General features: G+C 42.3%; 2 protein-coding genes across 2 annotated transcripts; both read left to right on the top strand.

The window, feature by feature from the left end:
* The first annotated feature begins 17,342 nt into the window (after positions 1–17,342).
* LOC104289080 (cytosolic phospholipase A2 epsilon-like) lies at positions 17,343–44,949 on the top strand. Its single transcript, XM_009887977.1, has 19 exons — positions 17,343–17,412; positions 23,355–23,491; positions 23,976–24,107; positions 25,612–25,652; positions 26,749–26,791; positions 27,627–27,684; positions 28,137–28,303; positions 28,422–28,508; positions 29,620–29,657; positions 31,592–31,739; positions 32,620–32,756; positions 33,718–33,940; positions 35,384–35,498; positions 36,608–36,745; positions 38,153–38,260; positions 39,492–39,683; positions 41,944–42,110; positions 43,437–43,623; positions 44,741–44,949. The coding sequence occupies exons 1-19, from the start codon at positions 17,385–17,387 to the stop codon at positions 44,947–44,949; spliced, it is 2,355 nt and encodes a 784-aa protein (XP_009886279.1). The 5' UTR covers positions 17,343–17,384.
* A 3,809-nt stretch (positions 44,950–48,758) lies between these two features.
* On the top strand, positions 48,759–66,597 carry LOC104289079 (cytosolic phospholipase A2 epsilon-like). The gene is made up of 21 exons (XM_009887976.1): positions 48,759–48,785; positions 49,444–49,527; positions 52,276–52,348; positions 53,320–53,456; positions 53,926–54,057; positions 55,559–55,599; positions 56,325–56,367; positions 57,136–57,193; positions 57,401–57,576; positions 57,715–57,795; positions 58,554–58,591; positions 59,269–59,404; positions 60,075–60,211; positions 60,680–60,902; positions 61,611–61,725; positions 62,140–62,277; positions 63,525–63,632; positions 64,283–64,474; positions 64,951–65,117; positions 65,500–65,686; positions 66,386–66,597. Exons 1-21 carry the CDS (start codon positions 48,759–48,761, stop codon positions 66,595–66,597), a joined length of 2,505 nt encoding a protein of 834 aa, XP_009886278.1.
* The last annotated feature ends 4,980 nt before the right edge of the window (positions 66,598–71,577 follow it).

The following is a 71,577-nucleotide window of genomic DNA, read 5'->3' as shown; positions in this document are numbered from 1 at the left end:
TTGGGTAATTCATGGGTAATTGCATAACTTTGTCAGTCCCTGACTATACACAATCAACACATGGTTTATGCAACTACTATAAATAACACAAGGCAATTTGTTGAAACTACTTATTTTTGAGATGGAGACCAAAATAATTATTTGCTTTATGAAGGATTTTAATAATGCAAATACTCTGTAAACCTGTTTCATTACAACAAAGATACTAATCTTAAAAAAAAAAGATATAATGGCTCAGTCAGTATCAGCTGCCCTTAATTACCTCAAATTTAAATGAAACGTAGGAACTTGTCTGTGCTGAAGTAACATGTATTGGCACACACAGAGCTATGAATAATACAATCAGAGCCAAAATAGAAAATAAATCCTTAATGCAATATGAAATGTGAACCTGTAAAAGGCTGAAAATTTCTCTTCCCTCTTGCTATCATCGTCTGTCTCTCTCTCTCTTCCTTCAAGCATGCCTTTATGGCTTTGAGCCTTTGTCTTCTTTAGTCTCCCACACTCACCTCTGATGACCTCAGCCCCCTTAGGGATGGTGTGTCCTTGCCCCAGCTGCTTTTCTAGGCTTTCACGACTCCATCCAATTTGCAGCCCTGGTTCAAACCTCCAGTGTGCTGAAATGGCTGTTTACTTGTCTGTGCTCATCAAGGGCTTCTCTTTGTGATCTCTGCTGCTGAGTCACGCAGTCCCTTTCGGCATTGCCTCTCCTCTGCCCCAGCTGTAAACTGCCTCTCAGCCTTCCCTGTTTATCATTATGGCAAACCCATTTGGGGTGACACATGCGTTTGCTACTTCTCCCGCCTGCCCATCTTCCAGCTGGGGTTTTGGGCATCTCCAAGAGCTGCCATCCAAGGCTGTCAATGACACCAAGTTTCAAGAACCTTGTCTCTCTCTTCCCATCCCTGCCCTTAACTACACCCCTTTGCTTCCCTTGATGTGTTTTTGTTTGTTGGTTTCTTTCTAACAGCAAGAAGCCCCATTTATTCCAGGTATGCCATTAAGGCATCCCTTGCTCTGCTGTACCCTCTAGGGCCTGAACCTGTCCCACCTGCCAGCAGTCTGGCCAGGCCCACGCAATAGCTTGCAGTGGTGCTTTCAACGTGGGTAAAGCTCTTGGACAAGAACTGGATCTTCTTTTCAATTCTCCCCTTGCAATCCTCAGACATCCATGACTTTCTTCTTTCAGACAAACCCACGGACACCACAGCAAGGACCTTGTTGTGACCCTGAAAATACTCATATGTTCTGTGTTATTGTAAACCCTGAAAAAGGTCTGGCTTAATCTTCCATCCAGCTGTCCTTCTCCTGGGGCCCTTCACCTACAGGTAACATAGCAAGCCCATAGGTAATGTTCTTGAGTCAAGGGGAAGAACACCAGCCCCATCATGCCATCTGTAGTTGGTTCCTTCCTCTCTGAGATACTGTAGAGGTGTCTCCAGGTAACTGGTCCTCAGCAATGGCCTGTTCTCCTGACTCCCATCTAGTAAGCGCTCCTGTTCCGTGTTTGGTAGAGGTGCTTTGTTTGTGACTTAAGGGGCAGGTTAATTCATTAGGCTCAGCTTACTTTTTATCATTAAATCTATTAATTAATTGCACAGAATACTTGCAGAAGATCCTGGTTGTCATTTCTCGCAGGCCAGCATAGAGGCTTTGTGTGGCTTTGTCTTCTGGCGTTTTTTGTTCTGGTTCAGCTGCTAATGGGGTATGTTTCCCATGCTCAGCCTCTGGGCTGTACTGAGGCATTGAAAGAATGTAGGTAACAGCTGCAGATGTGGGCATTTAAACACTCTTTTGGTTTTGCAGGTTGGGAGTGTCCCTTTTTACAGGAAATAGGAGTAATTTCATGGAATTATCCCTTCAAGGGAGGAAACTGCAAAAACCCGGGCCCACACTGTATCACAGTGTATCACCAACAAGAGTTAGCGTGACTTTTCCTAAAGGTTTTAAAAGACAGAACTCTTGGTAGCTGTGGTAATAGGAACTACAAACACTAACACGGTGACCTCCTTAATTGTAATGAATATGTTCTGCATCTTTTCTGTGTGTGGCTTTTCCTTCTCACCTATTCATTATCTGTAAGGAAGTGAAGGGATTAGCATGCAATTGCACCTTTGCCCCAGCCCTTCCGATTATCACAAAGGTGCATTGAGACCTGGGCAGCTCAGTGAGGTGAGTCAACCCCAAGGAACCTAAGAAAAGCAGCAGTGGGGTTTTTGAACCCCTCGCAAGGCATGTGAGTACTTGGACAGTCCTGTTGGGTGAGTGCCGCTGAGGAAGCAGAAGCTAATGGTGATGGTTGGCAGCACCATTTTATGTTGTTCTGTAGCCCAAAGAATGATCAAATAAAAGATTATTGCAAACAGTCTGAGTGAAGTGAGGTATTAATTTGTGAGACTACAGGTTGCACCACGTGAATGACGGCAAATGTGTCTGCCACAGTGGATACAGGAGAATGTGGGTGGTAGAGCAGGACTCCCTTCTGAGAAACCCTGTGCCAAAACCTGTTCACATGTAAAGCTCTGCTGTGTATGTGCAGTATCCCACTGTCTTACTGCAGTGATAATGCTTCAGAGGAGGCCACCAGGGCCTCGTTTCCAGCAGGGCTGCTTTCCTCATGCCTTGATTGCCCACGTAGCAATGGGTGAGAGCTGTGTGTCTTTCACGCCATTGAATTTTTACACCCTTGAGCTCCTCCTGAAAGTCTGCCCCTTGCAGGGTTCCCACTGAAGCCCAGCACACCAGCAGCTTTCACAAAGCACTTCCCCAGCACTCCTGCCACCCCTCCAGCCCTTCAAATCAAAACCCTGTGATGTCTTGTCATGTCTCCAGTTTCTTTCTCCTTGAGTCCTAAGCTCTGCTTTGCACTCCCTTCAACCCACTATTGCTTATCCCCTTTTCTCCATGCAGTTGGGTGTCTCACCCAGATGTCATGGCCTGATCCCAGCTGCCCTAATGCTTGCAGTATTCATGCTCGTTCCAAATATGACCAAACCTCCATCATTCAGACTTGAAGCTTCTGGAGGTACCATTGCAGTATGGAGGAGACGTGAGAAAAAAGAGGAAGGTTAAGAAAACAGATGGTATAAAATGCAAGGGAAGGAAGAAGAGGAGAAGGAAAAAGAATGTAAAATACCCAAATATACGTGAAAAAGGGAATTATAACTACGTGGTATTGAGATGGACAAAGGAAGGAAACAGATATTTTGGAAAAATGACAAGTCAGTGAGAAAGAAAAGATGGCAGGGAATGGAAAGAAGAACAGAAACAGGAAATCAGGAACAAAAAGGTGGTGGGTACAAACATTTAAAGTGGAGATAAAGGTGTATCCCTCCTCTAGTTTCTTCAAAGCAGTCTTGATAGGTTGTTCCATTAAAAAGAATAGCAACTAAAAAACCCTAATCCAGAAAATATGATGGCATTGAATCCTACTGCTGAGATTCTGACTGCTCTGGGCTTACAAACACCTGATATGCATACTGCGAGCGCTTTCTAGCTCCCAGCTTTCTATTCTTTTCTCTGCCCTCAAACACTGGGAAATGGCGGTCCCTCAGCCCCTAGCAGTACAACTTTTCCTGCCAGCTGCTGCTTATTGCACCTTTCTCTCTCTCAACCAGTAATCTGGAAATTAGTTGTAAAGATATGAAATGTTTGCTCCCCTCCTATTTCCTTTCTTTTGCTGAGGTAATGGAGCATCCTTAGAGGCTGATGCAAAGAGATGCAAGATTCTACATCCATTAATACACACTTTTAAATCTTGAGCAATTGAGAGTTGTTTCTTCAATTTTGCAATTTCTGGTACTCAGCTGGCTGACATCCAAAATTGCTCCAACCAGTCTTGAAAGCCAGCCATGCTCCAAATTCCTGCTTAAGCTGCCATTGTTTTGGCTTGGTATCAACTTTGTAAACCTATGATGTAGTTAATTTTTGAGATTTAACTTATGATATGACTCAGAAAATCTTTCGTAGACCCTTAACAAACACCTTTTTTGGTCATTGTTAAGTTCTGGTGCAGGAGCTGATGGCCTGTGACCCACAGCTGGTTTGAGGCATGGGAGGAAGAACCGTACTGGTCATACTGCCCTCATGCTGGTTTCCAGCTCATGAGGAGTTAATAAACTTGCATGTAGTCTGCAGAGTGAGCAGTGATTCAGAAGACTTAGGGAACTACTCTTTTAGTTTATTGTACTCCTGGGAAACCTTCTCCAAGTACAGAAAACATCCCACAGTGAGACAAGTCCAGGCACAGGGGACTTTCTCCCTGTACAGGTAAACATTGAGGACTGTACATTTGCAACATGCATAAAATCTAAGAGACATAAAATGGAGCATAAATCTTCACTTCAATTAGGCTGCTCTAAGACCGGTATGGTAAGTGCTGGGCTTTATCCAGTGCATCGGTAACTGTAACATGAAAGATGCATAGACAAGCATTTAACTGTGAGCACATTGATGTAAAAAGTCATTAATGGTGCCAGTCTCTCTACTGGGAAAGCAATAACTTTCAGTATCAGAGCTGTGTACTAGTTACATACTAGATGCATACAAATGCTGATGCATATATATGATGGATATAAAGTGCCATACTTTTCTCTGTATGATCATCATGTCCTAACAGGAGTATATTGTAGTACTTTTAAACTCTTTGTTTAAAGATTTGCTTTAAAATTATTTTCCCAGAAGATGCCTTCTTGCCTGTGACAGGGCAAGATGACAGACAGCAGTAGTGCCCCTGCCTCCTGTGAGTTTCCTTTTCTGCTCCACATCTCCTGCCTTCACTAACTGCGCAAGTGATGGTGTAAGACATCACTCCTCCTGCAGGAAGAGGACGTAGCTGAGCCAGAGCGCCCACCTGAGTCTGCTCTCCAGCGCTGGGTTTTTTTGTATAGAGGTATATATATGTCTGGGAGTACTGAGACAATCACAGCCAGTCCTGGTTTTGTTTCCAGATTGCCAACACAACCCCAGGCTCATTTTGCCCAGCCTGTTCAAAGGTTAGGCAAGCATATACTGTTGCAAGGCATTTAGGGGGATACTGGCTGTCAGCAGTTTAAGCCCAGTCCAAGACTGTGATAAAAGAAATTACAAAGCTGTATTTCAACATGTTGAGAAATGTTAAGTTTGTCATGGAGCTTCATTTCTCCACAGCCTGTCTTTGCAGTCAGATGTAATACAGTTACCTTTGCCAAGGGATTGACACTTCCACAAACTAGGCTGTAGTGTGAATAAGAAACCTAAGTATCAGTGGGAGTATGAGGTCTAGCAAGCATTAAAGCAGGAGAGTAGTGTGCTGTTTGCTGCCAGGGCAACTACAGTTAGATCTTTGAAGCAGATAGGTTATTTTGCTTTGTCTATCCTTAAATTACTGAAATATGAAATATAAAGAAATAAAATCATTCCACTTGGAGTCTCTGTTTTTAATTCTACAAATTGAGATCATCCAGCTTTGTACATTCAAATTTTAAATTAGATAACACTAGTTCAGTTGTTAATGAGAGGTTCAGAGTTTTCTTTCTTTATGGTGTTCCCTGTGGAGTCAGTCACTCAGCTGGGAGTAGAATACCTCAATTTAGCTGAAGGCCACACAGATCATTCCAGATGGCCGAGAGTGTATTTAATGTGGAATTAAATCTGCAGATGTGGATGTCTGTGCACAGAATCTGCCTGTTCTTCTCCATGGGTTTCCTTGAGGACAGGGAATCTCAACTTCCTTAAGATTCATCACCTTTAGTGGGGTTTATAGTTAAATATCATTGCTTATGCTAATGGTCCTTTGAACTAATCAGCCTTAGGAAAGCCGGCCTGCTCTAATAACGAGTATACCAGTATTTTTAGTGTTCCGTGGCAGGGCTTCCAAGGTCAGGCAGGTATTCTTTTCTGGTGAGGTGAAAAAAAAAAAAAAGATGAATGATTGTTCTCTGAATTAAGCTGCAAGAGGAGTTCTCCAGGATGCAGCTCAGAGTGTCTGTGACCTGAGGCCAAAAGATGCTCTTGTACCTCAAGCACGGGCACAGCTACTTTTCATGCTGGAAATGCAGATGCTATGACACAGCCTGCTGTTATTGGAGCTGCTAGTTTGTTATTCATTTGTTTTTCTGCGTTTGAAGATGGTAATTTCCACTGGGTATGCCTGGAGATGTTCGTGTGCTCTTTTGTTCACACTTTTTGGTAGAACAAAATCTCTGTAAAATAAAACTAAACCCCTGGATACTATAATCTATTCATCTTAATATGAGTTTCCTGCAGTTGCCATGTAAAGTTCAGTTGCCTTTCCCAGGAAAATGTATGAAAGCATAATTCTTACCTGCTTTGCACAGCTGTTATATATTTCCTTGCTATTTCCATCACATTTAAGGTACTGCCAGGTGCAGGAGTAGTCCTGGATAATGCTTGTAGCCATAGGCATTGACCTCAAGATCTCTGCTAGCCCCTGGAAATGTCCACTTCCTTTTCCCCTGCCACCCTATCGCACACAATCTGGTACTGCTTCTCCCTGCCCCCCACTCACCTCCCCTACCTACTGCTCACCTCTCCAAACTGAAGACCCAGCCCCAGCCCCACACCTTGGCCTTGCTTCCCCGAGAGGAAGAAACAGGAGCAGACCAGGAGGAGCTGGGAGTTGCTGGCCCATGCAGTAACCTGTCAGGTGGTGGAGGTGGCCCTTTCCAGGGGGGTACTGCATGGCACAGGGCAGAGCCTCTTTGTAGGCAGCAGGTTCAGGTCCTCCCACCTATATGGAGGCTTTGACTAAAGTGGACCAGTGTGTGCCTGCACTCAGGTAGGTGACTGGTAGTTATTTACACGCAGAGGCTTTTTCCAGGGCTCAGTTATGCCCACACAGGAGCTGCCGTCGCTCTCTGCTCAGGGCAGTCTCCATGCTGCAGATGGGGAAAAGCTGGGTTTGAAAGAGCAGGCTCCAGCAGTGGTGCCCTTCTTGCTCCTCTGCTTGGCAGGACAGCCCAGGACTCTGCTCACCACAGAAGAAGGGTGGTAGCAGTGCAGGATCCAAGGGGCAAGCGCAGGCTGGGAGAGGTTCCCAGCCAGAGGAAGGCACCGCATCCCTTTTGGCTGCTGTGGTTACCCCGTAAGATCCTTCCCTGGAGCAGTCATCCTTGGTGCTCCACCGTCTTCGGCAATGGGAGGGGAGTCCTTTACTTATAGAGATGAAATGGGTGGGGCCTCAGGTCATTTTATAAAATAACTTGTCATTGACTCCTACGGGAGTAAATCCTGCAAACATGTCTCAGGAACTGCTGCCCGTGGAGGTGCCAGAAACACTCTATTACATGAATCCAGGGAAGACCATGATGCCATCAAATGCAAAAGCACTACAGGTAAGAAAACAGCTTTAACAGTTTGTTTAAGGTCCACTGCATTTGACAGAAAATAAAATCCTGCTTTGTGAGCGTATTTATGTACAAGCTACTGTAAAAACTTACTGTCTGATGGGACTAGGCAGCAATGTCTCTGCCTGAAGGAGACATTGGTGAAATGTTCTCTCCACGGCTATCAGTGACAAAAGTCCTCCTGACTCCACTGGAGCCAAAGATCTCAGCTTCATATGCAAAATGAGAGAAGTCAGAGTAGCAAGGGGACAGAAAGATAAGAGAAAGTGGAAAAAATGAACAGGGAAGGAAACAATCTTTAGGGGACTGATTTATCAGCCTGGATTCAGACCCAGACCTAAAAAAAAATTTTCTTCCATAATTAAAAGCTACTTTTATTAAAAACTTAATATTTTTGTATCAATAGCAAAATTTTGATATGTATATTAATGTGACAACCCCATTTTTTGTTATTGGAAAAGGAATAAGGACAGGGAATTGAATTTTATTTCCACATTCCCATTTTGGTTCTGAATTTTCTATTTTGCTTTGCATTCTCTGTGTCATTTCAAGATTTGCATTTAATTTTAACCATCGTATGTTATACATTGTTCTGTGTTCTCTTTGATTGGATGAAGGCACATCGCTTCAGGAAGTACTCTGAGAACAGAAAAAGAATACTTCTGACATTTTTCATAGGAACTGTCCTTTAATGGTGTTTTCCTACAAAGTGTTTCAAAAGGGGGCACTCTGCATTGTAGAAATATTTTGGAACTTCTGTTTTCTGAAAAAATTGGAATGTTAGATTTAAAATTTTGTAATGGCAATGTGTTTCACACTGTGGGTTCAAACCCAGAGAAAAGATTATGTGATTTTTTTTAAATCGAGATTTGACACTCCTGGGAGCAGGAGCAGATTGGCAAAAGATCACATTCAAAACAAAAAGCAAACCTTTATTCACAGAATAAATGCAGAGGCACCTTTTGGGTATCTCACAGCTGAGATGGCTCTTCCTTCGTTGACTCGTTGAAAGAGTACCCCTGGCATGGATTTCATACCAGCGTGTGCCGAACCACATGGTGGTTGGTTCATTATGCTGAGCGCTGTAACACAGCTGGGTGTAACCAACAGCTGTTCTAATTGAGGTTTCAGCATAAGTTATTGCAAGTACGAGTTAATTATCTACCCCGATAATGCTGCTGTTGTTGTTTTAATGTTATCATCTATCGTTTCTTTCTTCAGGATGAAGACTCAGACATAGATTCTTTGGAGGATGGTGAACCGCATGAAGAAAATGAAGAAAGTAGTGTACCAGACAAAGGTGATTTCAAGGTATTATGAACAAGAGAATTTAAAACCAAACAGGGCTGAGGGTTTTGTTTTGCTCAAAAGGGGAAGAAGGCTCAAGTAGATAAATAATAATGGCAGCAGTTTGAGTGTTACAAGGGACACGCCCTTAAGTTTATTGTTTGGATCACTTTATTCCACTTATGTTTATGATTTTCAGACTTGCTTGTTGTATTTCTCTGTTATGTTTTATTGGGAGCATGCAGAATACCTACTGTTTTAATCCCTCATTTACTTGTAAAACAAATCCGTTGGTGAGCTTTCTGTTCCACAATGCTTTTTGTGACTGAAAGGGCCAAAAGTAAGTGTGATGCATGTTCTGCTGTAATGGCTTCTGCAGTGCAATCCTTATCGTAGCAATTTATGGGGGAGTCCTGGATTACTGTACCCTGATTTTTCAGAAAACAACTGCATCAGGGGATTCTGTGAAAGGAGTGATGCCTTAATGTTCTAGGGCTGTTTCTTGTGTTTGAAGGTCAGTAATAGGTTCATTTTTGTTGGAAATTACTGATTTTGATAAGGGTTCTCATTCTGCCACCTTGCTATCTGTGCAGTAAATACAAGTATTGTTTCCTATCTGTCAGGATTAGGGAAGTTTGAATGTGACTCACGTAACAATGTTGTCCCAAGAAGTGCCTGCTTCTGAGCCAGATAATTCTATGGAAATTTGCATCATAATCCATGCAAACAAGTTATACTGAGACAAAACGAAGCTAAAAAGGACCTTTATCTGGCAGAGGAAGTAGCACTGTAAACAGGCAGACAGGTGAGCTTAGTGATAAGCTAGTTACCAGGTAGTCCTGGTACAATTTAGGCACCAAGAAATTAAAACAAATTCTTATTCACATTTGCAGTATTTTTACTTTTTCACATATACTTTTCAAAATTTAGCTTTTGTGTTTCCCCAGTGTTAGGATTTTTATTTAAAAAACAAACAAACAAAAAACAACAACAACCCGCCCCTCCGCCAAACTGTGGCATTAAAAGATTATATTGTATTTTCTCAGGATATATTCTATCAGACTTGGTTCTTTGTGGCACTTCATCTTGCAAATATTTCGCTTACAATGTCTGGTATCTCCAGCCTATGGACATACTGAAATTCTTGACCATGTAGAGGATGAAGAATTTTGTAGACAATAAAAACAGGCTGAAAAAGAATGAATTGATCAATCTTTGGTATGACGTCTGCTCCTCACAAGGGATAAGGAACCTAAAATCATGATGAGAGAAAGCAAAAAGATTTAAACTCCTGGGTTATAATTACCTATGATAATTATACATACGACAGGTAACTTCTTGTCTACGTTTCTTAATCCCACACAGTGATGTGTTTGTTTTTCCATTATCTTCTCAGGATATAGGCTTAGATCAAGGACATTTAAGAGTCGTGAAATTTCGAGGGGGCAGGTGTGGCAGTAGTGGACCAAAAGAATCATTGTATGTATATGGAACCATAACCTTCTTCTAGACCACTATACTGCCCCTGTCTCTCACCGAAGGATTATTTTTCACATTTCAAAATTCCAAAAATTCATGACAGTTCATTGGTGATGGACTGAGTTGTTCTTCCATCTGGTTACATAGTCACTGTTTTTGCTTCTATGATCAGAACTTGGCACTCTGTCCTATGCACTTCCATGATCATGACTTGATTACTGCAGCATATCATGTATTTATGTGAAGGATGCATACATGCTCTTATCTTCTGCTCAGTTTTTCTCAAATGTAAATTTTTCATCACTGAAACTGCCAGAAGACTTAAATATGAGGGTCACTGCCTGCTAAGAGGAATCATCTGTTAGAAACGTACCACAGCATATCCCAGCAACTGCATGTGCCTTTATGCCAACATGCAGATTTTTTATCTTCATTAAGAAACCTGTATTATTCAGGCCTTGGCTGGTACTTTGCCCCATGCTAAAGCAGCAGGAAGAGCCAGATCTGGTATTTCAGACATCAGTGCTTATATTAAAATGCTTAAGGATTGCAGCAGGTCTCATACCATTAATGTGAGGGAAGGGGAAGGGAAAAATTGGATGCATAGTTCTGAATGCAGCATGAGCCATGTCTTAACAAGGGCGAGATGCCTCATACTCAGGTCAAGTGGTACCTCATTTCCCTGCCAGGCAAGGGGTCCCTGCTCTTGCAGGGTTTGTGCAGCTGGGAGAACAGCACCCCTTTAATAGAAGAGGGGCAGGTTAAACTCTTACCCTTGTGCATAGCAGGACCTCTGGCTTCTGCTGGGTTTTGGAAACTGGAACCAGCTCCTGAGATCATGGGAAGAGTGGGGAGCTGCCACACTGCATGGTGAGGTTAGGAGGAGATTACAGCTGCTGCCTCTGATACAGGTGGGACTCCCATCGCATGAACCAGGAGCTGAGGCAGGCAGAAGGGCTGGGACCCTGCTGGTGCCAGGCATAGGGTCCCTGTGTCCCACTATGGCAAGAGCTTGCTTTTGGGGGCAGCTCCAGCCCGAGGCTCAGCAGCAACTGGGAAAGCAGGAGGCAAGAACTCCTGAGCCACCCCTAGCCCCGTGGTGCTTGCAGGACTGTGGCACCAACAGTGGTTCTGCTCAGCTGCAGAAGCTGTTCTGAGCCCAGGTGCTTCCACTGCCACCCTGAGTGGTGGTATGGCGATGCCTAAAATACGAACGGCTGAAATGACATGCTCCTGCATTGAAAAAAGAACCTCACAAAGTCAAAGGAGGCCACTTCCCATCAGCTCATAACTTCGAAATATGTTTTTTCTTATCCACATTTGACATCAAAAATGTAAAATACCCATGTCTGAGACAGACCTCTAGATTGCCCTGAGAATCCGTAGTCAGAAAGAGATTTTCAGGGTGTGATGCATGTCCTGTGATAATGTCTACCTTAGGATGAGACTCCAGAAATTCCTAAGAAGTGTCAGACATAAACACCTATTTTACAGCTGTTTGGAATTAGGTGTGATGAGTCTCAACTTTGAGATGGTTAGTGCTCAGTCTAGTTTCTTTCTCTCTCTCATAATTGTTCTGGTTGGGAAGGGCAAAGCAGTATGAGGGCTCTGTCTTTTAATGGATGGACTATCCTACTTCCCTGGCTATGGTTCTACATATGGAAATAATTTTGAACATGCAGTTGAATGTTCTGTGTTTTCAAATGGACTTGTTTTTCAAAATTAGAAAAAATCTGGTCGATAAACATATGGAAACACTAAAAGATGGAGGGCAATGTTAACAGCTCTGAAAGGGCTGTGCAGCTAGCCTGAGTTACCAGTCAAATAATAAATCTCTGCAACAGTCAGAATCACTGTGCACTGAGAGCATTCATGTTGTGGTGATGAATATTTGAAGTTCAGAGTTTTGGAAATATATTTCAAGCACAGTATCATGTGCACAACTGTATTCCTCGAAAGAGTTCAGAGTCCCATGATAGATATATGTATGAAGAAGCAATGATCTGAAGGACACAATTCTTGTGGCCTTGCATATGCCCATCATGCTCCTGTGGGGACAGATACATTCTCCCTGGTGAGACCAGGGTTGCTGCGGCCATATGCATGAAAGGGGTGTTTCCATCCAGCTGTGTGAGTTTTTAATTCACCAGTTTCCAACCAAGGCTTCTGCTAATTCTGGTGAAAAGGTGGTCTGATTAGAAGAAGTTATGTTGCTAATAAAAAACATGAAACACACGGCTTGTGAAAACCAGCCGGTGGCAGCAGTGGTCCTCGGCACCCCCTCGGCCCCCACACATCCCAGCAGCCATCGACGGAGGTGCCACAGCCCCAGTGCCTGGAGGAGGCGAAGGAAGGAAGCAATCAGAGCAGATGCTTTTCCGGCGTGGAGCCTGGGTTTGTCAAGAACAAGGAAGAGCTTCAGAGACGTGGCCGAACGCAGCAGCTGACCAAAGTCAGCCCAGGCAGCGTGCCACAGTGGGGTCCCCTGGCACATCCCACAGCAGCGGGAGATACGCTCCAGCAGGCTGGGGCAGGGCTTGGCTGAGGGGTGTTCACAGCCTGAAGCATCCTGATTGCAACTGTAAAAAACTTGAGGATGCACATTCTCTAAGGAGACTTGACTCTCAGACAGCTCAAGATAGGCACTTCTTCACGCACCACCAGCTTCAGATACACCGTCAGCAGCAAAGTATTTCAGTTCTTTTGATTTGGTCCCTGGCTACCATCTAGTTAAATTAGCACCTGGAGCTGAAGAAAGGAGTGCCCTGGTGACATCCTGTGAGTGATTTCATCTCAGCAGAATGCTTCTCTGGGCCAGGAATGCAGGGGGACCTTAGTCAAGGCAAGGAAGCTATCTTTGCCAGGAAAGGCTGCTGTGCCAGTAGATGACATAGAAACGGATAGAGGCATTATTATTGGGTGACTGCAGGAAAAACCTGTGGGTGGAGAGGAAGCTCTTTTCATGGTTTTCATAGATAACACAATTTTTTTTTTTCAGGTTGGTCTGTAGAAATGTCCTTTTTCAACCGTTGAAAAAGTAAATTGATTGTCCTCAAGGTATTTTTAAATCTCGTCTGATCTTTGTAGGATGGCTTGTAGAGTAGCATGCAGTGTGGTTGCACTGAAATAGATAATGGTACCAGCACACTGTGGAACATAGTTTCCTCTGCTTACTTATCACAAGTTTTCATCCAGTATGACAAAGGCCACCTCTCAAGACCAGGTGGAAGGCATTCTGCATCTCATGTAGAAAGGTGACAACTGAGCACTTGCTTGGAGGACAGATGCCTTTTGGTGATGATATACTTTTCATCACACACACTGAAGATTAATTTCAGGTTCTCTGCATTATTTTTCTGTTAGTTTATGATTGCTTTGGAATAAATACCAATCTAAAAAGGGCAACAATCAAGACTGAGAATGTGTTGCCTGCCCTTGGAGGTTCAAGAGTAAATTTGCCTCTTTGGATCAGTGTTGTTGGATGACTGCTTTCTGTTTTGGGAAGGCAGCTACCGTATTCTGCTAACTGATCATCTATGGTAAAACCAGGAGCTAGCACTGAAAACTAAAATATGCATTGACCCGGCATACATTTGACTGTACTGTTGTGGAGTTGCAAGACTTGGGTAGTCTACAGTAGACACGGTGGAGTGGTGAATGTCCATACCATTGATATCTCAAGCTGGGAAGATGTTGTCAGCAATAGCCCAGACTTGAAGAGTCTGTTAGATGAAGAAGCCTAGAGGCTGAAGAAAGGTACTGAGAGAAAAGCAAGTTAAAACAGGTAAAGAAGAGTAGCCATCTTCTGGTCTCATGGACTCTTGTCTCGTTAAGGAGTGCTTAATGTCATTTTGAGTCATTTTGGAGCTCCACAGACACTTGTGATGTGACAGGATGTATTAAACAGCTAAACTAGTGGAGTAATTTACAGCAGTGCTTCTTGAGATGGATGCATGCCACACATACCTACATCTGAATATAAGCCTGACTTTAAAGAGGGCACAAATCTGCCAGGAATGCGGCCAGCCTGCATCCCCAGAGAGGTCATGACAGAAATTTCTGTTTTCAAATACTTACTTGCCCAAGTGGGAGAAAGTCAGAACCATTCACAGGACAGAGGAATCCTTTACTTCCACCAACATAGTAACTTGGTGCCAAGTATCATACTATGTTATTCATTTTCGTGGGAAGTGGCGGAAAATTGGAAGACAAGACTATGAGGTCTGCTCTAGATTTGATGGAGCTGTTTGGGAAATCCCAGTAAAACTTTGTTTCCCTGGGAGTACAGAGCAACTAGCAGTGTACATCCTGCTCGTGCACTGGCATCGCAGCATGCTATATTGCAGGCAGCTGTTCTATAGACACGTGTACATGAAACACACAAGAGCACGCTCTGGGAAGCATGGAACTGAAGACAAGCCAACAGATTGACAATCAGTGAAACAGTCACAGAGTGACTACATCAGTCTTGATTTTATCAAAAGCAAAGCTACAATGTGACAGCACTAAATAGTTGTTGTAGTAAGTCCTTGTTAGCCCCAGGGCAGGACGCTGGTTGGGGTCTTCCACCACTCAAGGCTGTGATGGAAACTGCTCCGTATACGGAACATCATGACATAGCAGCAGCCTTTTTTTTTTTTTCTTTTTTTTTTTTTTTCTTGTGTTAAAGAGATCGTAACAGGTTTTAAGTAAACAGAGTAACAGAATTTCTATCCTTTACTTTATGCATGCATGGAAGCTATTTCTTTGCATGTGTAACTAGACCCTAGTACACTATGTTACGGTTGTCACAGTTGCTATTTAAATACATTTCTTTTGTTTAATATGTCCTGGAATTAATTAAAATACCAAATCCTCCTGAGACCCATAGAACTAGTGAGGCCTGATCACTGAGTGATTTCTGCTCTCCCTGTTGTCCTCCCTACCCCCACCAGCAGGTGCCAGGGCTGCCAGGATGGCTAATGCCTGGCTACTGCCTCTTCCTTGGGTAACTGGCTGGTGGCATCTGCCTCTCCCCCAGTGCAAGCATGGGTCCTGATTTCTGTAGATTCTGTGAAGCCAGTGATTTGTGCTGTGAAACTTCAGTAAGTCTTTTTGTGAAACCTGTGTCTCTGAGAACTGATTTCTCCATGCCAGATGGGGAAATTTGGCTAAAGCATTAGAAAGTCATTGCATGGAAACCAGCAGACAGGTGATCAGGTGGCAGAAACTGTGTGATAATCATTAGAAAAACCCCAACTCACCACACTTCCTTAATGTCTCCTATCTAAGAATCTCAAACTGCTTTGCAAATATTGAATCCATCAGTTCTCACTCAAGCAATGCCATTTGCTTGAGGAAGCGCGGCTGGAGCTGATCCCGGAGCTGGCAGCACCTTGCGCAATCTCCAGAGATAAATGGCTGCAAGAATTGCCCTGTGCTTATGCAGATCCTACCGAATAATGAGTTTCTGCCTTCTAGGGCATATGCTGAGGTGCCCAAGCTCATTCCTAACATGTGAGTGTGGTGATCCACCTTTGCTAATTATGCAGCTGGGAAGAAGGATTAATTAACTGGGTGGAGAACTGTATTAATATGCACTCTTTCTGAAATGTGAACTAGTGTCCTTGCATGGGGTAGCTCTGAGGACATACCCAAACATCAGTTGTTCACAAATTTTGCAGCTTCTCTTAGGCTTTTTCTCCTTTGAGAGCACTTGACTGCAGAGGGGTTACTGAGGGTGAATTTCATGAAGAAGTACTAAAAAAGGAAGAAAGCAAAGCATTCTTGAGGCACATACAGGAGGGGTGAAGGCAGGAAGCCTTTTTAAGATCTTCACAAAAATATTTTAACAGAATGTGATGTGTTAGGAGGGAGAAGAGAGGATTTTAAACACGCATTGAAAAAGTAACTTGTTGTGACAAAGGAGGACTAATTGGCTTCCCATCTGAAAATAAGGTCTTTTTTGCTCTGTTCTCTTAAAAAAAATAATTGGCAACAGTACACATATTGTTTTAAGTGAGGTTCTTCCAGCTTCTCTTTATCTGCCTTAACATCTATTTTTTCTGCTTGTTTATAGTCATTCTAGGAAGTCTCTGAAGTGCTATAGAAATAGAAGGATGCTCCTAAATGAGAGGAAATCAGTTGATAAAAATAGCAGCTGCCAAAAAGAATGATTTGGAGGGCTCTGCTGTAACCACTTATGCAGGTGGAAATGTTTCTAGGAGTGTGAGGAAATGACTGTGTGTCACAGCCACAGGAAATGCTGATTTATTTATTGGCTTTGTCAGAGTAGCCTTTTGCAGATAGGACTGAGCCAGAGACAGCTTTATGCAATGAGCCAGAAGGAAATCGCCTTCCTTAGAAGAAAGAAACCAGATTATCCTCTAATAATAAATAGGAAGAGGTCCCTGCAGTCACAAAATCTGGACAGACTTGTTTTATAGAAGGTTATGGCTGAGGCATTCAAAGGGAAGTTAAGCACTTTCAATCTTGAGGATTTTTTGGAGATGGGTATTGTTCTTCTTTTTTCCTCCAAAGGCAAGCCATACCTAATTCCTTACCCCCTAAATCCTCTGGAAACAATTCTCAGCCATTGGTTTATCTCATAGCTGTGATTTGCCAAAGCTTGGATTATTTTTACTGTTTCTGCCGTACAATTGTAAAGAGAAAAGAGAGAAATCTATGCTTTTGAAGCAGAAGGCAAAACCACCTCTCTGAGAACAGTACTTTGGGTTTATCCCGTGAAAGTCAGCAACAACAGATATTTTCCACAGTGCTGTTTTCAATGCAGTGTGACCTCATGGGATTGACTGTAACTTTGAGTAAGACTCCTAGCATTTTGACAACTCCACCATGGCGCTCGCTGGTGCATTTATTCTGTTCAAGAGACTTATTGTAGCTATGTTGTAGAGCTAAACTCTGCAATCTCAGAGCAAGGGGGTTTGAAAACATTTCACAGACAGAATAATTTGACAGGGATTTCTCCCTTTCTTTCCTGCTATGATGAGCCATCCAGATTCTCAGAGTAACACAGCAAAAAGGCAGTGAAGTGTATAAAATGTTAAAACAAGACTTCTTTAATAGCAGAAGCTTATGTTGCAGATTTTCATCTGCAGAACAGTGAGATGGTTGACACAATTTTTACTGACTGTATTACCATTTTGCAGCACTCGATTAGTTTGCATATTTGATACTTTTTCCCGCTGAAGTCTTATTCATGCCCTGTTTTGTACTGTTCTTCTCCAGATAGAGTCCTCTCCCTGCTACCTGCTGACCGTAAGGATCATCCGGATGAGAAATCTCCAGCGAGTGGACACCTGTAAGTATCTCCACTCTTAGTGGTAGCTCAGGGTACAGGCAACAAGTTTTCACTTATAATTGGATAGCGACCTTTTCCAAGTATTTCTAAAATAACCCAGTGTTTATGTAAACTAATTGTTATAAATCAGGTCAGACCTTGCTGCTTGCTGCTGTTTCATTGAATGTTATTCCTATGCTTTTTGGTTGGTTTTAAGACTTGAATGTGGTTTTGAGGATAAGTACTTTCTCCCAAAGAAAGGAGAGTTTCTGATACAGATATATGAAAAATACCGCACCCTGTGTTTTCAAAAGCAAAGGGTAATTTTGCCTTTGGATTGTAGCACCTTGGGAACTGTGGCTGGGAGGAGCAAACTTTTTCACCTCCCCCAATCTTGGTTCTGGCACAGATGAAGTGAACAAGAAAAAAACTTTTGAAAATCATTACCACCAGGCTAATGCCATTATTAATTACCCTGAAATGACTGCCAGAAAATGTGCTGACTGAGAGCTGGATGCCTTGTCCCTTCTAACGCTCCTGCAGTAGTGTTGCAGTTGTGCAAGCGTGTGAGTCACATGTTAGGAAAGTGGTGGGAAGTGAGTTAGCAGGAAAGGAAAATACCACTGTTTAGTTAAAGGACATGGACTATCCACATGTGTGGTGAGCAGAGGCATTTCACACAAAACAGATAAGTTAACAGTTTTGTTTTAATCAATAAAGCAATGTGACCACCTGTGAAGGTACACTGAAACTAGCTCTGGGGTGAGCATGGAAGTGGAACGGTGTACCCCTGCCTCTTGGAGAACCTCTCTTTCTTGGTTCTCCTGTTTCACTGTGAGCGGCAGCAGTTGGCACTATAGCCTCTTGCACAGATAGAGCCAGGGAAGATGTTCTGAAAGATGAAGGTCTGGATTTACCATGCAGTACCATTCCCATCTTACCCTGCGGTTGTCACGTTATTCTGGAAGGTATATCAGAGGACTTCCCCGTGTCACAGCCCTGAGTGAGGGACATACTAGCCGTATCTTAGGTCATATCACTGGGTCTCATTCTCTGCACCTGCACCTCCCTCCTGGTCCACAGCTGTGGCACATGTGTGATGATGCAATAACACAGAAAGGTTTCATCAAGGACTCAGATCTTCTGCCTGTCAGGTGGCAAGACAAAATCACAAATAACTAGGTTGTAGAAAGAGATTGTGCAAGCAGAACTGAAGCAATATTTTGCATTAAATATACAGCTGACTAGTTTTCCTGCATCTGCTTATATAATTAAGGATTGTTTGATATGCTTTGTATCTCAAAGTACAGTAAAGATACAAGAACGACGAATGATATCAGTAGAACAGAGTACTTTGCCAGCCAAACAGCCAACAGCTATTGATCTCCAATGATAAACCTAAAGTCATGCATTAGTCATACAGAATTATTTTTAAAACATTTTAAAATCAGTATTGTCATGGTTTGGGCTGGACTGGCCACTGAGGCGGAATGACAGATGCCCTCCCCCACCTCAGATGCACCGTGGCATGCTATTACTGAAAAGAAAATTGGTTCTGCTTTACCTCAAACCAGGACAAGTATCATTACTTCTAGGATCTCCAAACATATTCAAATACCTGTTTTTGCAGTTTCTAAATTCTTCAAAGCATTATTATCTGCATACTGTTTCTCAGATTAAAAAAGAAAAGAAAAAAAATAACAGTCATACAGCATCAAATTGTTGCTCATACAGTTCTCTGAGGGGGATATATTCGGTAGATCCACTGCAAAAGCTTTCTGAGGAAACGGAGTAACAAAAGAAGCCTTAGAAAGGCACTAGCTACAATGACAGATCTGAAACAACTTTTACATCCAGAAGGACTAAATAGGCTACAGGCGTTGAGTGGAAGGAAAATTATTGAGAAGGACATGGAAGCTGTCTCTACAAAAGGGAATAGGAGCAAGAAGGTGAATAAGGGGTCATTTTTCACTATTTTTCACAACACAAGAATAAAGGGGCACCCAATAAAATTATCAAACAGGAAGTTTAAAATGAGTAAAAGGAATATACAAGTAAACTGTGGAACTCATTGTCACAGGAATGTATGTATGTTAAAATATATCTGTTCAAAAAGAAAATATTCATGGATCATAAGTCTAGCAAGGGTTATTAAACAAGGTATTCCCAATGCAAACTCTTGTTTGGGAGATCCTTACTCTGGCACTGCCTGAATGATGGAGGGTGGATCAGGTGCAATACTGCTCTAGAATTAGCTGGTTTCTTCTACTCTGGAGCAAGGTGTAGAAGGGCTATTACCTGGCAGTGAAATGATAAAGAATTTATTTTTTAACATGAAAAAGTAATGCTTTTTTCTTCTGCCTTGTCCTTGGGAAAAAGCTATACTCTTCCAGATGACACTTTCCCTAAATGCAGTTAAAAGTGGTGTCTTCAGACAGAAGGAGCCCAGCCTTAAATTTAGTTCTTATATCAACTCTGTGCATAAATGTAAATAAAGATAAGCAACTTCCTTTGCAAGGAAAAGGTGCAGATTAGACACTTTGTTCCTCCTTCAGAGACGTACTGATGTGCTTAAGTGAGGTGAAATGTGTAAGGCAGCCAGACTGGTCAGGCTGACTAGACCTACCCTTACTGGGGAGACGTTTGGTATGAGTCGCTGATGTTTTCAATATTAGCAGTTAGTTTCCTGGCAGCCTGCTGCAACACGCATCATTTCTGCACTGCAGTGTTTCTACATTGTTGTTTATGAATAGAATAGAATAGAATAGAATAGAATATTTCAGTTGGAAGGGACCTACAACAATCACCTAGTCCAACTGCCTGACCAATTCAGGGCTGACCAAGTTAAAGCATGTTATTAAGGACATTATCCAAACACCTCTTAAACACTGACAGGCTTGGGGCATTGACCACCTCTCTAGGAAGCCTGTTCCTGTGTTTGACCATCCTCTCGGTAAAGAAATGCTTCCTAATTTCCAGTCTAAAGCTCCCCTGGCACAGCTTTGAACCATTCCCACGTGTCCTGTCACTGGATCACACGGAGAAGAGATCAGCACCTCCCTCTCTGCTTCCCCTCCTTAGGAAGCTGTAGAGAGCAATGAGGTCACCCTTCAGCCTTCTTTTCTCCAAACTAGATAAACTCAAAGTCCTTAGCCATTCCTCATAGGACATTCCTCCCAGCCCTTTCACCAGCTTTGTTGCCCTACTCTGGATGCATTCAAGGACCTTCACATCAGTCTTAAATTATGGGGCTTTTGATGCTGCTTATTGTACCCACAGGAATGGTAAAGACTGGGTATGCCTCCCAGACCTTAATGCAAAGTGGGCATGGGTGTAAGAAGAGCAGAAGGCAAAGGGCTATAGTATGCAACCAAAATGTCTGAAGGGAAAAGCTATCCCTGGGAATCCCAATCCTCAGAGTCATCAGTCTGCAAAGTCTGTCTTGCTATCTGTGTGAGGGGAAACAGATGCTACCGGGGTACTTTCTGTTGTTTTCACCTGCGGGCTTGAACACAGAGCAGAAAGTCAGCCTGTAGCAGCCCTTTTTCTTCACTTTGGGAGTTTGTTCCTTAAAGAAAGGGAAGAAGGAAACCTGAATGCTGGAGGTGAAATGTCCTCTCAACTAAAACAGTCAGGAAGAAAGCATAGGGAAGGGGGCTAAGAGATCAGAGTGGTCGGAAGGTAGAAGTGAATTAAAGCAGAAGATATGACTCCAGACAAGGACAGTTAAACTGCTGTCAGAACCTAAATTTGTTTTTTGTTTTTTTTTAAATCCAAAATAAGATATGAAAGGTGGAAAAGAGCAGGAGAGAGGGAGGGCTAGGGCCTGCTGAATTTTTTCCAAAAATATTTTTCTATCATCAGAGGAATATTGGGTTTTTGACTCGGCAGGGATATATTGATTTCTCCACAATTTTTTTTTAAGGAAAATTTTGACGGAATTAAAAATATTTTTCTGTTTCTGCATTATAATATTAAAAAGTAGAAAAACAATAGTTAAGGTGTCAGTTGATGTATCACGATGCATTATGTAACTTCTCAAGCAGTTCTGAATTTCAGTTCTTCATTCTGACTTGGTGTCGTGGTTTAGGCCAAATCGGCTACTGGGGACCTAGGAGACCCCAGGTGGGACTGACAGATGCTCCCCTCTATCCCTTTTCAAAGAGAGAGGCAGAGGAGGAAAAAGAGACTTATGAGTTTAGATGGAACTAAACTACTTTAATGAAATATTAATAACAAAATAAAAAAGAAATAATGAAATATATACAAAACCATATCAAGCTCCTGAGATGACAATCACGACACCGGCTGGCAATGGTGCAGTTCCAGGCTGGACTCAGTGATGGATGGAAACTGGATTCCAGATCTGCATTCAGGATCGGGATCACAGGCAAACAAACAGAGTCCTCCTCAGACGTCGGCCCAATAAGGAAGAGAGCTGACCCTTTGATCCTCAGCCTTTATATTGAGCATGAGGCAGATGGGATGGGATACCCTGTTGGTGAGTTTTGAGTCACCTGTCCTGTCTGCTCCTCCCTGCAGGTTGGACCCCTCTATGCTTTTCCACTTCCGACCCTCCAAGGGGGCAAATAACAAAGTTGGTTGGCCTTGGCTGTTATAGCAATAAGTATAAGCAAGAGCCTCTCTGCATACCATGCCTGGGCATCAACTATAAACATAGGTCTTATCACTCTGAGAGAGTGAACATTGTCTGCACAATATGCTGTTAATTTCAGTAGTTAGAGAGGCCCAGCTAAGAAGCGAAGTTACTGAACAAAATTGGTTCCATTTTACCTAAAATCAGGACACTTGGGCAGAAACACAGTCAGCTTTGTTGAACAAATACACTTTCAACAACTTAAAATGTAGCCTCCACCTAGTTCGAGATAGAGCCAATGGCTGTAGGGTCACACCTGGCAAAACCTGGTGGAGAAGGAAAGAAAAGGAGGGAAAAAAAAAAGCCCCTGTTGCAGCCAGGCAAGTTTTTGCCTTTCCCCACAAGTCGATGTGCAAGCTCTTGTTCCCCTGATCTACCTGCAGAGTCCTCAGCTGCTGCTGAGGAGTCCTCTCCATTTACTACTGCCACCACTTGTCTCTCTCGAAAGTCTCATATCAAAGGACATACATTCTCCAAGTTAGTTACGTTTTGCGTTATATGATATCTGATCATTTTATTGTTAAGAACCATTTAAGAGAGAGTTTCAAGGTGCTGAAGTATTTTGCATAACCTGCATGAAGAAATGTTTCATTCCCCCAGCACACAGTACATCACATTTTTTGACTTTAGCCATTGAGATATACTTTAATTTTGGTGCCTTTAAGAAATGGCATGGAATGTCCTTCACTAACCTTCTCCCGGTGCATTTCTGGAGAGAGACTTGGTCCCTCTTTTCCTGGAGGTGGCAATTCATTAAGATCCAATGTCTAATTCAATGAGCTGCTTCTGGAAGAAACCTCTGCTCTCTCCTACAACAGGGGTAGTTCTGCAGCTGCTTTCACAAACCTTCACCAAAACAATCACTGAAGGCAAGGCAGAGATGGAGACCTTTGCAATTGTTGTCAAAAGGCAGAGGAGGTTCTCAGGCCCCTCTCATCGGACAGCAGCTGAGTGTTAGAGAGTGTGTGTGTGCATGCACACATGAGCACAGGAAAGCTTGTGGTTTGAGAAACTAAAGAAAGTGGCTGACTATAAGAGGAAATTCTCACCCCCTTCTTTTATTCACAACATGGTGTTGTCAGTAACTCATGCAAGGAAGAATAGAAACCACCTCCTGTTCTAGGTCATCTTATGGTCTGCTTTTCCCCCTTAGAAGGATATCTTGGAAAGACTTACATTACATCAGGCATTTCTGCCTTTAAATAACTCATACTTGCTGTTGGTACCACACAGTAACCTTTCCAGTGTCATGCAGCACCACTGACTTTGCCACATTAACAGTTGTTTCACCTCTTCCCCTATCCAGTAAGCGAGGCTGATTGCTACGTATCATTGTGGCTGCCAACTGCGACATGTGAAAGGTCCCGCACTAAAACTGTGAGAAACTCCAACAACCCAGTGTGGAACGAAACCTTCTACTTCAGGATCCAGAGTCGGGTCAAGGTAAGGAGCCAAAGTTGTCTGCTTGAAGCAGCCTGAGGACTTTGGGTATGGTGGGTCCTATCTATCTCCTGAACTGTGCCCAGGAATTCTTTAAGGGATGGCATATGATAAGGAACTATTCAAACTGTTTAACAGCAGAGATGACTGAGTTCCCATGCCTGTTTGATGCTGTCGTTTAGGAGGGGCAGAAACTGAGGTCAGTATTGAAGTTTTAGGGAAACTAGAGACTCTTATGAATCAGTGCAAGAGGGATACAGAATTTGGGAGTTAACTAAACTGTCGTGTCAGTGTAGCCAATGTATTACTCATGTTACAGCAATTAAACTGGGGAAGAATGAATATTTGATTTACGCTATGTTTTTCCAAAGTTTCCAAAATTTCTCCGCTTTTCTTCTCAAGCACATCCCCAACGCTCCTTCTTCCCTCGAGCTAGTGATGTCCAGACTGTAGAAACAATAAAACCCCCTTCTGCCTCTTTCTCCAGAATGTGCTGGAGCTGACAGTGTATGATGAGGATTTTGCTACTCCAGATGACCATCTCCTCTGTGCGCTCTTTGATACTGCTAAACTTCCAATTGACAGAACAGTGCTCCTGTATTTTAAGCCTGACCCAAAGGTGAGATCTGTGAGATCAGTGCCTGCAAGGTCTGGCAGGAGGGGGTGTAGAGGGCACACTTACCTGAGTTTTCGAGACTGAACTATAAATTTTAATGGACTTCTTTTTCCTGGTTTATGTGTTGCATTGCTTTACCCTACTCCAATGTCTCTGGCAATGCATATTGCAGCTCTTCTCTGTGGTGTCTTCCATGAAGCAGTCCCTTTTGGCTACAGCTGCTTGAGCTCTTCAAGTCAGTATTAGTTGGTAGTTTTGGCAAAGTATCTTTGGTTTATTTCCTGGGGCTGAACTTATGGATTATTGTTCCAGTTTGTATCTGGTCCAGGAGCTATGTGAGTCCATCAATTAGATCAAGTAGGTGGTTAAAATGAAAAAACTAAGAAACCAGTGGAGAGTTATACAACACTTCCAAAATCTTGGGGTGAACTTTCTGAATCCGCCATGGATGACCTATCCCAATAATGGGTACATGAATTGCCATTAAAAATATAAACACAAAAAATGTGGTTAAAAATCTGGATTTGAGACTCTGAGCCCCTCCTCCCAGTATTTTTACAAATTATTAAAGAGCGTATGGCTGAAAGAGGGTGGTAGGTAGGGGAGGGATCTGACTTCGAGGTACCCCTGACTTCGAGGTACCCCGAGGCTGCGCAGCTGTTGCAGGGCGAATAATCTGTAATTTTTTTCCCATGTAGTTCATAGCCACTACCCCATGCCCCTTTGATTGTATCTACTTTCACCCCAAAGGAAAAGCTGAAGTTGTCCCTGTGTGTATCCCGGCACTGTCCTCTGCAGTGCACTGCAGTGATACCTGTAGGGCTGAGCCTGCTGACTTGTCTATCAGAGTTTGTGTGGTTTTGGAGCTCTGAATGACTGATTTACTCTGTTTCTCAATTTCCCACCTATAAAATGGGAAAAAAAGAGTCTTGACTCCCTTTGAGATCTACGAACGAGATCAGTGAAATATCTCACAAGCAACCTCTTGCTACCATGGGCAGATTGCTTCTGTTGTCCAAACTGGGTCACTCACAAGTAGCTCATACTTACCAACACTGCCTTACAGGGGGTTGCATAACTGTAACTCTGAATCACTCAATAATACCAGTCCCTGTTTATTATGTTAAAGTGATGGGTGGAAAGTATCTTTAACTTCCAAGCTAATAGCAAGGACCGTAAGTCATGGCAGGACAGTGTCAGGAATAGATAAGAGAAAAAGGTAGAATTCAGAAGACAAAGCAAGTGGCAAATTGTCTTTCTGGAACACCTTCATATTGAAAGATAAAAGTACAGGTTGTTCTGATTGTACCTTGTAGAAGAAAGGAGGTGAGGCAGGAATCATTAAGCTGTTTTGAAATGTTTTTTTCAGATCTTCCACCCTGAAATATTTATTACAGGAAGTGTATTTCATCCAATTACTTCAATAATGCATACCAGGGACCTGGGTATAGACAAGGGTGAAAGAAGTATGTAGCTACTTCATTTAATTCCTTATTCTTGTTTTCAGGCCAAAGAGGAGCTAGAGGTTGAATTCAAATTGGAGGCTGCGTAAGTGATATACGGATTCTTTAAAAAATGCAAAAAATGTTAAATGCTAACACACAAAAACAGCATTAGAAGTTATACTTTGTGGGATATCTGCAAAAACGTGCCAGATTTCTCCTACATCTTTACTGCAGTCTCTGCTGGAGTGAGACATGTGTCTGATAGCTTGTTCTGTCATCTAGTCGCTTTCAAAGATGCAACTGCCAGCATTGGCTCTCCTAGCCACAATGTTGGATTTGTCTACCTGGGGACATTTCAGAAAACTTTCTGAGTGTGCTTGCATGAGCTTGTGTGTGGATGCATGTCTATCAATCTTTCCATGCCTGTTTCAGCTTATACACTAGGCAGACTCCTGATGTTGAACCGTTTGGATTAGGTTTCCAGCGTATCTCTGACTCTGACTCTTTTCATCCTAGTAATTCTGTTGTCTTTCTGCCCAACACAATGACAATGTGTTGGAAGGTCTACTGCAGGACTTTTCCTCCAGCACGGTCAGCCTGCCATTCATATAAATTAGTATTTTTGTCTCTGTGTTGCTACAAGGTAACTAAGGCACAGCAGAAATAAAGTGCCCAGCCTAAGGTCAGCCCTCAAACTTGTGGGCAGCCAAGACCGGAATTCAAATCACTCCATATCATCTCCTGACTTCACCTGAATGATCTGGAAAGCTTTTTCTTTCCCCCATGTAATTCATACCCGCTGCCTTCTACCCCTTTGATTGTATTTGTATATCAGCAAATACATAGAACTGGGCTTCCCAACAGGAATATGCTGGTGCATTGGTATCTTAGCCCTGAAATACATGTACTTTAAATGTTATAGTGAGGAGAATTTGACTGCCTAACTGCAGATTCCATTTTAGATCATCAGGAGATTGCACTGCAAAAAAGTAGCCGTGATATACATCGCTCACCTTTGGTATAGAGGCATGTCCCCTGAGAGCAGTGCGCAGTCCAAGCAAGCATGGAAAGGAGCTTGTTGTGCCAGGGTCCCTCTGGCAGTCATTCATCTAAAGGGGGAGAGAGGGCAACACCCTAGGCAAGGATGAGTGGTTGTTTGTTTGATCTAAACAAAAAATGTTTTTCATTTTGTTTCCCAGTTCTGGTCCTCATGAAGTCATTGCTACCAATGGAGTCCTGGTGGTATGTGTCTTTTTCCCAAGAAATTTCCTACAAGTATTTCCTTAATATAAAGGGAAAGGGAAGGTGGGGTTTAGAGAAGCTGTGATCTATAAGATAGCCGGTGGGCCAGTTCTTTCTCTTTCTTCCCCTTTTCTGTTTAAGATGCTTAGAGAATGGGATATTTTACTGTCCTGTTCATTGGTGATATCCAACTGTTTTCCATTTGTCCTGTATTTTGACGCAACGCACACACAGAGCTTTCCTCTGGTACCAGTACTCCTTCAAAAATGTACTGCTGTCTGTCAAAGCACAGTGGTAAGAAGCTCGTGAAGCCATTTGCTGATAGCCTACCCAGCCCTTTCCTCCCCTGGGAGATGAGACATGCCTGGTGGGTAAGGTCAGCACTAAGTATTGACCTATTGTAGCTACATTAGGTAAAAGAAGAGGGAGTGCCATAAAAAAAACCCCAAACCAAAATGTTAATAGCAATGCTTCTTCAGAAAACTCTTTCTACTACTGACTTGGTCAGTCAGAAACATATCTTTCATTTATGTTTTTCCCCTGTTTAATCCTTTGTATTTGTGATAGTATCCTGAAAATGCTCCTGATTTTCTTCCTTTGTATTTTTGTCTTACTGCTCCTAGTCGTATGTCATTGTCACTGGACAATGCTCTACAAGTCCCTTCAAAGTTACTCCTTTTTCTTAGTCAGCAGCTACTAGGCAAAAGCTTGGAAATGCCAGGGAATTGGGCATTTCGGGAAGCTAGACATGTCCAAAGCTGAATGATTCACAGCTCCCCGTAACAAGGCTGGGATGTGAAAATCTTTCTCTTTTATTTTTCTTGGCCTTTCACAGTGTCGTGAACTTTGCTGCTTAGAAGTTGAAGTGGCAGAGAAGAAGCAGCAAAAATCAAGTAAGGTTATTGCTTTGTTATCTATTTACCAATATCTGCATGTTTATTGATTTCATATAATACATTTCATATAATGTATTAGTGAAATAAATAGTATTTACAGTATTTAGTGCAGTTAACACCAGGTAAATGCATGAGGTTGTTATAGACTTCAATGACTGCATCTTGTACTCCTTTAGGAATATGTCAATAAGGACTATTAGACCCACATTAAAGTCGAAATCACAGTTGCATATAACAGCAAGGACCTTCCAGAGCCCCCTTTCCATGACAATAGCCTCCGCTTTGCTCCTTTCCCTTTGCTGCTAGCGCTCCCTTCAGAGCAATTTCCACTAGACAAAACTGTGGTCCAAACTCTACAACTCTGCTACTCGCACCCCACTTTTAATCAAGCCAGCACAATTTTCCATGACATTGTGACATTTCTCACAACCTTTGTTTTGGTCTTCCAGAGAAAGAGCTTTCCCTCACCGTGAAGGGCTCCTTTGAGGGCACACAGGATATCACACTGGGCCCCGACGGAGTGGCCTGCCCATCAGGTCCCACCAAGTTCCACTATATCAAGTACGCGGAGCCAACACTGGACGTCATGTTGCCAAAGAAGAGGCGCTACCACCCTGTATGTTGGAAGTCGCCTTAATGACGAACTGACCATGAGTGCCTCTCTAGAAAGTGGGAGGAGGGGGAGAGGGTAAACCCATTACTGTTTTTTGTTCTAAAGCATGTTGTTTTCCCAGTGGAGCTGTAAGTACAGTACAGAGACCGGCTCCCCAGTGGTGATGCTGAATTCGCTGCCCATGGGAAGAAAAACAACCATTGCGGAGGTGAGCATCTCTTCCAGCTGTTAGGAATAAACGCTGAAATCATTCCTTCTGTAAGGTCCCATAATATTGTCTCAGATGGCAGCTAAGAGGGTCAGACCTTTCTCTCAGACCCTGTACAAACATGAGCTTTGTTTCTCCAACTATTTTCTCCACAGAAGAAGGTTGTCCCTCCACTAGTCTCCATTATGTGCCAATAGTGGATACAGAGACCAACACGGATGTCAGAAAATATGATTCCTTCAGTACATCTCTCCCTGTTTACCCAAAGAAGCACTGACTCCTCCATTGCTTAGGGTACAAACTGAAAGTTGCTCCTTGGACACAAGCTAGGAAAAAGTCAATAAACTTGCCCTTAGTAAACCATGTGCTTCAAACAACAGTATATTAAAATATATCAAAATATTAAACATAGTGTATGGATTTTAAAGAATGTAATGAGAATATTGCTTGAAAAGGATGTATGTGTTGTATAATTTTGAATGAAATGGATAGAAAAAAAAGGATCCTTGCAATAAAAAAAATGTTTCTGTGAAGAAACATCTACAGATGTCCAGATCAATAGGGACAATCTTTTCCAAATATTAATTGTTATGCTGTTAAGAAGTAGGACAACATCAGATTTCAGGGCTATTAGAACAGGACACTTTATGTCAGCTAATATGAAGGCTGCAATAAGGATTTTAAGACAGGTTGAAGTCTTGGCAGCAGCAAATGCAGACTTGCAGTCTCTTCACCGAGAGACTGTGGCCAGGATGTCAAAGATCTGATGTGTAGTAGAGCATAAAGAACGGGAAACATACAAAAAATGGTATTTCATGATGCTGCAGAAAGCTTGTGAATATCACGGGAAATGGGACCTACTGCATGAGTCTCAGGAACCTCCTATACCAAGATTGTTAATGGTTTCTGGAAGCATATGGGATCTGTGGGTAGGCATGTTTCACCAGAGATAAGTGTTTGTTTCAAAATATATGTCAAGATCTCAGACATTTAACTGTGATTTCCAGACCTTGCTGGGGTCCAAATCAAGCTCTGACCCCAAAACAGAAAAGGAAAAAAGAAATTTGAAGAGTAAAATTAAAAAATTACAGTACACATTCTTCTTTTCCAGGAGAAAAGGTTTGACTTGAATGTGACAGCACAAAACTGGTAAGAGATCATCTTCTGTTCCTGAAGACTTGGGTTATTGATTTTGATGTTGTTTTAGCCACACGGAAATGACACAAGAAGGCATTCTCAGTCAGAAAACTGGAATGTGCTTTCAATAAAACATAAAATACCTGCACAGTATATTATACATAATTAGCCTTAGGAAGATTTGGCTTTAATCAATAAATTTTGCTAAACAGGTATTTATTTTAGCATTATCCCTTCCCTTCTGACCACAAAATATTAATTTTGATCAATGTCAGCCTCTGAAATTCACAAAAAGAACAAAACTGACTAAAAAAACAGAATGGACAGGAGTAAACATCAAACGATCAGAAATTATGAATGTTTATTTTTTGCTTAACTGTCAATACTCAGTAGCAATAAACCTTGTATTCTGTTAAGTCCAGTTATACTGTATATTGAGTAGAAACCGCAGCAGACAATGTGGCTGGTGATTTGACATATGTAGACATGCTTATTAATATTCATTGGTAAACATGAAGATGTTTTATGTTATCTGTAACATGCAGAACTGGGCAACCTGATATTTTTTCTTGTGTGTGGGGGGGCCTGACTAGGAAATAAAGGGGAAAAATTACTTAATGTTTAGTTCAAACAGAATTTTCTATCACTCCTTTCAGAAAGGCAAGCGATCAATCACAACAGGAAAACAAGTGTTATTCCAGAACAGGAAAAATGCTTCCCATTTATTTATTTTACACTCAGAGAACTTTAGAAGCAGTTTATTTATATCTTGATTTACAATGGAAACTGGCATTTGCAGCTCCACCTAACTCCCTTGCATGTCTTCTTGAGTGCTTCCCTTACGTATCCTTGTTTACAAATACAATTGTGATCATTTGGCTGATTTTATCCAAATTTGATGGTTAAGAAGTCTCATAAATAAATTTCATACTCATTTCATTGAAATTATAGACTCAGTAGAAGAGAGAAGTTCTGTCACTGAAAGAAAAAGCAAAACCCTGCCCTCTTACAAAGCCTGGCCCGGGCTAGGGAGTCCACAGGTAGCTCTGGCCTGAAGACACCGTGCCAGATCTCTTGCCTGTTGATGTCTTGCAGGTGGAGGGCAAGAAGAGACAGGAGGGAGGTTAGTGAGCTGAAGAGCACAAATGCCCAGGGAAGTAAGCTGCAGCAGTGGAGTTTTAAGGAATGACTTATTAAATTTCAAAATTGATGCAAATAAAATCTTCCTCTGAGGAATATTATGCTTTACAATTTTTGAGTCAAGGCTGGTGTGAAATACAATTGCCAACGTCAACCTGTGAGACAGCTTGTGCAACTGCAGACACATCAGAGCAGCAGGAGGTGAAATCCTGCCCCACTAAACTCAGTGACCCATCTCCATCCATCCAGGGGCTGGATGTCACCGAGGTCATGCCTCCAGCGAGCAGGGTGACACGGCCACCCGTGGCTGGCAGGCGGGCGCATGGGTTTCCTCCCCAGTGGTGCTCACCACTAGAGGGGGATGCGTTCTCACTTGAGTAGCTTGAAAGGAGAACTGCCCTTCACGTTGGAAATGCCAGCATTTGAAAATTGGGTTTTATTTTAGTTTTAGAATGACCAAAAACCCCGGGAAATGGGAATCAATATACTCACTGACCGTTTGCACAGATTTTCTAAACTCATAATTCTTTTAGTTTTAGAATATTCATTTAAATATTTTGTTTCATTTGTAAATATTATATATTGTTTCTTCATTTATTAGTAACAACCATGTATAATGCCACTGGTTAAGCTTACTAACTGAAATAAGTTTTCTTACTTTTAAAATAGTTAAATATTCTTTCTTGCTCTTGTCACTTTGCATCACCCTGTTTGAAGGGATGGGAGCTGTAGATTATCTCTGATCGAAGTCCTAAGATTGATAAGGGTGTGTTAATATGTAAAATATGTGCCTTTTTTTATCTTAGTAATTGTTCGTGCCACCAAGACCTGGACATGCGCTTTGGGTTTGACTTATGTTCAGAGGAGATGACTTTCCTGGGGAAAAGAAAGAGATATGTAGCAAGTGCCCTGAAAAATGTTTTTCACCTACAACAGGATCTGCAGGATCATGAAGTACGTGTGTGTTGGGGGGGGCGTAGATCTTCATTTCCTAGTGCCTTCATGTAATTTTCAAAATTAGTGGTCAGCAAAATGGGTCATATGTATCTGTTGTGCAGGTACCAGCTTGTCCATGTGTCTTAAGTACATTTGCTTCTGCTGCCAAGGTTTGTTATTACAAGAAACACTGGTTGCAGTGATTGCATCCATCATGACTGTCAATTTGGAATTTGTTGGATTTGAGGTGTGTTCATCCCTGCCGCCCTATGCTATAACTGGCTTGGTTCAGAAATACTGTGTGCGTGTTAAACACATTACATAGCAAAGATTTCTTCCCTTGTTCAGATTTCATCATTGTGTGAATGTTTAGGATAAACATCTCTGAGTGCTTCTTATATCTTCTTCCCTTTCTTGCAGTTTTGAAATTCCTCAAAATAAATATAATTTATTTTAAAGTAATTTCATGATACTGAAGAATAACAGCACTGACGTGGGTAGCTTAACAACACTGGCTGTGAACCATATTTCCTCATAGGATTGGCATGTGGATTTTCATACAGTAGTAGTAGATGTATGAAGTAAGAAAAAAGTAGCAAAGGAGTGGGAAATGTAGAGAAAATACACTGTTGTCTCCACAGAAGGGTTTCTTCTAATTCAGCTGTGCCCGTATTTGCCCTAGAGATGGGCAGGTTTGGATTAATCTCTGAATCCATGCTTATCTGAAGGGAAGCAGCAGTAGCAGTCATTGCTTGGTTTTGGAGCCTTTCCTTCTGAAAAGGGGCCCGGGCTCTGAGATCAGGACCTGGGCTGGGTGTGGTGGACAGACCTCGTTGCAGTCTGGGGTACCATGTTGAATGCTCCTACTGTGAATGTCCCATCCTCCTCTGCCCAACAGGTCCCTGTGGTGGCTATCATCACGACAGGCGGGGGACTGAAGTCGATGACAGGACTATACGGCAGCCTCATGGGACTCAAGAAACTAAATCTCCTGGACTGTGTAACATACATCAGTGGGTTGTCCGGCACCACGTGGTAAGCCAGCTCGTGCAGGAGGCTTGACCAGGGTCTTTCGAGGGTGATGCTGCTGCAGAGGGGAGCTTCTGAAAGCAGACAAGATCAGGAGATTTTCTTCAAACATTGTAGAAACAAGCTGCTTCTCAGTCACAGGCCATCAAATATTAGCTTGGCCTGACTGATTTTTTATTAGCAAATCTTTACTGTGCTTTTCAACTGCACATTAGAAGCAGTTAAATATGTATACGACAATTACGCTTGTCCAAATGGTTTCTAAGTAAGTAGTTACTTTGGATGTAAGACTGCCTATATCATCACACCTCCTTCTCTCTCTGTTGATGTCCCAGTTGTTGTTGTTACCATTAACTTCTGGGACTGGCTCTGCTTTCTAACTGGTCACACAGAGAAAACCACAGGACAGTGCACACTTACAACTCTCAGTTTGGGAAAGGACTGTGTTCCTCCAGAGAGTGTTATTCTCTGCTTACAGGACCTACCACTGAGCAACTATGGTCCCATGTAGGGAAGGCTGGTAAAATAGAGGATGGCATGAAAGTAAGGCATAGTGATACTGTAAGATTAACACTAAGTGATACAAAGCCAAGAGACAGCAGCTGTTGTGAACAAATTTATGGTTCTAGAAAACAAGCAAAGAAAATTTATTATAACTTTCTGCCTAATTTGTGCTTCAGAAATGTACCTATGTTCACACCTGGTAATTTTATCCCTTAAGTTGCTGACAGTTCTGTTTGGGAAAAAAAAAAAAGTCAAGGACATAAAAAAATAGCGTATCCTTCAGGGTCATCTTTAAAACAGTCGTAGAAACTCTGGAGTGTTCATTCTGCTGGATGGAGCAGCAAAACCAGAGTATGTATGAACAGAAACTAAGCCCAAAAAGTAAACTGCTGTCCCCAAAGGCAAAATTTCAAGTCTATTTTTGCTCCTTTTGACTTATGCTGTCTGTTTTGTCTTTGTCCAGGACCATGGCCAACTTATACAGAGATGCCTACTGGTCACAAAAGGACCTAGACTCTCATATTGGTGAAGCCCAGAAACAAGCAACCAAATGCAAGATGGGCTGTTTCTCTATGGATCGCATGAAGTACTACAATAAGCAACTTTGTCAGAGGAAAGAAGAGGGATACAGGACATCATTTATAGATCTTTGGGGGCTCATGATTGAGTACTTACTAAATGATGGGGTATGATGTAAATTCCATTTCCTAGAGAACCACGTATTTTTCTCTTAGTGAACGGAGAGGAAACTAGCACATCATTTTGGTGAACATACCTCAAAAAAAAGTGGAGTTCTCCATGTCAACAAACGCTCAGATTTTTTAATTTCCTTGAATAGACTGCCTAGGGAGAAATGCATCCTATATGTTAATAAATAAGGTTGTGGAGGCAGCTGGAACTCTGGCTGTTATTTAAATAGAAGTGGAGGCAATCTCTGGCAGTCTGCCTAAGATAGAGAATATGCATGCAAAAAGAGTTCAAGGTGCAAAGCAGAGTAATCTCAACAGTGTGAGAACTATCTGAAGCAAGCATGAAACAGCTAGAGTGCTTACTGATTTGCATCCACTGGCAGGTAACTTGACCTGCAGGTACGCTGAAGGGAAGTGCATATTTTACTTTTACTGAGAAGGGCTGCTCAGACAGTAGCTGTTTTAAGTGATATTAATTTTTACAAGCAATAACAAATATGCTTTTCTATTATTTAAAATTGTTTCTACCCCTGAGGTGCAGCGGTCCACTCCCTCTTCTCTCCAGCAGGACCACAGTTCAAGGATGTGTGCTTTGGCACTTGGGAAGTGGGAAGGGACAGGTGGTTGAGGATTGAACAGAAGTGTGCTCCAGCGGGGGCAGAAATGCTGCAGTCATTCAGCCATTCATTGGGTTTTATTTATTTATTTTTATATACATACATATATAGTATCATATTTTCATAAATGAAAAATAAATACATACAGAGAGGGATACTATATATTAAACAAAGGTATAAGCTGAATAGCTGCCTCTCTTTTGATCTCAGCTAGATGAGGTCCCCCACGTGATCTAGCCAAGCATCTTTCCCTTTGAGCAGTGCTGACTACTGCTGTGTAACCACTAACTTCTCCCTAATCTGCCAGAACTAGCTGCTCTCAAATTTGTCAGCAGTTCATGAGATTTTATGGTTTTTTTACAAACCTCTTCAATGAGAATGCGCTTTTCCAGAAAAGAAGCTGGGTGGGGAATTTGCTGTCAAATTCCCGTCCCCTTGCATGGCTGGACTGTGACAGCTATTGTGTACTAAGAAAGAAAACTGACTGCCTACCTGCTCAAGGGCTTCCTTCAGGAGAGCAAGGACTGGTCACTATGCGCCTCATCCTAAGGGGCAGCTGGTCCCTTCTACTTGCTAGGACGATATTTTCTACTACATACAGACATCTATGCAGAAGTAGTTTTCTCTCTCCTCATCTATTTATGAACCCATGCGCAAAGTCAGGCTGGACCCTGGGAGACTGGTCTGCCACCGGCGGGTGGGTGCCAGCAGTGGTCCTGCGTGCCAGGGGCAGAGCTGCACGGCTCCTCCAGAGCTGGGGCCATTGAATTTACCACATGTCATTTCCATCTCTTCTCACATAACTGTTTTTCTTCAAAACCAGAAAGACTCCCACAAACTTTCTGACCAGCAAGAAGCACTGTGTGATGGCCAGAACCCACTGCCCATCTATGTGTCCGTCTGCGTCCGGGACAACTACAGCACCAATGATTTCAAAGGTAAGGTTGAGGTTTCAGATCCTGTGGGGCTAACACTGGAAACTGAATTTCTGTGATTTGCTCTTCTCTGCTTGGTAGCAGTTGGAGAAAACAGTCCTGGTGTGTTAGTTGCTTTTTGCAGAAATAACCATCGCCTCTGTGCATTATAATTTTAATTCCAGAGCTTTTTGAGATCAGCATTTCACTGTCTAGACACACACAGTCGAAATCCTGCCTGAAAGGCCATTTTTGAACTATTATCTGATCCACCTAGAATAAGAAGTATTGGAATTGTCCGAGAATTAAATACTGTTTTCTGTCTATGTCCGGTTATAGTTTCAGTATGAAGAAAGACCATATAATTATTGCAAAGTTTGGGAAAGCATCCAACCTACTCCCAGCTGAATCTTTTGCTTTGCTCATTGTTTTGGTTATTTTTTTCCATGAGGAGAAGCAGCTGGAGGAGGAGAAGGGGCAGAGAAGAAATTCAGATAAAATTTTTTATGGTCGAGGTGAAAAAACGAACCACTTCTGAACGAAAAGGAAATTATGGTCCATGACCTTTCTGTTCCAGTCTTTGCTCACACTGCAGTTATATCAGACCACTGCACTTTACTTGGAGAGGGCATCCAAGAAAGTCAAGGACTAGTTCTGTCTTCTTTAGCACCACACGTAAAGAGTATAGCTAGTATAATTTCTCAAGAGCTGAGTACCTGTCTTTGTACACAATCAAATTATTCAAGGGAAGTTAACTGTACTGATAATAGTGGAAGTGTTACCTGTCTAGATGTGGCATATGCAAGGGCAGAGTGAAACCTCATGCATGCTGGAGAACCCTGGACTGGTGCAGGCGCACGGGGTGTGTAAGAGCTGGAGCCTTGCGATGCTCCCAGCGTGCACCTTGTTCCACCAGCAGCACCACCATGAGCAGCGTACCTGCTCCTGCCTCTCCATTGCCACAGTGTCATTGCTCGGCTGCCTGGTCCTGCGGGCGGTCATTTACAAGCAAGGCTTTGCAAAGGCAGCGTAGCAAACAGAGGTCAGGGGGGTTATGCCCTCGCTGCCCCTCTCTCCACCCCCAGCTGAGAGCCTGGGAGCCCTCTAAGTGACCCATTGTGGCTGTATTGCAGAGTGGGTGGAGTTCACCCCCTACGAGGTGGGACTGCTGAAGTACGGCGCGTTCGTTCGCACAGAGCATTTTGGAAGCGAGTTCTTCATGGGGCGCATGTTGAAAAAGCTCCCCGAATCCCGGATCTGCTACCTTCAAGGTGATGTATTGCGTCGGCCTGGCACAGAGGCACTTCGGAGGGGTGCCACGCTGTTAACTAGAGGGTGGATATTTCTGGTCTACCATACTGAACGCTGCTATGATATCACCTGCCAGGAAATGGGGGTGTGGGGTAGTTTGTCCAAAAGGATACAGTAAAAAATCCCACATCTTTTTTCAGTTTCTTGTCACTGTTTTGGTATGCACAAACTTTTAAACATTGGGCCTCATGAATGGAATAGGTAAAGCTCCTTAATTCTTTCATTATAAGTAATAGTTCCCACTTCTTTGGTTGTTCTTCTGATTCCTCTCTGAATGCACTCCAACTTATGAAATTTTGAGACAGCAGGAAACCTTCAGGTGTGCTTCCACTGAGAGGTTTAACTTCAACCCTGTGTAGACAATCCCGTCTACTAAAGATGCAGCCTGCTCAGGGTGGAAAATGAGGCCAGAAGTGAAGGGTTTCTGAATGTCTCTGGTCAGTCCCTGACTTGTACTGATGGGTTGTCTGTAAAAGTAATAATATCCCTTTATCAAGGAGTCAGAATAACTGGCAGGTGAACACAGTGCAGTGTGAGTTCAGATTCAGTCATCTCTTCTTACACTCCTGCTTAGGAGCTCCTTGGTTTCAGTAAACATTGTGATATTAAATAGTCTATAATGCCTAGGAGCGTCTTTAAAATACTACCTCTTGGGCTGGCCCTTTTCACCTGGTCCACTACTGGGAAATTTTCTACATACTGAGTATTCTGTACTGGTTTCTGTGCCCCACTGAAAATTAAGAAGTCCAATTGTGATAGACTAATTAAAATACATATTTAAATTTACAACAGCAGATGAAATGGTGGCATTGTGTTTTGTCAACAAAGCCACCAGTGCCCCTGAGGGGAGGCAGAGAGGGGCAATCCTGGATGGAGAAAAGAGTGCACAGAGGAGCAGGACCCCACTGTGTCTGAGAGCCTTTACATGCTGCGGTGTGAGAGCTTCTCTTGCAAACCAAACAGCTGAAGAGCCAGTTCATCCGCTGATTCGGGGTGCGGGAAAGCTGATCAAAGCGTGTGCAGAAAAAGAGAAGCTGGAGTAAGGAAGACAGGGACGGAAAGGATGTTTTTGTGCTGCCTGTGTTATCTGAGCTCTCATTTCAGTTCTTGAGCAAGTGGTTTTTTCTCCTTTACTTCTCTCCCATTCTTCTCTCTCTTTACCATGTGGCAACAGTAGGTTAGATGCAGAAATGATAACAGCATAACCTGAACCAATGCCATAGAAAGTTAAAAGGAATTTAACAGCCCAAAAGTTTAGAAGTATTTGAAGTAAACCCATTAAAAAATTAATCCAGGAGGTCAAAATAGAAGGAAAAAGGCAGTTTCTTGTTAGAATGTGTCCTTGTGTTCGCTATTTCCCTTTACAGGTATGTGGAGCAGTATATTTTCTGTGAACCTATTACAAATATGGGGACTGTCCCACAGTTCAGAGGACTTCTGGAAGAGATGGACACAAGACAGAATAGAAGAAGTTGGTGAGAAATTGTTAAGATTTTGATTTATGGTCACTTAGTCTTCTGGATACCTTTTGGCATCATCTTGTCAGCTACATTGAAGCAAGCATCATAGCGAGCATATCTCTGAAGAGATAGTGACTTCCCCTCCCACTATAAAGACTAAGAGGAAGAGGGTAATCAGGGAGATGCTGCTGTAATTACCAGACTTACTAAAGCCCTACTGATTAAAAGGGCCTGTCCTTAAGGGGAAGTTTCAGAGTGGTCACACATTTCTCAGGAACTGTTTTGGCATTGCCCATTCTTTCTCAGCCATACGGATCCAAGAACTAGTGACAGGGAATAAAGTTATTTTTACTGCCTGTGCAGAGAATAAACCTGAATATCAATTGGCCAATCAATATTTCCTGGCTTTTTATTTTATTACTCAGTACAGTAATTACTGCATTGGATTCATACTGGCACAAAGATAGATGAGGCCCAGAGGGTATTTTCTGAAGCAATACAGAAACCATGGTTTTATTGCTAAATCATTTAATATGATAGCAACTATAATTACAGACATCCCGAAAATAAAGAAATACATCTGTGCAATCACGGAAACCACCAAGTCTCTCCTGCTGTACTGTCAGCCACTTGGTCCAGCAAAGCAGGTTGTGATTTCAAGAAATGATTTCAAGAAACCACACCTTGTACTATTTCTACTTTTCACCCACATATGCTGCCGTTTAGTCACCCTGAAAACTACCTATAGTTTCTAAATATGAATGTGTGCCCCAGGTTTTCCTGGGATGCTCTCGTTCTACTGATTAAGCATATGCTTATGTAGCCATGGGTGATTATCAGGTAGAAGCTGTCACTGTTGCAGTAGACCCCTGTGGTGCCCTGTTGCCCATCTGACTGAGTGGGGGCATATGCTTCAGCCTCATTTCCTCCATGCTTGCCTCTCTTTCATGGTATCTTCCTGTGAGGTTATGTAACTTTCTTTCTGATAGGACATTCTTTGAATTGCTTAGTTCCCTTAAGGTGTCCCTTTTCCAGGACTAAAGACTGCTTCTGATGAATTGCTTTCAGGCCAAAGCTTAAGACCACCATCAGAGCTTTGTTCAGCAGTCACTCCTCTCCTTAGGAATAGTTTTCGTGTGTGTAGTGAATTGTCCCAGAACAACCCCTGAGATCTCCTACACACCAGGACAACCAGAAAGGAACATCAATTAACAAACAATTCACCAGTTTTTCTCCCCTCTTCTAGATGAAGACCCCGTATTGCCTACAAGACCCCACGAGCTGAGGACTCGTATGTACACTCCTCCTGGCCCCCTGTCCAGCGCCCTTCGGGGAGCATTGACTGACCGTTTCTCCGTTGCTCAGCACCACAATTTCCTGAAGGGCTACCAGCTGCATAGCAATTACCTGGAGAACGAGCACTTCTGTCGATGGAAAGGTAATGGGAACTCATATTTAACAGGCATCATTTTCAGGTAGTTTTGGAGTGGGGAATTTAGGAAAGAACCTTGCCAGGCTTTGCAGGGGAAAAAAAAACCTCCTGGAAGAGCATTTCTTTTCTGAACAGAGAGAAGAGACTAAAACCTCAGTGTTGCCAGGTATTTAAGCCTGTTTTTAAATACAAGCATGTGTTTATGTGCTTTAGCTGTGATCTCTGGGTTCTAGACCAAGAGGGTAGGCTTGCAGCTGACAGAACTGAATTTAGAATTGTAGAATCATTATGGTTGGAAGAGACCTTTAAGATCATCAAGTCCAACCATTAACCTAGCACTGCCAACTTACTACTAAACCATATCCCTCAGCACTACACCTACCTGTCTTTTAAATACCTCCAGAGATGGTGACTCAATCACTTCCTTGGGCAGCCTGTTCCAATGTTTGATAACCCTTACTGTGAAGGAGTTTTTCCTAATATCCAAACTAAACCTCCCCTGGTGCACTTGAGGCCATTTTTCTTGTCCTATCGCCTGTTACTTGGGAAAAGAGACCTGCCTCCACCTCGCTACAACCTCCTTTCAGGTACTTATAGAGAGCAATAAGGTCTCCCCGCAGCCCCCTTTTCTCCAAGCTAAAAAACCCTAGTTCCCTCACTCGCTCCTCATAAGACTTGTGCTCTAGATGCCTCACCTGCTTCTTTGCTCTTCTCTGAACACGCTCCAGCACCTCAATGTCTTTCTTGTAGTGAGGGGCCCAAAACTGAATACAGTAGTCGAGGTGCAGCCTCACCAGTGCTGAGTACAGGGGGACGATCACTTCTCTAGCCCTGCTGGCCACACCATTTCTTATAAATGCCAGGATGCTATTGGCCTTCTTGGCCACCTGGGCACACTGCTGGCTCATATTCAGCTGGCTGTTGACCAACACCCCCAGGTCCTTTTCTGCTGGGCAGCTTTCCAGCCACTCTTCCCCCAAGCCTGTAGCACTGCGTGGGGTTGTTGTGACCCATGTGCAGGGCCCGGCACTTGGCCTTGTTGAACCTCATACCATTGGCCTCGGCCCATCGGTCCAGCCTGTCCAGATCTCTCTGTAGAGCCATCCTACCCTCAAGAAGATCAACACACTTGCCCAACTCAGTGTTGTCTGCAAACTTACTGAGGGTGCTCTCAATCCCTTCATCCAGGTCATTGATAAAAATAGTAAACAGAACTGGCCCCAATACTGAGCCCAAGGGAACACCACTTGTGACCGGCCACCAACTGGATTTAACTCCATTCACCGCAACTCTCTGGGCCTGGCCATCCAGCTAGTTTTTTACCCAGTGAAGAGTATGCCCATTCAAGCCATGCGCAGACAGGTTCTCCAGGATAATGTTGTGGGAAACAGTGTCAAAGGCTTTACGGAAGTCTGGGTAAACAATATTCATAACCTTTCCCTCATCCACTAAACGGGTCACCTTATCATAGAAGGAGATCGGGTTGGTCAAGCAAGACCTGCCTTTCATAAACCCATGCTGACTGTGCCTGATCGCTTGCTTGTCCTGTATGAGCCACATGATGACACTTAAGATGATCTACTCCACAATCTACCCCAGCATTAAGGTCAGACTGACAGGCCTGTAGTTCCCTGGATCCTCCTTCCAGCCCTTCTTGTAGATGGACATCACATTTGCTATCTTCCAGTCCGCTGGGACCTCCTTGGTTAGCCAGGACTGCTGATAAATGATGTAAAGTGGCTTGGTGAGTGCTTCCACCAGGTGCCTCAGTATCATTGGGTAGATCCCATCCAGCCCCATAGACTTGTGTGTATCTAAGTGGTGTAGCTGCTTGCTAATCATTTCCCCTTAGATCATGGGGTGTTCATTCTGCTCCCCATCCCTGTCATCCAGCTCAGAATTTAAAGTAGTAAAGAGTAGGGTGAACATGAGAGAAAGCTGAATTTGGCAGGGTTGTGCCTCTAACTTCAGATGCAGCTGGAATATGTCAGAAAATATGACCTATGAAAGAAAGCTGAAAAGGAATGAGGCTTAGTATTCCAAAGAAGACTGGACTGAGTGGAGGCATAAATCCAAATGTAAAAAGGGATGGGAATATCTCATTCTCCAAATCAGTGATGGATAAAAGACGAAACAATGATTGAAATGGAAGGGGGATTTAGATTAAGTATTAGAAATAGCAGGCCTCTGGGATGGTTATTTACACCTTTTTCCAGTCAAAGTACCTAAAGATAATTTCTTATTCCAAGAAATATTTTCCTTTCAGACACTGTGTTAGACTCACGTCCCAACCAGCTGATGCAAAATCCTGATCAACTGGGCATGATAGACGCTGGATTTTTCATCAATACCAGCAGTCCACCACTTTTAAGGCCACAGAGGGAAGTGGATGTCATCATATATTTAAGTTATACTACTGGATCACATACATCGGTGAGGAGGATCTTGTTACCGTGTGCTGTCTCTCCTTTTGCTTGTAAATGTCTAGCCTGTAGTACATAGAACTGCTAGTTATTTCAGCTGTTCAGTTTTTAACTACTGCATTCCGCTACATTTTTCACTACAATGATTAATATTGTTCCCATTGCATCCTGCCGTTCCTGGAATCTCTCTTGCTGGTTTATGAACAAGTTGAATTATTCAAGGGGACATCAGCACAGTCTCTCCCAGAACTATGGGAAGAGCCTCATCTGCTTTATGCTGACTCAAGCGGGTTTCCAGACCCTGCACAGGAATATGCATAAAGATGAGGAAGCAATTTCTCCTGACTTCAGTTCGAATACAAAAGGGATCAAGTGGACAGTCAGGGGCAGATCATTTCTGGGCTGAAAAATAAGATGTTACTAGGAAAATTCAATGACAAGCATCTTCCTGCAGAAACTCCAGTTTCATGGACTTAAAGTTAATTAGCTGTCTATAAGGCCTTGCAAAAAAGAAGTTTGGGTCTTTATATCACAGAGACTGAGGTTATTAGAAACTTGGTATTAATCACCTTGGCCTGCTTAAGTGGAATTATTTTTTGTGAATGAGAACAGCGGTGCTATGGTCAGTAAGTCCTATGATGCGTAAGACATACATGTAATGAAGTTTCATTTCAGCCTCATACACTCTCTAGATTAATTTTATGAAGAAAGGCTGCTGCAGTTGTAAGCAATTTAGTAGAAACTGTTTCCTGTTTGATAGAGTCCACTATTTGATGGTGCAGAGTCAATAACACAATACACAGTAGGACGTGATATTGTATTAAACATTTCAGGGAAAAGGTACAGTATAGCCTAGTACTTCAGATTTTCTCAGTAAAATATCAATCTCAATTAACACTGTGCCATAATGCCTGCACAGGCAGAGACATAATAGCTAATTCAAACTTCACTGTCTTATGTGCTGACTTCCAAGCACTGAATAAGGTACCTTAAACATTATCTTGCTGTGGTTTTCTTTTCTAATTAATTCTATATATTAAACACAGGCTCTTTCATTTACTAAAACTACATGCTTTACACTAAACTTCTGCAAATTGCTTCCATTTTTTAAAAAGCAGTGTTCTGCATGAATTCTCTAACTGTCAAATTGTATTTACAGCTTGTGATTAGTATTCTGGTTACTATGTATGGTAATTGTGTGTAGAGTAACCCTTGATGATAAGAAGGAACCCACCCTATGGATTTGAGGCACTAAACCTTAATACTAGATAACAATTTGGGGGCTTTAAGACAACCAAGTTGAATTCCAATTTTGACCATCTCTGTGATACTCCAGTCTCTAGATAAGGCATGCAAATACTACTCAGAACAGAACATCCCATTCCCCAAAGTTTCTTTGACTGATGAAGATAAGAAAAATCTGAAGGAGTGCTACGTCTTCCAAGATTCAGATTCGCCTGGATGTCCGATCGTGATTTTTCTTCCCCTTGTGAATGATACCTTCCGAGAGTACAAAGCACCCGGTAAGTTACAAGTAGTGGCAAAGCACTAATCAAAAGACACTACTACCCACCTCCCTGACTCAGATGGAGCCTTCTTTTCTGCTTCTGGCTGTCTTTGCTGGCTGGGATCATGGGGGAGCACTTTAGGTAATTAAACCTGCTTTTCTCATCCCTGCCAAAGCTGGTGTGTTCATTCATGCCGTCTTTGTGGCCCTAAGAGGATAGATACAGCCTTCATCTTTTGGATGGTGGTTACCTTCATCTCTTTCCCATTTGTAACATAAAGTGTGGCTAGCTAATTGTAAAAGGTGTTTTGTTTTTTTTTTCCCTACATATATTGCCGGTTGTCCAGGGATTTCATTCTACGCTTGAGGAGGCATAGTGTCACGTATGAATGATGGGGGAGCAAGAGCCTGGCTTTCAGGTTGAACTCCTTCAATGTGAAGACCAGTATGTCTCCTTTTGGTACAGCATCAGCCCAGGGGTCATTTTGCTCGTTGTGCTGTGCTCGGGGCCTGTCATTCCTTCTCTGCCAGCCCACCTGCTTTGTATTCCTCTCCTTTACTGCCAGTTACTAGGATGCATTTTCTTTGATCCTTGGTAGCAGGGAGGTAAAGTCTAAAATTCTGCTTTTGTGGAATTTGGGAGACACAAGAAATGGAAAGGCAAAGATGGATCCTGGTGGCAGGCCCTCTGAGACTGCGTTCATGACTGCAGGAACTTTAAGTTTCTGTGTGTTTCTATTACTCCTTTCTCACTTAAATTCTATTCTGTCACTAACAACTCCCCTCCTTCAGCCAGGGCTTGTAGAGGTCCCGACTGCTCAGGATAAGACCTACAGTGCACCAGCAGTGGCTATTGGAGTGTCCTTTCGGGCTGATGTCCTTGATTGATCCATGGATTTAATGAAACAGATGTTTATGAGTAAGCTGTAGATGATCGTTACAGTGCTGTCCCTCACTTCTCCCTTCTGCCCTCGTCTTGACTAGGAGTGGGGATACATGACCTGTGTTATTCGTCCCTTTAACCCTATGAGTTTTCTTCTGTAGAAAAGTACCCCTTTTTGGGCTGCTGTGGACAGCTTGTCACTGACTGAGATAAACACTGCACCACAGCAGCAACTTCTCTTTCTCTCCAGGTGTCAAGCGCTGTTGCTCAGAGATGGAGGGAGGACAACTCGATTTGACCAGTCGTTTTTCCCCCTACTGCATGTTCTCGGTCAGGTATACCGACGAGAATTACCGCCGGCTGCTGAACCTCCGTGAATACAACGTGCTCAACAACTCACAGATGATTATGCAGGCCTTGCAGACAGCGATGCAAAGGAGAATGCAAAACATGTGCTAATCACCTGTCCAATTGCCCCTATCTTCTCAGAGGAGTTTTTCACGCTCTAGGACACAGAAGGGACTTAGGTTTTTGAACACTGGTCGTTCTGCACTACAGGAAGGAACTACCCCAGGTGGCTCAGTGTTTTGTTGGGGGTTTTTCCATTCCCAAGAAGTGGCCTCTATAGGCAAAGACATTGCCTGGGAAGTTTTTACATGTGCTTTGTTCTGTAAATTAAGGTTGTCTGTAGAACACTCTTTACCTAAAATCCTTGTTAGATTTTAAAAATACTGTTATTTCAAGCCTAACTTATTATAATGTGTGACATATAGGAAAACCATTTTTTACCGTGACAGTGCTACAGTAATACAACCCAGTCAACACACCTACAGGCCATAGGGGGTATTAACTTCTGCTCCCCACAGTTCTTCTTCGTGGAACACAAGGTGCATCCAACCCTGGAAAATGAAGAAAACCTGAGACGTGACTGGAAGCTGCCATTGGATCGCTAGGTCAACTCTATTTTGCAAGTGTCCTGAAGAGCAGCTGAAGAAGTTGGAAATGTAATAGCAACAAGAGTGTGCACACAGCAAGCCCTGTGAATCATGTCCGCCTCCTGGGCTCTCTTGGGCTGTAAATGAATCATACATAGATAGGAAAGAGCAACTTAGGAGGAAGTCATGTAAGATTTTTCATGTAAGATTTTTTTTTCCAGCGAAAGGTATAATTTGGGCACATCAAAATTCTCTTTGAATTTATGTCAGTTTGAACTGTTTTGCATTGAGGCAATGTATATGAAGTCAACATTTTATTTTGAAACTTTCAAAATAAAACATCCTGGGATTTTTTTTCCCAGTTGAGTTACTTTTCATATTAAACTTCCTTTCCTAAATTAAAAAGAAAAAGTGCTTGAAATGAAAATATTTTACTTCCACTAGACAATGAAAACTTTGTTGTTTTACTCAATTCGATTTGTTTAAACAGTTTAGGACATATGCTTACCAATAAAAATTCTTATTTGTTTAGTTCTGCCTGTTCAAACTGTGCAGATAAGCAGGTGTGATTCAGTAGTCTGCAACAACTAAGACCATCTTAAAATGATCTGAACAGACCCTCCATGGGATCTTGCACAAAACTACCAATTACATTTGTTGTGGATTTACATTTTTAAACTTTCTTCATTTTCTCTTTTATGGCAAGCATCCTTCATGAACTTTTGAAAGTGCTGAGAGTGAGCTGTAAAAATTATAAATGCATAACAACCTTTGCATTCCAGGAGCAAGTCAAATTGAAAATACGCTTTTTCATTAAAAAGTTTTGTTTCCTAATGACAACTGGGAGAATTTTGAACAAAGAGTCTATTCAGTGAAAAAAAAAGATCTATCAACTAGATGTTATAATCTGGGGCTAAAATAAACTAGGGAAAATGCTTGGGTAAGTTGAAACATTTCATGTTAATATTTTACAAAACATCTTTGTTTTGAAACATAGCTTCTTTTTAATAGACCGCCTACCTCGTCAGCCCAGGGAACCCAACCTGAAAATAACAGGTTTCATTTACAGTTGAATAACATGTTTGGCTTAGTGAAAAAATGACACTCAGAGGATATTCATTTTGGCAAGAAACAATTACAAATTGTCTTTACAAATTGGTTCACAATGACTTTTGCCAACGCTTTTGTCATTTATGAAGTCAACCCAAACCTTACTTTTTTGTGCAACTGTAGCCTAATGTTGCAAGCCTAAAGATCAGAGCATAAATATTACCATTTAAAAACTCCTTAGGTTTTGAATGAATACACACTTCTGCTGGGGTTTTTTTGTTCTACAGTAGTTTCACTAGTCATAATCAGAAATATGGTGCTATGTGGTCCGCATGCCACCCTGGGAATTGCCTCCGTTTGAACCTGAAATCCTTGGTGTGAAAAAATAGAGACAGTTTTTGGCAATAAATTCATGCCACCTCCAGCTCTGAAGAAAAGTTATATCCATGCAAATATTTCTTGTATATAATACCGGACAATAAAGGCTTGTTTGCAAAATGAAAATTATCTGCCTTGCTCCACATATTCAGGCATTTCAGTAATACGCTCCAGATTCACAGTGTGTTCCTTGTTCCAGGAAAATAAAACTGTTGTTATCTCTGCAAAGAGCATAAGAGCATACCAAATACTTGCTGCGAGCATCATGGATAAAGGAATGTCTCAGAGATGGAGTGCAGGGGTACAAAGCGAGCCACGATCCCTACCTCCTGCAAGGGCTGTCTCTGATGTGGATTGTAAATGTTACTTGTGAAAACAAGAGCTTTTTGGCCACTGGCAGTGTAGGAGTGACAGTCTCAGAGCCCCAGTCCTGGTGGACAGTCTGGTTTACAGCTTAGCCCTCCAAGGAGATGTCGTAATAAAGCACTGCCTTTAACTATGGCTGAAAGGTGCTGATGTTGCCAAGGGTTTTCTGTGACCTAATGAAAAGTGCATTTCATCAAGCTATATAATTGCAGCTGGCACATGGAGGAAACATGCCATGTATGTAGAAACAACCCTTCACAGGGTTGTGAAATAACATAGCCTACAGCAAAAATTTATTCTACCAAGTTGACCGTGGCAACTGTTGATACTATTTTGTGTGGGAATGCACAAAGGGGGAACTGTGCTGGCTGGTAACAATGTTTAACCAGTAAGCTCAAGAATGCTCAGGGAATGGGTAACCTCTTGCTCGTAGACAATATATCAGGAGAGCAGGGAAGCCAAAGGCTTCAGGCAGCAGTTTTGATCTGTTATGACCTGCTGAAGTTACAACAGTTTTTGACGGCCCTTTTTAATCCTGTTTCAGTGAGTTGGGAGCTGTACTGGTTTCAACAGCAGAGGGGCCAGCTGGGTGCTCGCAGAGGCAGGCGCGGGTGTCCTGCGGTAGCGGGTGGCTTTGCCTGTGTGCCGAGGACAGTGCACAGGGCGGTGTGTGGTCAGTGATGAGTTTTGTCTCTGGCTGGCAGGGTTCACTGGGTCAGACAGGGGTGCTTAAATGAAGCTAGATTACAGCCAGTCTGAGCTATAAAGTGGTGTAGAAGTATTCACAAGGGGTGGAGTTAAGCTGAGGAAAATCATTGCTTCAGGACTCTTCCTCTAAACAAAAATAATAATAACAAGCCATAGGGAAGAAGAAGAGAAGAATACAATGATTTGAAGAGAGATTTTGTCCTGGTGGACCAAGGCCGAGTAGATATAAACCACAATATGAGTGTGTCTACTCTGCATGCCTAGACCTGGGATTGCAGGGACGTGGTACAGAAACCCTTTAACTGGCATTTGCAAGAACCAGTTTAGTCTGAGAGCAATATTGTCCCTCTTTTATTTTTTCCATTAGCTGTTGTATCCTGTCTGCTTACTATCACAGATAACCTAAATACAATTAATGTACCTTTGCTGCATCTTATTTCAGGGTACGTATTTCTGTAGGCTTTGAGGTCTTGCTAAGTGGAAACTTCAGTGCTCAGATAAAAGGCCATCCTTTTCTTACCATTAGTCATAGACCTGCCATTGGCCAGTATTGGGCAAAGTGACTCAAACAGTATACTTCCACCTTCTGTGCAGTCAAAGGTATTTTTTTCCCTACTTATTCGATCACAGGATCCCTTTTCCTAGTATAAGAAAATGGGAGGGGAATAACTGGGTTTAAGAAATCAGGCAGAGGTGGGGCTCTGAGTCAGTTTATAAAATAGTTGCTCACCTGCATATGAGACATTTAAACTGTCGGTGTCTGTGGAAGCTGGGAGATGTGAAATTGCATTGCCACAGATAACAGTGGATGTGTACATGACAGCGACCACAATGGAGCAAGACGGCGTTTTGTCTCAGGTAAGAAGGGTGCAGAGCAAAGCAAGGCGTCTGGGATCTCAGCCGGTTATGCTGCACATAGTGCAAAGACAGCATTACTTTCTTGTCCTACCATTGACTATAAATGAGTCTGCTCAGGATGAAGAAAGTCAGTGCTTCAAAAGCTTATTATTGAAATTTAATAAAGGTAGCAAGCCGTAGGAAGGACGTGAAAACTACTTGGGGAATAAGAGTTTGTTTACAAAGGGAGTATTTTGTACCTTTGGGGGTTTTCTTCATTTTAGAGACATGATATATGCAACCTTAGAATAAGTATTAAATAGCATGGAGATGTGCTTCAAGGTGAAAGATTAATGACAGGGTACGTTTACGGGAGCCAGATTTGCTGTGCCTTTAACAGCCAGGGCCAGGAGCTGCCTTCCCTCCCCGTGTGTCACGCAAAGGGTGGACCTTACCTGGCTGCTAACGCCTCTGCTCAGGCTTGCTGGGGCGAGCATGGAGCAGGCAGGGGCGCTGGACGCAGTGGGACACAGGTCACTGTACCTGCTGAGGTTCTGTGGCCAGCACTGACCATGGGCTCCCCTTCACTGCTGTGCTGCCGTTCTCCATTCCTGATGAGGATTGCGTTTAAGAGACAGGATGATTTGTCCAGGGGTAACATTGGCCGTTCTTTTCGCAGGAGCTGATCACTCACACCGGTGGGCTAGGAGAAGCAATTATGCGGCTGAATCCTGATGGGGAACAGCGGACTCCTCTTACAAAGGTACCACAAAGGAGGATTTCAAAAGAAAACTGTAAAAGATTTTCCTGCTGGGCGGAGCCTGGGTGAGAACAGACAGGGTTCAGCATCTGCCAAACAGTCTAATTAGCTACCATAACCCATCCAGCTCCCTCCGTGAAACACCATCCCGCTTATCATTTTGATTGCTTCACTTACGCAGTCTTGCTTCATGTTAAAGTCCTAGTGCTGTTTTCTATCCTCGGCACAAGGGAAATGAACGACATTTTAATAAGAGTAATAACTTTAAAAGGATGAGTTTGAATAGGCTTTCTGTTACATACATCTTGCTAAAGGACAAGGGCAAATTTCCTGCCAGTGTAGGTGGTAATAGCTACGAAATTGTGCCACTTACTCCCACAAAGAGTATGGGACAATCCTGAGTGGATTTTCAACACCGGAGTTCCTGGATTATTCCTTCTTCTGGCCTTTAAAAAGCTAATAGTTTCCCAGGAGACTTCAGATGCATTATATGAAATCTTTCTGGTAGGAAATGAGAGGACCAGATGTGCTGAAAAAGATGTTTTTACTTTGTTCTCTCTTGTTTGAGGCCATTTACTAATAATTAGATATTGTCCCCTGTTCTGTTTTGAGCTGAATTAAGTTGCTGTAACAGGTGTTGTACTCATGATTTAAGGAATAGTCAGCCCTTCTGTTAATTAGTTGAATGGAAACCCCAAAGATGAGAAAATATGCCCTAAAACACACCTCTCTACACTGCAAAGATCATGGCAGATTCAGAAGAACAAACCAAACCTTCCAAGATTTTTTAGGCAAAACTCACACCACTGACAGGATTTTGTCTATTTCTTACTTATACCTCTGTGATGTCTAAGCCAAGACTCCCCAGTTATGACCAGGCATACTTACATACCTGCGTACTTTGTCCAGTCTGCACTCCCTCCTTGATGCTTTAGGATCACCACAGGCCATGAGGGTGGCTCCAGGGGACCGAATCCATGAAACTGAGTTGAGCCCTTCCAGGAAAGTGCCTTCTCCAAAGCCAGCCACTGGCTCTGTAATTACTGAACACTTTCCACCTGTACCTGCCTCATTTCAGTGCCTTAGGAGTTAGGTTTTAGACATGAATACAAGTGCCTTTGATGCTATTATCCACAGCTACTCTTCGGACTCTTCACAGTGGTTTGACATCCTTGATTTGTGCACTCAGTCACCTGCTGTGCAGCTGAACAGCACGAATGTGGTTGGTGCCTTTTCCTAGGACGGGGTGCTTTGGTTACCTGAAGGCTACCTGCCTGAAGGTTCTTCATTAGCCTACTTGTGAACTGCCCCCAGCCTGGACAACATACATTTATTAACCCCAGTCACATGCATTCATACACTCAGGTTTAACATTATGAGAGACACCACGTGGACATATATTCCATCGAGCCTGTAAGCACTGATGGACTTCACTTTTTACAGATGGTAAGCACGGCACACTATTACCACAGTACATACCAAACTGCTTTGCTCAGACAGGCCAACTAGAGCAAAAGTCCTGCTCTCCTTTCCTGCAGTGCCTGTGTCATGTCTTCTTCTCAGTGGGACTAATGAGGTCAGCGTCATGCTAATGCCACTTCAGGACTGGCAACAGTCCTTTTTGCAGCATAGGTGGAATCAGCAGGTGGTGTCACTACCTGTCCATGGCCCTGTAGTTGCACTAAACGACTTCTGTATTTTAGAACTTTCTGAGCAAAATTTTTCTGCTGATTTCTGTTCCAACATATTGTATCATTTCCCCTTTTCCACAACTCTAGAAATTAAAGGTTAGTTGGAAATGGAGATCAATGGTATTTATTTGTTTATTTTATGCTAAAAGAAGGGATATGGAAGGATGAAAATAGCATTTGGGCTCCAACATGAGACCCAAACCGCAATATGAGAGGCCATGAAGTCAAGCATGAGGCCTTAATGTGGGAGACATGGGCTGATATGAGAGAGTGAAGCCTAAGGGAACAAACAAGAGTTTCTCATCAGGCGTAAAACAGTTTGTTTGCACTTCTTATGCACAACAATGTCAAGAAGCTCCAGATATGAAGAGTTTACATGGTTCAAAACTAGAGAAAAACTTCTCATGAGAAAAACAAGAAAAAGTCAGAGTTGAGCTCAGCTGAAGAGGCACAGCTATGACACCGTAAATGAAAAACACATGCATAGTGAGTAGCATGGTGGAAGTGCAAAGCAGAGACCTCTTCCTCTGACATTAGAAGTAGCGTGGGCATCAGAGGTCAGCTTTTAACTCTGGGGAGCATTGTACATTTAAAAGAGCAGGAACATGAGAAAATTATATCCTATAGCCCAGGAGTCTGAACATGTGTCATAACTGGATGGGAGGTGATTCCCACAATGATAATTATATCACTTGCAAAAAGCCTAAGGCAGCTTTCCATTTTCTACCTTGGAAATTTAACAAGTAAATCCTCTCCAAAGCCGAGTCTGAATCTTACCAATTTGTGCAGCTGGATTTCTGTTAGGAAGCAAATAAATTCTCTATAATAATACAAATCCACATCTCATCCTATAAAAGTGAGAAGCCTTTCGGTCTAGTACTTGATTTAGGTATTAGTGGGAAAATAAATGTACTGGTCATTTCATAGTCACATAGAAAAGTTCAACTAAGTTGTTCATAATTTGAGTATTTATCTCTTCTCATAATTTCTGTCTTATAAATATGTTATCTACCTTTACCATTCCTTCCTGTCTTTTTTTGTGTTTTGTTTTTCCCTGCAGATAGAATCATCTCCATGTTACTTACTGACTATAAGAGTCATAAGAGCAAGAAATATCCACAAGGCAGATGTCTGTAAGTATCTGCAGTGCTCTGTATGGTCCCCTTAACCTTCATGGGGTACTAGCTAGTCCTGCTCCAAGAAAAAGTGCTTTCTAGATTTCTTCTGTGGATGGAGGAAGTCCCTTCACTGGCATACTTGTCCCAGCAATGAACACAGTGTGCTGGTCTTCTTTGAATCTGCCCTGTTCTGTGTGGACGTCACTCTATAAGGTCACAACTGTACCTATTGCACATATTTCTCTGCATCCTCAAGGGAGCAAGGAAAGCTCTGCAGTCTGTTCAAAGCAAGAAATGTGGAAAGGTCTCCTGTGTTTTCCTCCGGAGTATATCCATGTAACAAAGGACACAAACTGGTTGAGATAATGGAACAAACACTGAAAAGGGAATAGCCTTATCTCAAATTTAGCTTGTACTCCAAGCTTTCTTAAGGCTAACTACTCTGAATTACCATACCCCAATTCCCTGTGTAAAAGCTAACCAACCTGTTAGGTGTTGTTATATTTTGTAGGTTCACTTCTGATGGCCTGCAACTGAAATATAATAGAAGATTATAGCTTTACTTATGCAGAAATCAAGAAGCATTTTCTTCTATGTTTGGGGGTTGGTTTTTTTTAATGTTTTGTCTGGCTAAAATAGAAGCTATCATTTTGTTTCCTTAACCCTTGCAGATATAGGGTGCTGTGTTTGTTCCGAATTATTTTATTCTGGGCTGAACTGATTGCTTGATGACATAGAAGGAGGAGAAAACCCTTTGTTTTTAATGCATAAACTATATCTATAATCACATTTATTCAGAGAATAAACATGGCCCTCTTCTTTTTTTCTCCATACCTATTACCTAAATTGTAATGTTTCTTTTAGACAAATATGTCATCATGTATCATAGTCTCTCTCTTTGAAAGCAAGGCTTCTTGTTCTTTAATTCATTCTTTCTTCTAGAGCAAATCCTAACATTAGATGCTTTTGTGTTTTTTAACATACAGTAAGCCAGACTGATTGCTATGTGAGCCTGTGGCTGCCAACTGCTTCAACTGACAAGTTTCAGACTAAAACCATTAAGAATTGCAAAGATCCAGTTTGGAACGAAACCTTCTACTTCAGGATCCAGAGTCAGGTCAAGGTACTGAGCTGGGACTTCCCTGTTAACCGTGACCTAGGGAGCGACAGACAGGTTTTATCCTTTTGCAAAGGGGACATAAGTAATTTTCTGAAGAGGCAAGGAAAGATGCGTAAAGATGTGAGAATAACACATATCCTTATGATGTTTTTGCATGCCATGAAAGACAAGAATCTCTCTTAGCCATGGGTAGAATATGACCTTTGAGATGCCTGTGAATTTCCCTCATTCCTCCTCATAGGCAGATGCCTACATGGAGTTCATTTCCCCTCCTTTCCTTCATGCTGTCTTTCTTTACTTTCTGAGGACAGTAAACTTTACTTTCTCAGGAGAGTTTTTTTAGTCAGCTTTTGTGAAGAGCCCACTCCTCACAAAAGCTGACTAAAAAAGCTGTCCAAAAAAGCTGTCCCTAGGATCTCCTGCTTTGAATGAAACCTGATACATTTCTGAAGTCCTTCCCCTCCCTTCCCAGAACGTGCTGGAGCTGGCTCTCTATGATAAGGATGTGGTTACACAAGACGACCACCTCTTCACGGTGTACTTTGACATAGCCAAACTTTCCCTGGGAGAGCAAGTCTTCATGCACTTCAAATGTGACTCACAGGTAAGGTCTGACATAGGACGTGGAGTAGGGTGGCAAGAATGCATTTGTCTGGCTTTCTGTTTAAAATGTTATTTGCAAAATCTTTCTTCTTTTCCTTCTTGAGTATGTACTGCCCAGCCACATAAAAGGCAGTTATTTTTCACTCTGATGTGGGAAAGCCTCTTAACACCTGGATCTGTAGGCACACTGAAGGGTTTGGTGTTGGCCACAGAGGCTCACAAACTTCAGGTGTCTTTGCAAAATTGTCACTTTGCTGAGCCTGACCCCATTGAGGATCGAGGAGTGTGTCCACGCCAGTACATGATGCTTTTTGTCATAGCTTGTTACTTAACCTAGTAATTAGGAAGTAATAACTCTATTATCGGAACCAAGTGTCAAACCAGACTAGTTGCTAATTATGGACTGTGGCATGGGTGTTTAAATAAGGTGTCTAAGTCATGCCACTCAGCTTGGCAACAAGAAATATTCCTATTTTGAATGTCCAGGGAGGGTCTGAAAGTCACACATCCCACCTCCTGGTACGTTCTGTTCATCCCTCTCCTTTTCCAGTTCCTTCCCAGTCTCTTGTGCATCTGTCATGCACCATTCAGTTGATTAATTACCTTATCTACACACACTCAAACAGATCTCTGCAGTTCATTATCTTTAAATGCCTTATTTCACCATTTCTTTCTCTGCAAAATACCAGAGGAGCAGTGTGTGGACTTCCACTAGCCCTTGGTAAAATAGAAACATTTGGCAAGTTGTAACCCAGCTCATTACCATCTGGGTGGTTACAGATGCCATATCCACACCTTTCATTACTGCATTTGCACAGCTACAGTAGCTAGAACTCATACTCTTCGGGCCTTTGTAAACTTTTTTTGGTCCTACATTAATAACTTTTTGATGTCTTTAATGCAATAGCTAATTTGAGCGACTAAGTAACCTACAGCATGATCTCACCTCTCTGTTCATCATCCCTTCTGTCCTCACCTTTGTTTTCCCCTCTCCCGTGCTTCCTTCCACGTGGAGACTATACTCTTCTCCACCACCCCGCAGACCAGGCCTTAAAGACAGATGTACCTCTGCCCCAATGCCCTCAACACGTTGCCAAGCAAAGTGGTTGCCCTCTTCCACAGCTGCTTTGTCTGTCACCATTTCTCCTCTTCACACCAGAAGGGTTTGGCTGCTTCCCTCAGCAGACCCTCTTTCTCTTTGCTGCCATACTTGGTATGAGACAGCATCTCCGCCTCTGTGTGTCCCTTGTGCCCCAGCAGAAGCAGGCAAGCCAACTGCTTTCTTTGTTAAAAACTGCTCTCACAGGCATCCAGAATCTTCCTATCGATAAAGAAACTTGAGGTCCAAGACACGCAAATGTGAGGCGGTGGGTGCCTCTATTTTAAACGCTCTGCCAGTCACAAATGGTGCATGCATACCTATACTGCAAGAATGAGAACTTGCATTATAAGAACTGCCAGTAGACTGGTGCAAAAACCATTTTTCTTTCTTTATTTTCCAGAGACAGGAAGAGCTAGAGATGGGATTTGCGTTGGATAATATGTGAGTAAACATGAAATGCAACATAATCTGCAGCAAAAAGAAACAGCAACTCAGAGGCATGAAATAATCTAATATAATTGTCCAGAGTGCATCGTTTCTTGATGATGCTGATGATGAACCTGGTTTCCTGAGGAACCTGTGCTATGAGCTGTGTGATGAATTGGTGCTTGCCAGGATGACCTCCCATGAACTTCAGGCAGACAGAGAGAACACCCTAAAACCTTTTCTAGGCCTAGTGTAATGAACGCTATTTGAGACCAGAATACTGGGACTGCTGTTCTGTTATGCATTTGCCTTTGAGATCAGCAGGGGCGTTCACCTTCCTTCAAAGCATAACATGGAATAATGCACTGGATGTCTGATCTAGAGCCCTTTCTGCCCCATCCTCTGACAAACTGCAAATTTTATAAAATGTGAAACCATCTGCAGCCTCAGCTTGGGGCTCAGCATAAAATCACTACACAGTTTGGCCCTGCGGTACCTTTTTCTTTTTTTTTTTTTTTTGCTGAGCTCCAGGACTGGATGAGCCGGTAGGATAACAATTGTGCCTTGACAGAGTAGAATGGGAGAGGAAACTTGTACCACAAGTCTCCTGGAACTTTTCTTTCAAATCCAATACGCAGCTAAAAATAAGCAAGAGGAAAATCAGGAGAAGGGTGTGGCTCATGAATTATACCTTAATTATACTGAGTTATTAAGAATGTATTTTTCTTTCTGTTTCCTAGTTCAGGCCCTCCTGAAACCATCATTACTAATGGAGTACTTGTGGTGAGTGTCATGTTTTGTCATCTTTCTTGTTCTGTTACCACACTTTTTTCACTTGACTCACAGTCATCAGGCCAACATACCCTTTGACTGAGCAAAGCCAGCACTGAAACACTGCGATTTCCTACTCCATGATCTGCCTCACATCCTCATGAATGGCACCTGTGGAGAAGCTGCAGCTGGAACATCAGGGAGATCCCCCATGCTAGCAACCCTCTGGTGTTGCAAAGGCAACACATGGAAGTGGTTTAGGTCTGAGACATGGGTGCAGCAGTGAACTCTCTCTTGGACATCACTCTTCCCGAATTCCTGTATTACGAAAGCGACGGGGTTTGTCCCGTCCCAGGCACATGTCATTTCCTGCAGTCATAACTGCCCTTTTTACACAGGGACTTTCTGACCCCACCATCTGCTCATTTATTAGCTCTGTTTCCTCTTTTTTTGTTGTTGAAATCAGTCCTGCGCATCTCTGTTGGGATCCCGGGAGCGCTGTTTTTCACTTTGCCTTTACCTTTTCCCGTCTGCCAGCCCTGTTCGTCTGTGCTGCACCCATAACCTTGCCCTGGCTGTGTCCAGTTTCTCAGAGACTCCTCCTGTTCTAGCCAGCATCTGAAATCAAGGTCATGGTTGAGAGAAAATATTTTCCCCAGAACAAAATGCACTGCCTGTATAGCATCTGTATCATCATCAGTAGGAGCTTAGACTAGGAAAGAAAATCTCAGACTGGAAATTCCCTGCCATGAGGCATTTTATTATGCTTGTCTCTTACAGTCTCGCAAAATCTGTTGCTTGGAAGTCCAGGTGGTTGAGAAGAAGAAGCAGAAAAAGAAGAAATCTTTATCAAGTGAGGTTATTTCTCCATCGGCTATTTTTAAATAATGATGTATTAATACTATGAAGGCAATTGGCTTAATGCAAGAATGAAGAGAACCCCAACAAATCCGAAACATGAGAACCGCCTTGTGATAGACTCTGTAAGAACCTTTGTTTCAAATTTTGATGAGAAAACTGCTCTGTGTCTGCTTTTGTGTCACTTCCTTAGAGAAACAATTCTCCTTTAAAGTGCAAGGCTCTTATGAGGGCACCCAAGACATTATGCTGCGATCTGATCTGGTCTTCAGCTCCTTCTCTCCTGCCAAATTCCACTATGCCAGATACAAGCAGCCAACGCTGGATGTTACGCTACCAGGGAAGAAACGACCTCCCTCCTTCGTATGTTATAAAACATTTATAAAACATAATAATGGCATGTAAATTACCATGCACCACAAGTAGTAACATTAATTTGCATTGTGGAAAGAGAATAACATTCTTTACAATATAAACTTGGATATATTTTTCTTTTTTCAGCGCTCCCATGTGTTTGATACAGGCTCTCCAAACGTGGAGCTGCATTCCCTTCCAACCGGAAAAAACATGATCTTAGCTGAGGTGAGTGCCCTCTTTTTTGTGGGAGAGGTTGAGAAACCTGTGGAAGTCTGCATCCCCCTGATGATTACCAGGATACCTTCTGATGATGAAAGCCTGCAGACAAAAAATGCCACAATCTAATAGTGGTGGGTCTTTAGGTGATAAGGCCATGTTGTGCCTTGTTCAGTTTGAATGGGTGTGGGAATATGGGGGATCCTTGTTACTCCATCCTGACCTTACTTCATGCTAAATTTTGAGGCTCTGCTTTTCTTCTTACACACTAGTGGGGCACCTGCACTAAATGAGGTAGTGCCAGTCTCTCGCTGATGCCTACGATGATTTGCAAAGCACTTTCAGATTCATTGTTAAAGAAAAAATCCATATAGAATAAAAGAATCACAGCTGTTGTGGGGTATAAGCCACAGAAAGGGAGGAGCAAATGCTGCTGTGTAGAGTAGTAGCGTGGCTGCAGCCTGGCCGGCTGCCCGAGAGAGGTAATGTTAGTAGGGATGGGTAAAGTATACATTATCATTCCTTTCCTCTCTAAACAACACCTGTCCTCAGATGTTACATTCACTGGAAAACACTGGGAATTACCAAACAACTTCCCCGACGATAAACCACTGAGGTCAATTCTCATACTCTGCTTGAATATTCAGAGCTCCGTATTTGTACCCGCACTGCTAGGATGGCACAAGCTAAAATTCCTCCTGGGGCTGCAGGGGAGGAGTGCTAAAGCAGGTTATCACGCTTACACTGTTTGCTTTCTTGCTTTCCAGGACAAAGGATTTGATTTATATGCGAAGGCAGAAGACTGGTAAGAGACTTGGCCACTCTTGGAGGCTAGCTCATCCTTAGCTACACTCATCTCACCCTTTGTTCTTTACTGGGGAGGAGGCACTCGCGACAGGACAGTAGGTTGTGCCACCGAGTAGTGTGGAGTTCACATGAACTGAAAGCAAACTATCTGTGTAAAATTAATGACACACGTAGATAATCCATATTGAGACATGAATAATGAAAAAGATGCATAAAATAGAAGAAATAATATTACAAACCAATTATGCTGGTTGGTGTTATGCTCAGCACCATCTTTAACCGTTTCTTTAACACTCTGTAAGAGTGCGAGCTGATCACCTGGTACAGTTCATCATGATGTAGGTAAACTTTGCTGCCTACTTAAAGACAAATGTAAGAAGTTTTTCCTGCAGGTCTCAGTGCAGACTAAAGTATGAGAGAATCCAGACAACAGATGTCTCAAAAGTTAGCTGCAGGAATGTCTTTCCTTATGTTTTCTTTTGATAGCTGCTTAGAAATTTAGCAGTCCGTCTGTCCATCATTCTTTCACACAACACTGTGTGATGGATGCTACATTCTGCTTGGGGGCGTAGTGCGGTACTTTGTGCATCCAGTTGATTTCTTTGTATTGGAAACTCTGAGCTTGTCTATCAGTAATAAAATGGAATGTTCTTCTTTTCCTGATCTCTTCTCCAGCCCAGACCACCTTGATGTGCGTTTGGGGTTTGATCTCTGCATGCAGGAGCAAGACTTTCTACGCAAAAGGCAGAAGTATGTCGCTCCTGCTCTGAAGAAGGTCCTGAAGCTGGAACAGGATCTGCTGGACCATGAGGTCTGTAGGGTAAATATTTAAAACATCTAATGAGTGCTTAGCAGTAGGGGCACAACAGCATAATGTGACCTCTTTTTCTTCCCGTTTAAATTTTTTTCTGGTCTTCCCTCATCTTTAAGGTTATTTACACTTCCAATACTGCCCCATACCTCTAATCTCACTTTGCCATTTGTGTCCTTTGCAGTTGCTATCCTGAGTTTAACTCTTCTCCTGCTACACTTCCATTGCAAGCCAGGCTACATATTTTATATAGAAATGGCTTCTTGCACAGTCTTTACCCTATCACTTTTATCCTTGTTGATAATCCTTCCTCCTCTCTTCGACCTGTGAGATTTCTTTTTAATTCCTGCCTTTATAACTGATTTTTTCTCTCTTGCTGTCTCTTTTGGTTTGAAGTAATGCATTTTTCATTTGTTTTTTACCAAATATCTGTATTGAACACATTGGAGACAAGTGTCAGTTACCTGAGCAGAAATTGTCATTACTTTTATTCCTGTTCTCCTTTATGAAATAAATGGTAGCTTATGTTTCATCAGAAATCATTCAGAAAGAAGTCTGTGTCCAGGCACGTGTGCTGGTGTCAGGCTTTGTATAGTAGGAGGTCTCTGCTGAGAGCCACAGTCAGCTGCGTTCCGCTGCCTGATGCTCTTTCTGTTTGTGTATTGCACAGACCCCAGTGGTGGCCATCATGACTACGGGAGGAGGGATGAGGTCTTTGACCGCACTGTATGGCAGTCTGCGGGGGCTCAAGAAACTCAATGTCTTGGACTGTGCCATGTACCTGACTGGCTTGTCTGGTACTACCTGGTAAGTAGGACTGGGCAGCTCTTGGCTAGAGTCTTCCCAATTACACCAATGCACTGAAGTAGGCTAGGGCTGACATGCAGTAGTCTACCTATAACACCTTCTCAGTAGTCCTATTTTTTTTTATCTTCTTCCAAGGCTAGGGTTGACATGCAGTAGTCTACCTATAACACCTTCTCAGTAGTCCTATTTTTTTAAATCTTCTTCCAAAGTTGAAAAATTGCAGTATTTTCATGGGGGAAAGTCACACAGTTTGCAACAGCGTGAAAACAAATTGCTCACACCATTTTGACTGGGATAATGATTGTGACTTCAAAGGGAACATGATAAGTTTCTTAGGGAACTGAAAACAGGAGACCTTTACTTAATTTGGAACCAAGAACTTAAAGTAGAAACATAAAATGTAGCCACTGCCTACTTCAAACCTTGGTGTGTTTTTTTCCCTCTTCAATATATGTTTCCTCTTCCTAGGACCATGTCAAACTTGTACAGGGATGCTGACTGGTCACGAAAGGATCTCGACAAGCAAATCAGTGAGGCTCGAAAACATATGACAAAATGCAAAATAAATTCCCTTTCCTTGGATTATTTGAAGTATTACAAAAAGCAGCTGTGTCAACGGAAAAGAGAGGGCCGCAAAACATCTTTTATAGATCTCTGGGGGCTTGTCCTGGAATCTTTGTTGCATGATGGGGTACAGTATGCCGTAAAGCAGCATTTACAGTGGCTTCTAATTTTCTGAAAATTAATTTCTGGAGAAGATATTTTCCTGTTTGTTCTAAGAGAAGTAGTTTGTTCTGAGACTATGTGTATGCAAATGCACAGTTGCTTCAAAAATATTTGGTGGCAGCCTCTTAGATACCCAGCCGTGGTGGAAATCAGCATTCTTGCTTGTGAGATTTTGGATATGTTTTACTGAGAAAACTCCAAGATTAACATTTTGAAAAAAATATTACATTTTAAGATTTATTTTGGCATATTGTGCAAGTATTTCAGTTATATATAGCAAAATTACAGACATTATCTTAATATCCACGAGAGGTATTAACAAATGGACCTGCAGACTTTTGAAATATATGACAGGTCTTACATAAACTTGCATCATAACATGTTAAGCTGGTTTATAACAAAAGTATTGCTTTCTGCTATTCATCATTTCCTTCTATTTTCATCCTAATGGGTCATCAAATAATCTGGCATCAGATTGGATGCCTACAGATATTTCAGTAACAGAACGCCCACAGGAATTTTGAAAAAGATATAACATTTCAGAATTTAAGCCCAGCACGCATTATACAGTAGAGGCATTGGAGGGCATTTTTCTACCCTACAAGCTTAGATGCAGAGAAAATGTTCCTGTGCTAGTTTTTGTCTCAGTGTAACTATATTTCTGGAATCACAGAAAGACAACCATAGACTCTCTGATCAGCAACGGGCCATTGATCATGGTCAGAATCCATTGCCTATTTATACTGCAGTCAATGTCAAGAACAACTATAGCACGCTGGATTTCAAAGGTAATTACGAGACTTCTGAGACTCATTTGTCTTTATCTTTAAGCTGGTAAATCCTGGGACAGTCTTTTTATATAGTCTAAAAAAAGCCCTCTCATTTAAAGACCAGAATCTCAGCTGATGTTGATGTGCATTTGTGCTATGTCCTTGTGGTCAGGTAAAAGTTTAACTGTCTATGCAACAGACTCAAAAATATTCCAAAGACTTTTCATGTTCAGGAGTTTTCATTTCTACCATGCTTATAACTCATTGCTATTTTTCTGAAATATTAGACTTAAATGCAGAAATTATTTTAATTTGAACCTCTTTCCTATTTTAATTTAACTCCTTTCTTTCCCATGATAGCAACACCATTTTTATCTACAGCTAAGGGGCTGTAGCAAAACACTGTTCTCTTCTTTTTCTTCCTTTTCACAGAATGGGTGGAGTTCACCCCTTATGAGGTGGGATTGCAAAAATACGGAGCTTTTGTTCGCGCTGAAGATTTTGGCAGTGAGTTCTTCATGGGTCGGTTGATGAAGAAGGTACCTGAATCCAGGATCTGCTTCTTAGAAGGTAAGCTATTGTCTTAAAAACATCTGAATGATTTTTAATTATTTTTTTTTTACATTGTGAGCTATATAAACTAAGCACTAATAAAGCACTGGTGCATGACTGACAGGGCAGTTTCACCAGAGAGGATAAATATCTCATTGCTGAATTAAGGCTTACTATAATGGATCTGGTTTACTGTAAAAAAAAGAAAACTTGAAGTGACAGACAAACAGTTATTTTCATTTTTAAAGCTAGTTTTGAATAAAAATATGGTACCGCTTCCAGTCCAACAATAAAATTCAGGTCCCTGGGAATCCACGGTTCTACTGATGCTAGTCCGGAAGGGTGAACTCCAGAGCCTCTTGCCTGTCTCACAGGTAGTCAGTAACTTGTGTGCTGCCTATAGATGGTTTGCATGAGCCTTCATGCTGATTCTCCCCTGCATCAGGGAGTGTTTGATCAAGCCAGGTCTCCCTTGCTCCAGGGTGTCTGCTTTGGCCGCACATCACTGACTCCAGTTTCTACATTGCTTGGGGGGAAACAGCACGGTTCTATCCAGAAGCATTTTTGCTACTGGCTGAAGTGGAGCATGGATACTTGTTTTCCAGACAAAGAGCCAAGCTCACAACTTGTGACTGGTTCAAGATGTAAGCTTCTATTTGACTGGCCACTTCTCTTAGAGTGAGGGAGATACTGTACTATTTCAGCCTAAGCTTATGCTGGATGTGCATACATTTGCACTTCTTGAACCAAAAAAAGAGTGAGAACTTGTGCCCTAAGGGATAACCAAAGAAATTGTTTCTCAGCCTCGAAAATGCATGGTCAAAATTGAACCCTCGGTGTGTTAACCAGCTTATTCTTAAAAAGGGAAGCCTACAAATGCAGAGGCTGTAAGATCACATTGTAGTTAGACCCTTATCAATATAGTTCCCCACCAAATCACTCAGATTGCAAAGTTTCATCCTTTCTTTTTATACAAGCCTTGTGATACTTGTTGTGTTTTTTTTCTGAAAGCCCAAGCTCCTTAAATCATAATAATTCACAAAAATCTCACCATTCATTAACATATATATCCAGCCCTAAGTACCGTAAGACAAAAACTGGATACCAAAATAAGGTTTAAAAACCACAGCCAAACAAAAATGACATATCATCCATTTAAAACAAACAAAAGAAAAGCATAAACTTCATTAATTTAATCTCATGATAACAATTTTGCTATTCATGACGTGTGAATGTTTGAGTTAGAAAGCTCTTTCCTTTTACAGGCATGTGGAGTAGTTTATTTTCATTGAATGTGTTATATATCTGGAATTTGTCCCACTCATCAGAAGATTTCTGGCACAGGTGGACCCGGGACAAAATCAACAATATAGGTAAATGATAATACTTCTTCCTTACTGTGTATTTATTGTTAGGTAGAGTTAATGTTAGGTATACCAGCACACACATCTGCTATGTGAGATGTGCACCTTATACTTGCCATTTTTTGGAGTCTTTCTTCAAAGGCCACATTGCCTTTCTGGAAGGAATTGGATTCAAAGTCTCATACTGCAAAGCATATTTGGATAATTTAAAAATCTCCATTCTTGTGATCTGTGTGCTCACTGAGGGCTCAACACTGATGTTGGCAGATGAGTAAAATGTTCAGGAATAAAAAGATAGATCTGTAAATGATTAATAAAGCAAAAGATTTTGACTACATTTGACTACAGTTAAGTACAACAGTTATCTTTTTCCAAAGACTGCCTTCAGCCTGTTCCACAAGTGTGTGTATGTCTGGTGCAGATTTTTATTGTTGCCTGATACTGGGACTTGTTTTGTATCCACGTCTCAACTGTGTGAGGAGATGGTATTTGGCTGGTAAAAGTAGCTTTTTATTTTCTTTTTCATTTGGTCACTTGTGCTCATCGAGTCTTTTCATCCTAGGCCTTTTAAATAAACACTGATTTTTATTGCTTACCTTGACACCTTGGGGATGCCCTTGCTCTAGGCAGGCAGAATTTAACAGCTTTTCCCTGTGCAGAGGAGGAACCTCTCCTACCACTGAAGCTGCACGAGCTAAAGACTCGCGTGTTCACCCCTCCCGGCCCCCTCGGCAGCGCTCTTCGTAGCGCTCTCACCGACCGCCTCTGCATTGCCCAGGAGCACAACTTCCTAAAGGGTCTCCAGATGCATAATAACTACCTGGAGAACAAGCACTTCTGCAGATGGAAAGGTAACAGAAGACCTGTATGCCTGGGTAGAGGATAAACAAGCAGAAAAAAATGAAAATCCAGAGTTGATATTAAACCCATTCTCCAAGGTTAGAGACCATTCATTGGGTAGGTGAATCAGTTGTGGCACACTGAGATACAGTGTGACACGGCGTTGAGCTCCATGTCAATGCTTTGCTGATGGCACACATTTCCTGAGGTGGGGGCACAGGTCCTGATGGTGGTCCTCCCTTTCTCTGTTTGAAGACACACTCGGTGGGGGAGCACAAGAAACCAACCCACTTCATGAATGTTGCCACTGCAGGTCCAAAACTGCATGTGGCTGGAGTTGGGAAGGCAGAAGAGAAGGGATACAGTGAATCCACCTTCCCTGAAAACAGTAACCAGATAGGGCTCTGTGGTCATGGTGTAAGAGTAGAAAACAGGCTAACCAGTTTTGCACTATTACACTTAGAGCAACAAATATTTTTCCTTTTAGATACTGTGTTAGACACATTTCCCAACCAGCTGACACAATCAGAGGAATTCCTGTCCCTGGTAGATACGGGATTTTTCATCAATACGAGCATCATGCCACTTTTAAAACCAGAGAGAAAAGTGGACGTCATCCTGCATTTAAATTACAGTGCAGGATCCCAGATACAGGTGAGAGGAGTTGAAGCAGTCTCTATTTCTTCTTCAACAGCTGCATACATGGAAGTTTTCAACACTTAGGTGCTTTATGTATTGCTCTTACTGAAGTCTTAACCACTAGCATTTTTAGCTTAGTGCTGCAGTGTTGTACCTCATTTATAGGCTGTAACATATTACCATTTGGGTTTTTTTTTTTTGTATGCTAAAACTGTTCTGTGCTAAGAACTCAGGGAAAACAAAAACCTTCTCTGCACTGATGCAGTGCTTTCCAATAGCAGTTTTAGAGCTTTCAAACAGCTAGCTTGGAAAATGCCCCCTTTGTCACTGGACTCCAAGAAATCCTGAGCCCTGAAATCCTCTTTAAGTCTCCGTAATGTTCTGTTAATTGATCCAGGCTCTGGACCAGACCTGCAAGTATTGCTCGGAGCAGGGAATCCTTTTTCCCAAGGTGGACTTGAGTGAAGAAGACAGGAAAAAATTGAAGGAGTGTTACCTCTTTGACGGTGCTGAGACTCCAGGAGCACCAGTACTGGTATTTTTCCCACTAATTAATGACACCTTCCAACAATACAAAGCACCAGGTAAGTAGTCAAGCATATATAAAAAAGATTGATATCACAGCCAGCCTGTTAAAGCATACAATCATAGAATGGTTTGGGTTGGAAGGGACCTTAAAGATCATCTAATTCCAACGCCCTGCCACTGGCAGGGACACCTTCCACTAGACCAGGTTACTCAAAGCTCCATCCAGTCTGGCCTTGAACACTTCCAGGAATGGGCCATCCACAACTACAACTCCCAATTTACAGGGAGTATATTTAATACTCCAACACTTAAACTTCCCTGTTGGCTCATTTCAATACACCAAACCTCTCTGTTGCCTAAAGTTACTCGTTTTACCATGTCAGATTTTCTGTCATGGTAGTCCTGTTTGTTTAAGTTCCCAAGCTAATTAGTTTGCAGGTAACTTTGATGTACCTATGTGAGCCACAGGCACAGCTCAAAACTGCAGTGTAGACCCGTGTAAGAGGAATAATCACCATTTTTCTCCCCTCATTATGTGAAGCAGCTGATACACACCTGAGTCAGGGACTGAGTTGTAAGTTTGAAAAAAAATTTCTTTGTTTTAAAAATCATTTAAAAAATCCACAAGAGTAATTTACGTTATGAACTCTCTCTGTGGAGAGATATCTCCTTTCCTTGCTCTGTCAAGAGTTTGCTTGGTTGTGATCAGAGTAATTCGCATCTCTCAGCAGTGATTTTTCTCCCCTTCCTCCTAGGTCAGAAGCGCTCAGAGTCAGAGATGGAAGATGGCAAAGTTGATCTTTATGGCTGCTGTTCCCCTTATTCAACGTATTCAATCCAATACACTGAGAAGGCATATGACCGTTTGGTTCAGCTGGGTGAATACAACATCCTGAATAATGAGGACCTCATTATGCAGGCTTTGCACACAGCGGTGTCACGGAAAAGGCAGAAAAGGAAAGAATGATAGACAAGGGAGGATGCTCTTGTGTCCGTTAACCCACCAAGAGACTGAAGCTCCCTTGTGGTTAGTCAGCAGGCTTCAAAGGGTTCCTGCTCAACCCTACTTGATGGCAATCTCAGATGAATAAAGAAGACACTGAAGAGAAACTTTTTTATCCAAAGAATTTCATGGCGGAGATTAATTGTAATTCAGTTACGACAGTGGAGTACAATTTGTTGTATGCTACAGAGGATGGGCAGTCATGAAGAAGAAAGTCCTAAGATGATCATGAGCATGGTGCTAGCTGCCTTGAGAAAGAATTTGAAATGTTTAAGTCTTACATGTCCAGGGTAGACTACATTAAAAGCATATTTTATTAACACGACTTGTGCTTTGTGTTTGTGAGGTGGTGGTGAGACAAGGAGCAGCCTGTGGGCCAGGTTTGGGACTGGGACTGTGGTACATCATAGGCAAGTTTTTAGAGAAAGACAGACATGTGTCATATGGCATCCTATGGGCACAGATCACCTCCAAAGGTGTCTTTGGGCAGAGGCAGCGGAGACACAGACCATGGGTACCAGATCAACTGAGAAAGCAAGAGAGTGTTGATGAAGTTCTCCACTGCTTGGCCACCAAGCTCCTCTGTGCACTTCCTCACTGCTTCCTGGCTACCTGTCCCTCTTCCTACTCCTGGTGTGAGTAGTAGTAGCATAGTGACTAGAAATACAAGTTGAACAAAACAACACTCTGCAGGCTTTAATCCACCTCAAAACAAGAGCAAGGATGTGCAGGTCCTTGAATTCATCAGCTCCTCCTGCCCTCGCTGTTGTCTGCGTTTCACATGAGCTAAGCACTGGCAGAATCAGGAGGTATCCATGTGGGGGGAAAAGGGCTTTACATGGTCTCAGTGCAAGAAGGAAGATTTTGTGTTTTACAGGAGGGCACCTAAAGAGGATATCCTGCTCCCAGAACATTATTTTTTTTCCTGTTGAGATAGCAAACATTTATGTTACCTATACTGTTTCTGTGAGCTTTGTGCCACCTGGGAAGAAGGCAAAAAAGTGCAGACCTATAAAGATGCCTGGAAGCTGTGGGAAAGTTTGCTACAGCAAGTACATCCTTCTGCACAACAAGTTGCTGCAGGAGGATCTGTGACTCCTGAGCTGTAATTCCTCTTGGACTGGGTCTGCACCAAAACCAGCACCAACATGCGCATACATGGCCTAATTTGCCCATTGGGCCAAATGTGCTGTGAAGAGAGGTTGCCTAACCTAGGCTTCTGTCAGTGTTCTCAGGAGGGAAGAGATGGAGGAAGAGTTTGCTTTCAATGAGGAGATAAAGGTATCTGCAGTGCGCTTGGCTTAGTCATGTCACTCTGAAGCTTTAAATAGCATCATCAGAGCTTGGTAGAGGGAGCAGGACACAGTGTTTCTGTAATGACACGCCAGCCAGGACAAAGTGCTCTGTGCAGCTCCCTATTTTAAAATATAGGGGAGAAGGAGTGTCAGTGGCTGGGAGAGGTGTTCGTGAAATGCCTACCTTGTTCCTATACGGGAGCTGTCTGGATATAGTCACCTTTTTATTTCTGTACTGCTGAAAAGTTGTAGCTGTAACAGCATGGTTTGTCTGGGTAGATTCTCAGAAGATCCTTTTTGCGGATTATGGATAGGTTCTGGCTCTCAGCTCTTTTTCACTTTGCATTTCCCCTTCCAGAATGAAACTCTCAGAGTTGGTCTTCTTGTAGTCAGCTTGGACTGATTTTCTTGTGACGAGTTCACTTTCTCTGCACAGTCAGTGTGAACCTCTCAAGGGATGATTCTTACAGCTACAAACAGGTCAGAAATAATTTCCTTTCAGACTATCACTAGTGACCCCAGCTTCAGCCATTCACATGTCAGTGGGGAGCTGGGGTATCTCCCATGTGATTTTGTGCTTGACCTTTCTTCTGGGATGCCCCCCAAATTGATAGGCTCTTTTAAATGACTATAGTCTTTTATAACATGTCTCATTTTAGACATTTGGTGGGGCATGGTTTTGCTCAGTCAGGCCTAACTCAAGATTCAACAAGCCTGAAGGAGGCTTTTACACCTTTCATGTGTGAAACCAAAACCAAAGGTTCAGCAACGAGCATCAGTAGGCTGCAGCAAATAGGACTGGGAGGCCTCAGGAGAGGTGAGGAAGGACTGCAAAGCTCTGGAGGTTAAAGCTAAGCCTGGAGGGATAGTTAGGTTGTTTGGATTCTTTGCCTTCGCAATCCTTGTTTGCAAGTACATAATGATAAGACTTTAGCCAGATGTTGAGGGACAGTTGTCTGGGGCATGGTTTTCCCAACTGTTGCCTGCTAAATGGGCCTACCAGCTTGCACTTCTTTCATCAGTCCATTTTATAATGCTGTACAGAGCTCTTGAATTGTTGAGCTTTGATTAGCTCCTACTAGGCTGCGGAAGAACAAAGTAAAACAGTGAATACAGTTTTGTATTGATACTAGATTATTCATCTTATTTCCTCCTATAGACTTATAAAAGCCAGAAGTACCATCAGACTGTCTTGTTTGACTTGTTAGATGTCAGACCTGTCATCTGTCGTGCAGTTACTTAAAAGTTAACCTTGATTACCTGTGGCGACCAAAGTCTGTCTTGAAGGAAAATGACCCCTCTTCTTTTAAAGATATCAGGAACGGTGAAGTCATATTTCATAGAAGTATGTCCTAGTGGGTGATCATCAATGTAAAAGCCATTGCATCACCATTGTTTCTTCATTCAGGTTGATTTTATAAAACATATGAATGTTACATCACAGCCTTGTTTTCATCAAACCAGTAGATTCAGCCCTTCAAGTTCCAATTATAAAAAAATCTTTACTTGCTAGATCCTGCTGTAGCTCTGTTCTTGCACCCCCTCCAACTCGTCATTGTCCCTTTATAAAATGCAGACTCCATTTCCTTTCCTGATACTACTATATACGGAGATGAACATTGCCTTGTTATTCTTACATATAAATGACTTTCCAGTTTCTATATGCAGAATCCATTTGCCATTAGAGACTTCTGCTGAGTTGCTTGTCTTCTATAAGATGGTGAGTTGCTGTTTTCCACACTGCAGTCTTCCCTTTCGTAAGGGGGAGCAAATTGTAACATACGTTTGTCATTCCTCTAATCATAAGTTCACACTTTAGTGTGTTAGAATTAACTGTGATTAATCAGGCCAGTTTATCAAGAAGGTCAGATTGTTCTGTATGATTGCCCTGTCATCAGTATTACTCAGCACTCCATCAATCTTTGTTCTACTGCAAATTTGGCAAGTCAGGATGTCATGCTTATTTCCAAATCACTCATCAAAATGTTGAATAGAGTTTGAGACCAGTAAACTCTTAAAAATTCCTAGAAGAAAACTTTTTGTAGTGATGTTTCTCACTGTGGAGTAATTCTGAAATCAGTTAGCTAACAAATTCTTAACCTTAGTAATACAAAATTTTTTCAGTCTTTGCATAACAAAATCTTACTATCTTTGCGCAATAGACTATAAGTAAAAAAACTGCAATTGCAGGATAGAACATAATCAGTCTCTTCTTATTAAAAACCCCACTATTTTATACTGACTGGCTTCCAGAAGGTATCTCGGGGGTTACCAAAACTGCTCATCACCTTACAGGGAACCTCTGGCTAATGCTAACCCCAGAAATACTTATTTTACATGCAGTCACATTGCATCACCATTTTACTATCCCATGCACCTTGCTGGTGGAACACCCTGTAATTTCTTTAACATCCTTTTGCAACTTTATTGCACTCTAGTCACTGAAAGACAGCTCCAGTACCCTGGTTTGCAAGATCAATGCATTCATAGGAACCACACACTTCAGTTTTTGCAGTATATTGGCATCACCTCTAGTACATACCTAAGATAAGGAAATTAAAGAAGAATTGCTGTGCATATTCCAAATATAAGCAAGACTTTCACAAAGCTTCATAGAAATAGATTTTAAAAAGAAGAAGAAGAAAAAGAAATAATCCACGATTATATCTACCTTTATTAAGATCAGCTCCCAGCAGCTTTCCTGACCTTTTATTTCCCAGCTATATAGTTCTTAAGCTGTTTGCCAAACCATATGGCTAGGCATTCATTCTTGTACAAGCCAGGTAGGTCCCCTATTTCTGCCTTCATGGAAAGGTTTTCAGACATCATTTTTACTCTAAATCTCCCCAGGTTTTTTTATACTTACATATATATATATACACATACACACATACATATGGAATTTGACTGGGTGGAACCATCTGCTGTCCAGACAGTAAATTGTACTAGTTAATGACTGTCCTAAGGCTAACTAATTACATGGCATCAATCTTTTTTGGGGAAAACACTCCCTTGTGTACTGGAGTGCAGTTTTCAGTGTATAATTGCTTTATACGCTGAAACTTGTACCTCATATAAACGTGCATACGTTAACATATTCTGTACATAACATATGAAACATACATGAGAAGAATGTACATGACTTGACGGTAACTCTTAATTCAAAATAGGCAGTGCTATTAACTTCTGGGATGATGGAGCATGTGGTGTGTATGACTGCTAGCCCCCATTTTGAGGCAAGAGAACCACGAGTGGTAATATATGACTATGGATTTTAGGGTAATCAGAGATTGTGCCCACTATTGCAATGGCAATCAGGCTGACCGATCTACTGGCACCTTACCACATCCCTCTTGCTACTTTTGAAAACTGGCACGATATTCACTTTCTTTCAATCTTCTGCAGTTCTGCAGTATGCCATGAATTAAAATAGCTGAAGCATAAACAGCCAAGAATCTTCCTAGGCTACACACTTGGAACTAATTGGTAAGAATTATCTCTATTCTGTCTTAACATAAGTTGTACAGCTATGTGTTGCAAAGCAGTTTGTAATATTCATTGATGAAATGTGAAGTTTCTTCTTTCCCAACATAGAACACGTGTTCTATTCCTGCTTTAACTGTTTTGTTAGTAATTATTTTGCTATCTC

The sequence above is a fragment of the Charadrius vociferus genome, unplaced genomic scaffold, assembly GCF_000708025.1.
Source record: "Charadrius vociferus isolate BGI_N301 unplaced genomic scaffold, ASM70802v2 scaffold337, whole genome shotgun sequence".
Taxonomy (NCBI): domain Eukaryota; kingdom Metazoa; phylum Chordata; class Aves; order Charadriiformes; family Charadriidae; genus Charadrius; species Charadrius vociferus.
The sequence above is the reverse complement of the archived record's forward strand: the minus strand, read 5'-3'. Positions and strand labels throughout refer to the sequence as shown.

Coding starts and splice junctions, on each gene's coding strand:
- LOC104289080 (XM_009887977.1), top strand. CDS start 17,385: ATGAGAAATCTCCAGCGAGTGGACACCT. Junction 17,413..23,354: donor TCTCCAGCGAGTGGACACCT/GTAAGTATCTCC, acceptor TCCCCTATCCAG/TAAGCGAGGCTGATTGCTAC. Junction 39,684..41,943: donor GCACTTCTGTCGATGGAAAG/GTAATGGGAACT, acceptor TTTTCCTTTCAG/ACACTGTGTTAGACTCACGT.
- LOC104289079 (XM_009887976.1), top strand. CDS start 48,759: ATGGAGCAAGACGGCGTTTTGTCTCAG. Junction 53,457..53,925: donor GGATCCAGAGTCAGGTCAAG/GTACTGAGCTGG, acceptor CTCCCTTCCCAG/AACGTGCTGGAGCTGGCTCT. Junction 59,405..60,074: donor AGGATCTGCTGGACCATGAG/GTCTGTAGGGTA, acceptor TGTATTGCACAG/ACCCCAGTGGTGGCCATCAT.